Here is a 72,089-nt window from a genome sequence, read left to right on the forward strand (position 1 = left end):
GTCTGCCTGTTGCTATTTAGCAAACACACAAAGTGACCGCAATTTTGGTTGAACTTTACAAGAGAATAGTATAGTCACTGCATGCAGTGCCATTTGAAAATAGACACAGAAAGATTGGATAGTCACTTCATGGACTGCAGAAAAGTAGTACTGTACTATTTATTGGCCAACACTAGGTGCTTCATTGCTTTGGTCTGATTATACAATGGGCATCATTTTGCCTAAGTTAAAGTTTGTATTCTGAAAATAGTCTCGCCGTGTGATCAAGAGAAGACCAAATCATATTGCAGTGGATGTTCCTCCATCATGTGTGGTTCATTCCCATGGTTCCAGCTGTTGGTGAAACCACTTACGTTTGCAAGAGGAATTGTAGACTTAAACAAATTTGTCATTCAGTCTGTACTGAATGTTGGCCAAGAGAAGCATCCATGCTAGTAGGAAGAACATATGTTTTTTCTAGATCTTTGCTTTTGGAGCTACATATTTGTATATGATCTGTGAATCATTGAGATGCATTAACATGTTGATCTTATGTATGGGAATCGTACTAGTTGGTTTTAGTTGTGGCTGATCTTTGCTTTTGGAGCTACATATTTGTATATGATCTGTGAATCATTGAGATGCATTAACAGTTCCTTATATCTGTTCGCTCAGTGTTTAGAAGTTACCGATCGATCACTAGCTAGCCTACTAATGCGCTCCTGGCTGTTTTAGTTGCGACGCAAGATCCGAAGTGGCAGTTTTTTGAATAGAAATGCCTACCTCTGAAGAAACTGACAAGCTGCTCTGAGCAAAATGCCATGCGAATCTGAAGAAACTGCTAGCAAAAACGTTCGCAAATGCCTTATCTCCCAGCTAAAGTTCATCAATTAATGCCCTCGGCTGCGACTCGTTGCATGCTGCTCCGCGTACTGGCTGCGAGCGTTTTTGAGTGCCTGCCTTCCGCTTATAAGTACTCTTTCTCGGCCTTCTATGGTGGCACCGTGACCCAACTCGCCCTATCCTCATAAGCCCCCACCGGCCCGACGTTGCTCGCCACTTATCCTCGCTCTCGCCACGTCCGCCATGCCCCCACCCGTCCGCGATAGGCGTGGCCGGAGGCGGTCACCGCCGGAACTAGTGTTCGGTTTTTCACCGGAAGGCAGACAGAGGGAGGAGGCATTCTATCGGTCTTTAGATGGCAATGCGGAGATCGAGGACTTGTTGGAGCACAACCGCCTGGCGAAGGAGCAGGAGTTGTTGGAGCGCGACCGCTTGGCGGATGAGCAGCGTATCGCCGATTTGCGCCGCCAGCGGGACACGGAGCAGCAGCGCACCGACGCTCTGAGTCGCGAGCAGAGCACCCGCACGTGGGCCGACTACGTGGAGGCCGGCGCCCGGCAAATAGCCCTGGAGGCTGTCGGGCACGCACGCGTTCGCGACGCCGATTTTTACTACCAGCTCGTCAAGTGGGTTTCCCACTTAGAAGCCGAAGCTTCGGTGGACCACGCCGGCATGGAAAGGGCCAACGCGCTCGAGCAACGCGCCCTATCGCACCTCTGGCAAGTCCGAGGCGAGGAGGAGGACGCCGGTGCCGGCGTTTAGCGTGTACTGCAGATGGCGGCCGGCATCGTCTAGTTAGCTAAGAGTAAGTTAGTACTTATACGCTACTAGAGTATTAGTGGAAGTAGATAGTTAACTTGGCTATGATGGTTGTCAACGTGGAAGTTCAGTACTCTATATGTGGATCGGACCTGTTACTTTGCTCTGAATGTTGAACTTTCCATTTGAACATATGGAATGGGCTATTATTTTTTTAAATGGGTTGTATTTGTCCTCCACAGGTTTAGAGGCTGACTTGTGGGCCTACCAAGTTTACGTGTACACAACCAAGAGATGATTGTACGTGGAGAGGATGACAGCAGGGACCCGCCAAGGTCATGGCAGTACGCAAGCAAAGTGCCTCCTTATTTCAATCCAATAAAAATGGCTCCTCGTAATGGATTTCTGACATCTGGGTCCCATGCCATTGTCAACGTAGTCAATAAACGAGAGAGTTGCACAACGAGCGGCTGACATCAGGGACCCAGCAGCTCGCCCAGTTATTTTTGTTTTGGGTTAATTTGATAAATGCCACTCCAAATCTGGTGTTTCTAAGAAATGCCATTGCAATTTCCAAACTTTGAAAAATGCCATTTCATGCCATCCCCAGTGGCATTTTTCGAAGTCTGGAGTGGCGTTTTTCAAAGTTTGCAAATTGCAGTGGCGTTTTCCAAAGTTTGCAAAAATTGCAGTGGCATTTTTCAAAGTTTGGAAATTGCAGTGGCATTTTTATGAATCGCCATATTTGTTGTGGCATTTATCTAATTTGTTTTTGAGTGGAAGCAGGGTGTCAACTGGGCTGTGCGGGGCACTCTGGCATGTCTAGACAGCCTTCTCTTTTATGTTTACCACAGACCAGCCCAGTAGTTTTTTTTTCTTTCTGAAAATGGCTAGCCCAGTTTTTTTGTGATTTGCCAAGTAAGTCGCTTTGTCAGGCCTATTGGGCTGCAAATCTTTCAAGACGAGGAGAGCTTCATTCGGCTGGACGAGAAAATGGCCTATCAGTAATGAGAAATGGGTTGTACATTTTTAAAACACATCAAACCGGCAATTACTTTCAAATTTCTTTTTTTCATTTTAAGATTTTAAATTGCATTAATTTTTATGCGTGGACAATTTGTTGGATTTTATATTGATATACATTTATTTTTAAAATCAGTTTGAATGTGACTCGAAATTTCGGGATTAAAAACAGTTCGGACCGCACCGAAATATGCAACATTTTGTATAATTTTTTAACCGTGGCCACAATATGGGCTGTAATGCTAACAAAAAGAATATGGGCTCCAAAAAACCTTCAGAATTAACAAATGGGCTGTAAATTATTAGAAATAATGGCAAATGGGTTGTATGCTGTTTTCCACAGATTTGAGGCTTTCCTAAAAAAAGGTTGACGCACAAGCAGTGTCTGTTGGATGTCCATCCAACGACCGTCGTGCTTCTTCAATCTCTGCTCTTCCTGCTCCAGCCGCTCAAACAAGCACCGGCGGGACTGCCTGCTCCCTCCTCCCCGTGGCCGGCTGTGCTGCCGCGCAGGCTTCACCGCCCCACCGTACTCCCATCGCTGGCCTAGCCATCCCTCTACTCACCCACACATGTTGTTATTCTCCGGCGACGGCAGACGAACCAGTAAACCCTCGTATAGTCGTACTCCCCTCCGCGTGGGAAACAACTGCCGAGTCTTCCCTGCCTCCGTGTCGTTCCCTTCCTAGGCCTCGCCGTCGTCCACCGCCCTGGTGCTCCCGGCGTGGCCTGGTCAACGTGGTCAACGACCGACATGCATCTGAAGTGGACTGTACGTGGAGAGGCTAACAGCTGGGTCCACGGCGCACGCAAGGAAATGCCTCCTTATTACGCCCAAAATAATGATTCCTCCACCTGACATTTGGGACCCACCGAAAGGGCCTCTGTATTTCGTGAAAAAAACGTTACCGTCGCTGACAGCTCGGACCCACCAGCTATATCTTCGCACACAAGGAAGTGCATCCTTATTACGCACAAAAAAATGAATACTCCCCCTGCTAGCTGGGACCCAGTCTAGTGGCAGGCTGACTTGTGGGCCTACTAAGTTGACGGGGACGGAGGGCTTTGTCAACTTAGTCAATATGCACGATTCTAGCTCCAGTGACCATATGATGTCCATCCAACGGCCGTAGTGCTTCTTCAACCTCTGGTCTTGTTGCTCTAGCCGCCCAAAGCAGCGCCGGTCGTGCCGCATGCTCCTGCCTCCCGTGCCCGGCTGTGCTGCCGCGGAGAACTCACCGCCCCTACTATTCCCATCGCTGGCCAGGCCCTGCGGCGACGGCAGCCTCACACCGCAGCCGAACCAGTGAACCCTCGTACTCCTCTCCGCGCGGGCTTCCACTGCCGCGTCTTCCCCGGCTCCGCGTCATCCCCTTCCTAGGCCTCGCCGTCGTCCACCGCCCTGGTGCTCTCGGCGCGGCGTGGTCAACGTGGTCAAGGAACGGCTTCCATCGGACGTGGACTGTACATGGAGAGGCTGACAGCTGGGTCCACAGCCGCAGCAAGGAAGTGCCTCCATATTACGCGGAAAATAATTATTCCTCCACCTGACAGCGGGGACCCACCGGACGGGCCATCGTATTTCGCGAAAAAAACGTTTCCCCCTGACTGCGGGGACCCACCAGCTACATCTTCGCACGCAAGGAAGTGCGTCTGGACAAAAAAAACGATTCGCCCCCCTGACTGCTGGGACCCACCAGCTACATCTTCGCACGCAAGGAAGTGTCTGACAGTCGGGACCCACTTGGTTGAAGCGTACGTAGCATTGTCATTCTGGTCACGAACGTGTACATACATACTGGTCGATGTAGAGGCGCGCACGTGTCGTAGTAGAGGCGCGCACGTAGCATGTACACGTACGTACAGCGGCCAGTGTGCAAGAAATAAAATACGGCCACGTACGTACATACGGGCAGGGTCTCGAACGCCTACTCGCGCATATGTACGGCCAGGGCTCGTGTACATGGCTGGGTCAGAACGGAGAAACAGCGTCGTTGTCATGTTCATGGGGAGCCAACCGGCTGGGTCGGAACGGAATGCGTCGTCGTGTTCATCGGGAGGGCTTGGACGGAACAGCCGATGGAAACGAGGCCTGGCGTACCGCAGAACGGAGGAAATGGCCTTGTGTTCGACCAGCCATGTTTGAAACGGGATCCTGTTCATCGGGAGGGGTCTGGCGTACCGCAAAATGGAGGAAACGGACCTCCTACGGTCGAAAAGGGGGTCCTGTTGATCGGGAGGGGTGTGGCGTACCGCAAAACGGAGGAAATGGACTTGTGTTGGAGCGCTACGGTCGAAACGGGGGTCATGTTCATCGGGAGGGGTGTGGCGTACCGCAAAACGGGACTCCACGGGACACTGTTCATCTCCACCGTCGACCCCCTCCAGCCTCCACGGGCTACTGTTCATCCATCGTCGACCTCCTCTAGCCTCCACCTGCGACTGTTCATCCACGGGCTCCTGTTCATCCAGCCTCCACCACGCGCTACTCCACCGGCTACTGTTCAACCAGCCCTCTCCACGGGCTCCTGTTCAACCACCCCTCCATGGGCTACTGTTCATCCAGCCCTCCACCGTCTACTATTCATCCTGCCCTCCACGGGGTGGTCCTGTTCATCCTGCCCTCCACGGGGTCCTGTTCATCCAGCCCCAACCGGCTCAATCGATCGGGGTCCTATTCATCCAGAGGCAACACCACGGGGTCCTGTTCATCCACCCCCACCGGGATCTGTTCATCCAAACCCCCCCAACAACGCTCACTGTTCATCCAAAGGCAGCATCGATCGGATTCAGTTAGCAGCAGTAGCGAAGGAATCGCTCGATCGGGTTCAGTTAACGGCCATCGATCGATCGCTCGGGTTCAGTAACGCGTAGCCTGCAGTGCAATCACTCGGGTTCAGTTAGAGCCCAACGGCTCGCTCGGGTTCAGTTAGAGCCAACGCCTCGCACGCGTACGTGTACGAGAGAAACGCGCATCGCTCAACCCCGACCTCCCACCGTAACCGGGAACCCGAAATTTTCCTCGCCCTCGCTTCTACCACGTTTTTTCGTCATGGACGGCCCAAAGAATGTCATGCAGCTGCGTCTCCGGCCCGCCCAGGACGAAAAGCCCATTTTCTATCATGATTTTTTGTCATAGAAGTAGGAGCCCACCACAACTATGATGATACCGGGTTTTGTCACAATTATCGTCATAGAAGTGTCATATGTATGACAGAAAAAATTTCGTTCGGCCCAAAATGTCACGGATGTGTCTTTTTTTTGTAGTGCACTTACGTATCGTTTCTATTAAGGGTAAAAATATGGGGTTTATTCATGCGTTAGTTTACTTTGTCTACATCATGTCATCTTGCTTAAGGCGTTACTCCGTTCTTTATGAACTTAATAATCTAGATGCATACTGGATAGCGGTCGATGTGTGGAGTAATAGTAGTAGATGCAGAATCGTTTCGGTCTACTTGTCTCGTACTTGATGCCTATATACATGATCATTTCCTTGGATATCGCCATGATTATTTGCTTTCCCAAACTGTAATTTGTTTACCCACCGGATGCTATTTTCTTGAGAGAAGCCTCTAGTGAAAACTATGGCCCCCGGGTCTATTTTCTATCATGTTAAAATCCCAAAATACATTGCTGCATTTTTTCTTTATTTATTCTATTTTGTATTTTTGTTTGATCTATCTATCTATCACCATACAATTTAATCTTGCAAGTAACCGCCAAGGGATTGACAACCCCTTGTTCGCATTGGGTGCAAGGATTTGTTATTTTGTGTGTAGGTGCTGTTAATGAGGTGTTGTGTGGTTCTCCTACTGGATTGATAACCTTGGTTCTTAACTGAGGGAAACACTTATCTCTACTGTACTGCATCATCCTCTCCTCTTCGCGGAAATTCCAACGCAGCTCACAAGTAGCAGGAAGAATTTTTGCCACTGTTGTGGGGGAGACATCATCAACATCTATCATGTACCTATGCATAAACTTTCATCTCCTTGCATTTACTTTATTTGCTATTTGTCTCTCGTTTTCATCTCCCCCACTTCTAAAACAATTTTACAAAAACACAAAAATATTTTTGTTTGTTTGTTTTTTGTTTGCTTGCTTGCTTTTATTGCCTTCATGTCAACACACCAAAAACAGAAAAGAGAGAGGAAAACTAAAGACATATGGATCCTCATACACTTGATAATATTTTCAAAAGACAAAATTATGATGAACCAATTGCTAGTGAGTTGAGTGCACTTGATTATCTCTATGAAGTTTTGTTTGAAAATTGTGATGAAGTGTTAAACAAAGAAATTTATAAAGTGATTCATGATAGCTTCTTGAATAAAAAGCATGATTGCGATGATGTTATTATAAAGGGCCATTTGCATTTCTGTCCCTAACTCGAACCACCTACTTAGATTTGCCCCTAATTTCGAAGCCTGCTCAAATTTGCCCCTACGCCCTTAGGTGCCCTTATAGAAATGCCCTTCTGCGCCGTCACCGTTCGGTCAAAGGGGTTTGACTGTCTCGAAAAAATAGCAAAAAAAAATATGAAATTTTGTGGGATCAAAGGTACTCAGTTGCGTGCAAATTTTCATGCTATTTAGACAATCCAGGAGCTTGTGGCATAGGAAAACAATAAATCTGTACGCCTGTGAGTAGTAAATTCAAAAAAACAAGAAAATTCAAAAAAAATGTGATTATTTTTGGCATCCAAGATGCTCGGGTGCGTGCAAAATTTTATTATCAAATGACATGCGAGGAGCTCTAGCAAAAAAACCAAAATAGTGTATTTTTCAAAGTTTTTTCCTGAGCCAAATTTTGTTTCTTTCTCCACGAGCTCCTACAATGTCCGAACAGATCAAAAATTTGCACACACCCTGCGCACCCGAGCATTTTTTATGCCAAAAAAATTCATATTTTTTTTGAATTTTCTTGCTTATTTTTTTGAATTTACTATTCACATGCACACAAATCCTTTGCCACGAGCTCCTGGAATGTCTAAATAGCATGAAAATTTGCACGCAGCTTGCGCACCTGAGTACCTTCGATCCCACAAAATTTTAGATTTCTTTGGATATTTTTTTGAGACGGTCAAAGCTCTTTGACCGGACGGTAACAGCGCAGAAGGGCATTTCTATGAGAGCAATTAATGGCGGAGGGGCAAATTTGAGCAGGCTTCGAAATTAGGAGAAAATCTGAGTAGTGGGTTCAAGTTAGGGATACAAATCTAAAAGACCCTGTTATAAATTGTATTAATGTCAATTGTGCTAATGATATGCAAAGCTACAAGCTTGGGGATGATAATTTTGTTACATCCACTACTCATTGTAATGATCATGATTGGGGTGATGCTTCTTACAATCTTGAAGATTTATTTGAACCTCAGGATGAACATGATATTGATAATATCGTTTGCAGTAATATTGAAAGTGGGTTTGGAAGAGTGTCAACTTTAGATAATAATTCCACTACTTTTGAGAGTGTTCGATCTTATGAAGTTTTTGATAAAAGTGGGTTTGGAGAGGTCATGACTTTAGTTGATGTTAATCCCACTATCTTGGAAGATTATAAAACTTTTATGCATGTGGATCATGAAGAGAAATTTTATGTGATAGTTATATTATTGAATTTGATTATGATCTCACATGTAATTATTATGAGAGAGGAAAATATAGTTGTAGAAATTTTTATGTTACTAATTTACCTCTCGTTTTGTTAAGATTGCCAATGTTTTATTCTTCTCCTATGCATATGCTAGATATTTCTTGTCTTGATAATTTTTTTGCTTATAAAATGCCTATGCAAAGGAAGTATGTTAGACATAAATTTTCTTGTCAGTTGTTTTATGATGATCTATTTGTGTTTCAATTATTATCTTTCATGTGAGCATCAATAAAATCTCAAGCCTATCTTAAATGTCTATAAAGAAAGAGCTTGTTGGGAGACAACCCAATAGTTTTCTTTTTCTGGATTTCTGTGTGCGCACAATTATGCTACTGTTATGGTTGTGTTTTAAATTAGTGTTTGTGCCGAGTAAATCCTTTGGGATGATTTGGATGATAGTTGATTTGATTCTGTGAAAAACATAAGCTTTTGCGTCCAATAGCAGAATTATAAAAAAATGTTGGAGCATGGAAAAATTCTGAATTTTTTTGAAATGATTGATATACAAATTTCCCATGTTGTCAATTTTTTTCAAAAACTTTGGAGCTACAGAAGTATAGTCAATATTCAGATTGCTATAAACTGTTTTGTTTTTGACAGATTCTGTTTTTGATGCATTGTTTTGCTTGATTTGATGGAACTATGGATTGTATCGGGGGTATAAGCCATGGAGAAGTTAGAATACAGTAGGTATAATGCAAAAATAAAATATGAATGGGTTTGCAACAGTACCTAAAGTAGTGATTTATTTTATTATACTAACGGATCTCGCGAAGGTTTTGTTGAGTTTTGTGTGCTGAAGTTTTCAAGTTCTGAGTGAGATCACGATGGATTAAGTAATAAGGAGTGGCAAGAGCCTAAGCATGGGGATGCCTGAGGTACCCCCAAGGTAATATTCAAGGACTCCAACGTATCTATAATTTTGATTGTTCCATGATGTTATATTGTCATTCTTGGATGTTTTACAATCATTTTATAGTAACTTTATATCATTATTTGGGACTAACCTATTGACATATTGCCCGGTACCAGTTGCTGTTTTCTGCTTGTTTTTTACTTCGCAGAATATCAGTACCAAACAGAGTCCAAACGCAACGAAACTTTTTGAAGATTTTTTCTGGACCGGAAGACACCCAGTGGGCCAAAGAAGTACCAGAGGGGAGGCCTGAGGTGAGCACAAGACACCTGGGCGCGCCAGGAAGCCCAGGCGTGCCCAGGTGGGTTGTGCCCACCTCGGAGGCCCCCTGCACCGCCTCTTCGCCATATAAATTTCCAAATATTCCAGAAACCCTAGGGGAGTCGACGAAACACAATTCCACCTGCGGCAAGTTCTAGAACCACGAGATCCAATCTAGACACCATCACGGAAGGGTTCATCATCCTCATTGGTGCCTCTCCAATGATGCGTGAGTAGTTCAACATAGACCTACAGGTCCGTAGGCAGTAGCGATGGCTTTTTCTCTCTTTTTGATTCTCAATACAATGGTCTCTTGGGGATCTATTTGATGTAACTCTTTTTTGCGGTGTGTTTGTTGGGATCCGATGAACTTTGAGTTTATGATCAGATCTATATCCATGAATATTATTTGAGTCTTCTTTGATCTCTTGTATGCATGATTATTTATAGCCTCGTATTTCTTCTTCGAATCTTTGGTTTAGTTAGGCCAACTAGACGATTTTTCTTGCCATGGGAAGAGGTGCTTTGTGATGGTTCGATCTTGCAGTGTTCTTTCCCACTGACAGAAGGGGCAGCAAGACATGCATGTATCATTGCTATTAAGGATAATAAGATGGATTCTATTCCTACATGAATAGATCTCATCTACATCAGGTCATCGTTCTTATTGCATTAATCCGTTTCTCCATGAACTTAATACACTAGATGCATGCTGGATAGCGGTCGATGTGTAGAGTAATAGTAGTAGATGCATGCAGGAGTCGGTCTACTAATCTTGGACATGATGCCTACATATTGATCATTGCCTTGGATATCGTCATAATTATTCGAAATCATGTGCTATTTTCTTGAGAGAAGCCACTAGTGAAATCTACGGCCCCCGGGTCTATTCTTTATCATATTTGCTTTGAGATATGTTTTTATTCGCTTTTATTTTCAGTTCTATTATTCCAAAAACCCAAAAATACCTTGCTGCACTTTTTTATTACTTATTTTATTCCGTGTTTTATCGAGAGCTATTTATCCAATCTACCACAATCTATCTATCTTTTTACCGTGGAGGGATTGACTGTTGGGAAACGTAGCATGCAATTTCAAAAAAATTCCTACGCTCAAGAAAGATCTATCTAGGAGATGCATAGCAACGAGAGGGGGAGAGTGTGTCTACGTACCCTCATAGACCGAAAACGGAAGCGTTTGACAACGCGGCTGATGTAGTCGAACTTCTTCTCGTTCTGACCGATCAAGTACCGAACGTACGGCACCTCCGAGTTCTGCACACGTTCAGCTCGATGACGTCCCTCAAACTTTCATCCAGCAAAGTGTCAGGGAGTGGATGAGTTCCGTCAGCACGACGGCGTGGTGACGGTGATAGTGAAGTGATCCGCGTAGGGCTTCGCCTAAGCACTAAGAAGAATATGACCGAGGGTGTAATCTGTGGAGGGGGGCGCTGACAGTGTCCTGGACTAGGGGGGTACTCACCACATCGTCTCCCGACCAGGTGGATCGGGCCGAGGACCCTCATGGCGGTTTACTCATGGGCCACTTCGGACAGCCCATGCCGCATTCAAGGAAGATTCCACAAGACCATGTGATCAAGACAATGACTCCTCTCCACCAACATATTCGACTAGTACTCTTGTTATCCTAGGCCTCTGGTACATTATATAAGCCGAGGCCAGGCTAGAGGCTAGATGAGTATGACATTATTCATCATACCCCTAGGGTTTAGATCACAACATATGGTCTCGGGGTAGATCAACTCTTGTAATCTCTATATTCATCAAGATCAATCAAGCAGGAAGTAGGGTATTACCTCCATTAAGAGGGCCCGAACCTAGGTAAACATCATGTCTCCTGTCTCCTGTTACCCATCGATCCTAGATCCACAGCTTGGGACCCCCTACCCGAGATCTACCGGTTTTGACACCGACAATGGTGCTTTCATTTAGAGTTCCACTATGAGATCAACGAAGGATCGATGGCTCGTCTACAGATTAACTGCAACATCGGCATTTTCATCACCGGCTCGACTGGTCACCTTGGCTTGACCGAGGACTGTGCCCTGCCTCCGATCATCATGTTCGCACGAGAGCCTTCATCAACATCAACTCCGATCTTTATCATGATCATGGAGGAATTATACTCGGAGCTCGGGGCTCAACGTCAACATTGCCCTCGGGCGACCGTGCTGTTTTTTTGGACAGCGAACTTGTATCCGCTGCCACCACCTCCTTGAGCATCGCTTTTGACGATTCCTTTGGTAGAATTATGCGGAATTAAGTCTACAACAACCATGCAAAATTCCGTCGAGTTCCGATGGAGGAATCTCCGGCAATCTACGATATACCGGAGCCCTGTCAAATCTGGACGGGAATCTGGACGAGTTTAGGGCGTGATCTCTAGAGCCAAGCTCGGAGGTCCTTTGGAAGATCCAACCGTTCATCTGCTGCGGAATTCCCATATCTACCACCCCTCAAAATTTCAGCTCGATCTGACCGTCCAAACTCCGGGAACCTTCCGATGAGTGGACCAATTTTCGGATCTGTTTTCTGCGCGAATACGAATCCGATCCGAGTTCATGTTTCTTCATGAACGTCATATTGGACAACTTTTTTAAAGGAATTTCCCTTCTATGGTATTGTGTGTTGTTCTTAACACATGCCCAAAAAAATTTAAGCCTTCTCTGAGGTTCTCTTCAACATAACGCTGGTGTCAAACCAGTCCGGTAACATTGCTCCACGGCTGCCGACCTGCGCTAGACACGCCGTCGCTTTGTTGAGCCGAGCTCAACTTCTTCAGATTGTCATCTCGGTGAGCCGAACAAGAGTTCGGCATCACGAAGGATAAATCATCACCAACATCGCCGCCCCACGGATTATACGGAGCAGGCACACCGGCATCGCCGCACGGTCACTTCATCAAGCCGGCATTGACCATGTCACGAGTTACGACCTGCATCGGCATGGCCGAACTGTTGCTTCTTCAAGCCAATGTCCATCACGCCGACCTACTTCGACTCATCGGCTGACATCGGGGCTTCGACACCTCGGCTGGACCAGGAGCTCCGCTATTTCTTCATCAACATGCTCCGGTGACTTCGGCGTCATTGGCCGACCAGCTTCGACACATCGGCTGGCATGGTGGCTACAACGTCACCTTACCGACCTGCTCCGTCACCTCGTCTGGACCGGAGGCTGCGCCATCTCTTCATCAACCTACTCCGGAAACTTCGGCATCACCAGCCGACCGGCTTCGTCACGTTAGCGGGACCGGGGCTTTGCCTCGGCGAGCCAACCTCTGCTAGCATCGCCATGACGTCGCTTCATCGCCCATCAGGCAATGGGTGTGCGGATCGAGTCCCAATTTTGGGAGTCACCTTTTTCGGATTGCTACAAATAAACCAGGTGCTATTAATCCTAGTAATTTTTGCTTGTTTGGGTTTATTTTTCCCAAGGAATTATTACTCTGGTTTGTTCCATCATCTGTACACAGGTCTATCAAATGGTTGCCGCATTAACGACGGTCGCATGTGGTTCGGTCAGTTTCCATACATAGTTCAGCGAACGCCGCATCCGGATCTCGGACCGACCTATGAATTCAGGCTTTGCCATGCAATCACCGCGTCACGCCGACGCCCCACATCGACATTGGCTTCGGCGCCAGGCCACGTCTCTTTAAATAAATTATTTTTGCGTAAAGCAATTATGCAAGGATTATATATATATATATTCTTATTTTTGGACCACACTATTTTATGTGTGTAGGTAATCGACTTCGACTGTGTCACGCGGTCACTTCGGCAAGCCGACGTCGTCGTCCCAATCGGCATAAATCGGCTCGCATGATCACCTTGTTGGTCGAGTTGCCATACCGACATGTTCGGTTGCCTCGGGGACTTCGGCACCATCGAGAGGGTTCTACCTCGTCGGGTGTTCGGCGCACGGGCCATATTCCTTTAATTATTCACTTTGCATAAATTATTTATTATGCTACATTTTTTTAATTTATTATTATTACTATTATCTCCTTCTTGCACTATTTTCTGTGCACAGGTAAATTATCTGGGTTGGGCAGTGCTGTCACCTCGGCGTACTGATGTACCACGTCACCTCGGCTGGACCGGAGGCTTCGTCATCACTTCATTAACCCACGCTGGGAACTTTGGCGTCATACTGCCGGCCTGCTCCATCGCCTCGGACGGACTGGAGGTTCCACCTCGCCACATTGGTCGTGCTACGTCGCCACTTCGGAGTGCCAAGCTCTTCGCTCCGCCATCTTGGGACCGGCTTGGGGGCTGGGACCTTGTCCCGCATCAAGCTCGGACCACATCATCAATGACGAACACATTAACCAGCTAAGTCGCTTTCATGCTCAAAGTTTTAAAATTTTAATTTGTGTTCGGTTCGACCATGCTCACAAACGTTGTTTGATTAAAAACACTTCATTTCCCCTGTTAACTGGGGGCTCTTAAATTTATGTGAGCTATTTTGTAATAAGTGTTCTTCTTCTTAGTCGTTGCAAAGTCTTTTTCTATCACTCCTTTTTTCGACGCGAGTGTGTGGTCAATAGCCGGGGAGCCTAATTTCTCTCTCAAAGCCGCTAGAGTTTAGTTTGCTAAACTGGCCTAACGAGAAGTACTCCGCCTTTGGGATAGGAGGTTGAAGTTGTAGGCTGACCCGCTTGAAGTCTTGATATAGGATGTGTCATGTTAAAGCACGACAGAAGCACAATTTTGTTTCATTCTAAGACCAGTTTTCGGATTGGCACCGAACACTTGATCTAGTTCGGACGTCAAGTTTTTACTGAAGTTTTTTGGTTTTCCAAGCCTATGGCACTTTTAAACTATTTGTGTGTTTCCAGCATAAGTCTCGTAGTGCAACGCCGGACACCTTTAGAGATTCGGCAAAAACATTCTCGGATATTGCTATATATGCATCGGTTTTGAATTGTGTCTTCAGTCAATAGTTGGGTTGCCCGGCTCCTGTGCTTGCCTCCTACGTTCCGCTTCGTTCGGCTAGGTGTGCAAAGGGAGAACCACTGCGATTGTGCTTCCAGCTATAATGGTTAAGAGCCTCAGTGGAGAAAGCCGAAAACTGACTGCCACAATAAGTGTAAACTGGTCAGCGATCCAATGACTGTATTAAACTATAAGATTGATAGAGGTCGCCACGTGTTAAATGAAGGTCCGTTCATAACATTGGCCGAAGTGTTTACGGCTTGACCTCGACTGTCACCGAACACTAACTGGGGGCTAGTAACTGGCCTCCGAACTTTAAGCTCCTATGACTAAATGATAGTTATAAAGCCCGCATATCTGATTGCCTCATTTTCGCTAACATAACCACCTTCGGGCACCGAGACGTCGGCTAAGGGTTGTCTTGTTATTGCGGAAACACCCTGTGTATTATCTATAAAGGGGTAGAAGCCGACGATGGGTCACTTTCAACTGATAAACGGTCGCAACGGAGTCAAAATAAACATATGATCAGCATTTGTATTCAATATACAAGCGCTGCCTTCCGCAATCATCGTTATAAAGCCATACATATGCATCAATTTGACTTTAGATTTTGGCCAAGCTGGGTTGCCCGGCTCCTGTGCTTACCCCTACGTTCCCGATTGTTTGGCTAGGCGGTAAAGGGAGCACCTCTGTGATTGTTACTACCGGGTCATCCGGTTTAGTACCTCAGACTGGGTGAAGCCGAAAACTAGCCATCTTAAAGGATATAATTGGTCGGCAACGACGGAAGTGAAAATTTGGGTTCACTAAAGACCACATAGTTCGGGAACTTTCCCCAAACTAAACCCTCAATATTTTGCTCCCACATTGATCGGAGCTGAGGTTTCATGATCATGCTTAGCATGACAACCCAAAGAAAGGAACCGATAGCGAGACTAATTTCTTTGGAAGACATTTCTTATGTTAAATAGTAATATAATATATTTCTCTGCGTACCTTTGTTTATAAAACCGTATGGACGGATTGCCTTGTTTGTCGTAAATCTTTGCCCTCATAAAGGCTTTATAAAGTAGGACAAACACTCCTCGGCTACTGGCGGAGGAGGTGGAAGCCGATCGTCGGTCAACAAAGTTTTGTACAATGCGGATCCGAGCATTAATGATGTAAAGTACTTGGATACATAGAATCATTACACATAACTAGCAAAAGGGCCCGTGCGTTGCAACGGGAGAGACAAATTAAATAATCTAAAACTGAAGCGGCCCATCTGTGTTGCCACTTTTTCTATGCTATTATCATTGATGGTGGTCATGTTCTCCACCTATTCAAGACGAAGGTGATCAATTCCAAGGTAATGAGGTTGTTCATCACACTCTAGCATGCAACTTTCATGAGCCTCTCCCTACACCCTATTATAATTTTGCGGGATTGTAGTGACGGTGGGTGCCACCCCTGTCTTGTCTACACATGATGTATGCACTATCCCCACACTCTTGCACATAAATGTAATGACGTACCTTGTGTGGAGCAAAGTTCGAACCATTGAGATTGGACGCTTCGAGTGCAGTAATGTCATGCATGGAAACTTGGGATTTAGCTTGGTTTCGGTTAAGGGATTCGAACTTGCGAGTGAATTGCTTATTACAAACCTTTCAATCAACTCCTAGCGGGAACCAAGATGATGTTGATGGATGCATGGAACTCATTAGCGGACCAGCAGTAAGTTGACAAAAAAGAAAATAATCATGATAAATACGACTAAGACACTGTAATCACCTGCAGTATTTCGATCCCCTGCTGTAAAGACCATATCGATTACAACTGAATTCAGAAAAAATAAATCTCGGATAGCAAGGAGAATAGTAGAACTAATTAATGTCATATTAACTTATCTTGTTTCTGTTAAAATTGTTTAGTGATCTGGCCAGATTAAATTCACATGCTTGCAGTCTATGAAACAGTCACGCCCCTCACCCTAGGAACGTGCACGTATGCATGCAAAACATGCAAACTTAGCGAGACCACGTAAGTACCAGGAAGCAACGGATGCTTAGAAATTGATTGACTCGTGAGTTGATGTGTACGTATGGGCAAAAAAACTGGCATCCATTGCAGCAACAAATGGCCTTGGGGCCATGCAAGGAGATCATAACCTATCTACTCTCTAGTTGTATTTAAGAGCCATCCAGATAATGCAGAAGTACGTACACTCAATACAAGTATTTTTTTTAAACAGAATTCATATATCAACGAAAGACTTCAAAAATTTGAAACTGGCAAATATGGTACGTACATACCATATGTGATTTCGTTCGTATATCATGACCACTGGAAAGTTCATCCATGTTCAACACAGTGGTACTGCTACCTGTAGGTTTATATGCACATGTCTATGTAAGTCCACCCGCAAAAAAAGAAGTCTATGCCTTATGCTTCATCTGAACATATAGTAAATTAACTATAGCGTACACCAAAGGATTTACTTTTATCAAATGAGAGACATCTACATCTGTGTCATGTTTACGGGTAGTCACCATGAAACTGAATTTGGAACCTCCAGCTTGAGAATTAATTCAGAAGCAGCAGGAGCATATATCTCCCTAAACTGCAAGAGAGATCACATCACATCCTGGTTCAGTGTCCATCAAGGGCAAGAAGATCACATCCTTCTGAACTGCTATAAGATTTAGCCGAAGGAAAACCATAAACGCTTTTCTACTATTCTCTGAACATGCACACACAGGCCCAGGCTTGTTCAACAGAAGTTATATAATCCCATAATGGTTATACATGCAAGCTTAAACATCAGACTGTAGACCAAACTGTCCTCTAAGATAGGCAACATATCAAACAGCTCACAACTAATATGCTTTAGTAAGATGATCTATTACATAAAAATATTATTCCATAAGATGACCAAGTTGCTTCATTAAACAACAACCTGAACTCGTATATGAATATGAACATGATAATGTTTAGATGGACAATTTGGCAAGGAAGGCTTTGGCAGATGATATGCATTCAACTCTCTTCAGTCAATCCACAAAACTAACAACCAAGGTGAGGAGCAGAGCATAGGCTTTGGCAGCCAATGTTGTCTCTCGAGGCTCTTGTTGACTCCTCCACACTTCGCCGGACCTGCCTGGATGTTCTGGTCAGCTCCATTGGTGCTGCCGAAGCGTTAGCTCGCGCCGCTGGCTGCTTGAGGACTAATCAGGTTGGCTACCTTTTGTACCTGCACGACAGTGGATTCAGAGCAATTGCCTTGTTGTAAAAAAACACAGGGATTGAGCAGACCGGAGCAGTACGTATCGGGCTCGCGTAGGCCTCGCTGCACATGAAGATGCCTTTGATAAGATGGCTCATGCCGGCGCCGGCCTTGGCAAGCATGCCGCTATAGCTCTCCACCCTCGGCCACAAGTCATTCAAGTACCCGCGACTCCAACGATGATGGGGGGTGGCCTTGAGGCCCTAGAAGGCGCGGAAGGCGTGGAGAAGCAGGAGTCGAACTTGAGAAGCGCGTCGAGGGATGGCAAGAGCATGGCGTCGGCAACGCCATAGTTGAGGAGCATGCCATCCTTGTCTGGCAGCTTGGAGAGGTAGTGCAAGTGGTCGAGCTTGATCATGGTCTCGTTCCTCGCCAGCGGCCAGCCGAGGTCACGGCCGACAGGCACCAGGGTCGTCACGCCGTTGTTGAGGAGCACGCCGTCCTTGCCCGAAAGCTTGAAGAGGTAGTGCAGGCGGTCGAGCTTGACCACTGGCTCGTCCCTCGCTAGCGGCCAGCCAACGTCGCAGCCGACCCGCACCACGGTCGTCACTCCCACATCCTCCTTGAAGATCCTTACGACGGGCTCGACGAAGAAATCTGATCCGATTCAGTCACATAGCAAGGATGGAGGTGGCGGAGGCTGCGGGTGGCTGCGCCACCACGACGATCACCAGGCGCGGGGCCGGCGGATTGGCCGTGGGTGCGAGGCCGCCATGAGCGGGCAGATCGGGAGGAGGCTCCAACCTCCGAGACAGCAGATGGTAAAAATGCTGGGGTGCGAGTCAGATAATTTCTTTAATGGCCAGGGAGATGAGATCAATCCGAAGCAAATACATACCGGAAGGTGGAATCGTGGTATTGGTGCGGGACTTAGTCCCACATCGTTTTTTTTTCTTTTCTTATGTGTAAATCTAATTTTAAATCTCGATCGTTAATCTTTAAAGTTATCATAAAAATCAACGGATATAAATAGATGACGTATAGAGAACTATGAAAGTCTCTGTCCTTTAATATTAGGTAAGGATTTGTGATTTTATTCTAGATATCGATTCTTAATTCGGCCATTCGTGCCCGCATTAAGGCTCGGGGACTATTGGGCTTCGGGCTTATCATTTACTAATATTAAAGGGGCACATCGATCCCCTGATCTGGTGTTGTCACCCGACCAGTGTCTCGGGGGCTACTACATTGCCTATTCAATGCAGAAAATTCAAAGTGCTTAGTGTTCGGCTTGACCGAACTATGGTCAAACACGTCTTCGGACAACAATAGGCACCATTTGGGCCCTATCTGGCATCAAGCTAAGATATTACGGCGACTTCTCAAAACCCTCTCTCAAGGGCCCGTCCGCCGATCACTATCTCCTCTAATGTGCATCTCAGATTTTAGGCTGACACACACCTTGAGGGCTACTGACTATATATCTCGTAAGTAAATAAATTGCATAATCGGAAATAAAATGATCAAACAATCAGCCCGAGCCCGAGGTGGTGCATCACCTCGGAGGCAGTCCGGCATAAAGTTTGGCTGCGAGCGGCTGGCTCCATAGAGAACTTGTCAGCGTTAAGCTCGGATAACATCCTTCAAACTTTTTCAAGCCAAGGTGATCTATTACACCTCGGATATAGTACGGCGTTGGAGCTCGGATACAGTCCGGCGTTGGTGCTCGGCTGCAAAAGATACCTCGAATGCAGTCCGGCATTGGGGCTCGGATGTAAGAGGACACCGCTACACGGGAACAACTTCAAACCCAAGGTGGGCGTAAAAATAACAAGGCATTGATAAAGGCCGATAACTTAAAGGGGCTCCTCGGATACCCGACGTGTAAACTCTTCGGATTTACTTCAGCGGTCCTCAAGATCGAAGATGAGAAAATTTGTTGAACCAGTTTTCAAGACCGACGACCGAAGATGAAGAACAGTTTGGAAGGATCGAGGAGCGTCCCCAACTTGAAGACCGGTTCAGGGGGCTACTGACGGTGTCCTGGACTAGGGGGTACTCACCACATTGTCTTCCGACCAGGTGGATCGGGCCGAGGACCCTCATGGTGGTTTACTCATGGGCCACTTCGGACAGCGCATGCCGCATTCAAGGAAGATTCCACAAGACTTGGTGATCAAGACAATGACTCCTCTGCACGTATTCGACTAGGACTCTTGTTATCCTAGGCCTCTGGTACATTATATAAGCCGAGGCCAGGCTAGAGGCTAGATGAGTATGACATTATTCATCATACCCCTAGGGTTTAGACCACAACATATGGTCTCGGGGTAGATCAACTCTTGTAATCTCTATATTCATCAAGAACAATCAAGCAGGAAGTAGGGTATTACCTCCATTAAGAGGGCTCGAACCTGGGTAAACATCATGTCTCCTGTCTCCTGTTACCCATCGATCCTAGATCCATAGCTTGGGACCCCCTACCCGAGATCCGCCGGTTTTGACACCGACAGGCACCGCACACGGCTAACAGATGTTGTGGTGTGTTCTAGGCGCCCCCTCCCCATGTATATATAGGTGGGAAAGGGAGGGGAGCAACAAGTGGGCGCCCCAAGTAGGAGGAATCTTAATTGGGCGCCTGTCAGAGTAAATGACCACGGGTAGCCTCATCGACCCCTTGTGGTATTTCAAGACATCGGGGCTAGCTGCGCCCCTCACACTTCCCGAACGAAAGACTGGCTTCTTGGGCCGCCTGGTCTAAGAGGCCTGCTGCTGAAAGATGGCAAGACAGCAGAAGGCGACCACTAGGGAGCCGACTCCTACCAGGCGGCCCCTCGTCCCCTCAAAGTTTACGCCCACATAACCACGATGGGACGGGGCGTGGCTACAATGCGACCTGCCACCCTAGAATCCAGGGCGGATCGTGGCCACAGTGCGGTGTACCAAGCAGACACCCCTCGCCCGTCGCGGCACTGTTGCCACGCAACCCATGACATCACTTACGTCAGAGGGAGCCCCGCTCCCACGACGGGCGGTCGGTACGGCCCGCAAGCGGCGGGCCCTACCTGTCCGCGAGCCACCAGAAGGCGAGTCTGCGTACTACCCCAAACAAGTCAACCGGCTTCACTCCGTTCTTCCTTGTATATGGTGCCGAGGTTGTCATCCCAACAGACATCGAGTTCGACTCGCCTCGGGTCACCATGTACACGGAGGCGGAGGCCAAGGAAGCGCGAGAAGATGGCGTCGACCTGCTGGAAGAAGGCCGGCTGTTAGCACTCAGCCGGTCCGCCATCTACCAGCAGGGTTTGCGCCGTTACCACAACCGAAAGGTCAAGCCAAGATCTTTCCAAGAGGGCGACCTTGTGCTTCGGCTGATCCAGCGAACAGCCGGCCAGCACAAGCTCTCGGCCTCTTGGGAAGGCCCTTTCGTCATCAGCAAGGCACTAGGCAACGACTCCTACTACCTGATCGACGCACAAAAACCAAGAGCACGCAAGAGGGATGATTCCGGCAAGGAGTCGGAGCGACCATGGAACGCAAACCTCCTGAGAAGATTTTACAGTTGAAAGCAGTATGTACCATGCTACCATTTTTATTAAATATGAGACAAACGGGGCCCCCGAGGAGCACTCGGGGACTGCCCTCCTTTATCTATGAATGACGAGCGTCATACTCATGAATGTATTATTACATTTGATTTTCTGTCTGGCACCGGGTTCGACTAGTCGGCACGGGGACTGGCCGCCTTAAGTTATATTAAAAGTTCTACCTGAAGTCAGACAAGTAGTGTGCCGGCACCCGAGCCCTCTCTTGTTGAAAGTCGCAGCTCGAAGAACCGACTGTCCGACTGGCAAGAGCCAAAGGCAGAAAGGATGCCCACACGAAAAACGGCTAAGGACTAACGAACTTATATAACGCAAAGACGGCCTCCAACCACGCCTGCCGGCTGTCAAAACAGCCGGCTGGCCGGCCTCCCAATCACTTCACTATAATCCAACAAAGCTAGAGTACTTGCCCTCCCAAGAACTTCCCCAGCCACAGATTGAAGAGCAGCTGTCCGGCTGGGAAGGCGGCAACCAAGGGAGGGCGGCAAAGGAAACAGCCGAAGGATGAAAAGCAAAGAACAAGGGAAAGCCAAATGCATGCATAATTATATTTACACATAAGGCCCCAAAAAAGCCGGCAGTCAATATAGTTCGAATACACCCCCAGTGGGTGGAATTGTGCAAACTTAACAAAACACTGTTCGTCGAATGGTGAAACAGGAAAGTAGAGGCAGCAGACTAGACTAAGGGCGCAGCAGGGGAGCCGGGCTGGTCGGGGGAGACGGCGCCGCCGGCTGGAGGAGTGGCCGGCTGGCGGGTCTCAGCTTGATCATAGCCGGCTGCAGGCGGCGCACCCACGCGTGCCTTGTTGCTGGAGGCACGGTCAAGCTGAGGCTGACCGACCGCTCCACCATCTGGCGCGGCGTCTTCATCCTCCCCCTCCTCCACCTCGCCCTCATCGCTGGAGTCGATCTCCTCCGCCAAGTCCTCACCGTCTGCCAGGTTCAGCCCGAACCACTCCTCCGGCTGGGCAACGCCGTTGTCGTCCACCTCAGGAGCGAAGGCGCTGGTGTCGGTGTAATCCGCAATCACCGAAGCCCGCTGGATGATAGCCGGCCGCGCCGGCTCCAGCTCTGTGTCGGCCTCCTGCCGCCAAGTGGCCAGCTGGTCCAGACTCAGCTCGGGATACCAGGCCTTGGCGAACTCCAGCGCCCGCCTGGCGCCGGACCGAGCCGTAGAAGCCTTCCAGGCCTCAAAGCGGCCTACCGCCACCTCCAGCCAGTCGGCAGTCCGACTGGGGGTGCGGGGAATCACCTCACCAGGCCAGAGAGCGTCCAACACCTGCGCCCCAACACGCTGAAGCCGGCAGAGCATGCGATGAGTGTGACACCCAAGTTTTTATTGGATTTTTCAAAAGGTTTTATTTGACTTGAGGGGAGTGATTTTAAAATTTTTCTTCAAGAGAACTCTCACTCTCAGATATTTTTTTTCTTTATGGCAAAAATTTTATTTGAATTCACCCAAGATCTGCCTATGACCTGGGGAGTTCTTGCTCTTCATTGGACTCAAGACAAAATGTTTTTCATTTGAGAAAATAACTTTTGAAAACCTTTTCTTGAATTTGCACTATGGCTTTTGGAAAGTCCTTTGCCACTTTCAACTATTCCTTCTTGCCATGGCATTAGTGCAAATCCTCTCTCCTAACCCTTCCCTCACCTTTGGATCATGATTTGCATCAAATCCAGCAAGTTGAACCTCCTCATGTGATCATTTCCATTCAAATTCTATTCAAATAAATTTCTGTCTTCTCTTATAGCACTTGGAGATTTACAAAGGAACTCCTTTTTCTGTTTTGATTTTTGGCCCCAAACTTCTTTCCCCTCCTAGTCCTTTGAACCCTCAACCTAGAACCATGAAGATCCACTGGTCTCCAGTTCAAAAATTTCAAACTACATTAGCTGCAAGTTTGGACCAGATCTGCCAAATTTGGTGAAATTCATTCAAAACTTTCTCCAAAAATTCCAAGTAAATTCATGCAGCCCCTGGGTGCTTTGAGTGATCATCTCACCAAGTTACAGCCCCAGAAAAATTTATCTCTTTACCAAAACCTACTGTCGAACACCTGCAATGCTTGGTCACTGTCAAGATTCAGTAAGTTCAGAGATTCAGTCAAGTGGCGGCTGTCGTTTTCTTCAGAAACGGGCATCGATCTCGCCAGTGCCATCGCGTCGCCTTGCTCCTCGTCCTCGCCCACTTGTTCCTGCATCGCACGAGTGCCTGGCATCTTGCGGGCGTCGGCGACGAGCAGCAGAAGGTGCGTCGCCCCGTGACCGACGCCGGCGGCGGCTTTGCGAGCGCCAGCGGGAGACACGGCGCCGCCGACTCCACCCAGCACCGCCCAAACCACCGGAGACCGCCGCGTGGCCATCCACTCCCCCAAATGCGCTGCCGCTCTCGTCGTGAACCCCAGGGCGCGGAGCGCGCTCTCTGCCGCCGTTGAGCCCGTGCGGTCACCTCACCGTGGACAGACGCCATTACGCCAGGGCCAGCTCCGTTTAGCTGCAAAACGAGTCCCGTAACATCCACTGATGCTGCTCGACCGCTCAAACCCCCTGCCAACCCACTGCTCCGCCGTAATCGCTCGCCGGAGATTCTCCGTTCACGGCCACCCCGTCGATCTGCCTATAAATAGGGGCCCCGAGCTTCAACTCGAGCACCCACCAGCCCTACACTTCCCCTAGAGCACGCCTAGCCACTGGAAGAGCCCCGAGGAGGTCTCCTTCCTCGACTCCGGCCGCCGCGATCCGCCACGGGATCCAGCCCGATTCGCCCCCGTGTGTGCTCCGCAGCCCCCATTCCCTTGCCAGTAGCTTCTCCTTGCATCACCCGTTCTGACCCGCGCCTCAATTCGTACTTTGCAGCCCTCCACCGGAGTTCCCCAACCTCACCCGAACCGCCGTCCGCCGGAGATAGTGTCGCCGTCGACGTGGTGCTCCCCGTTGGACGAGTCCACCACCCACCGACGCGGAAGAAGACACTGAAGCTCTTGGTACCCTCCGTTTCTCCTAACTCGCCGTGGTTCGACGCCGGCGTCCACCGCCGTCTTCGGGCGCCGGCGAGCTTTCAAACCTGACATGCGGGCCCCGCGTGTCAGCCTCTGTTTTATTTCCCCCGAACCGTTTTCTGTTGGCGCCTTCGGGCAAAATACGTTTTCTCCTTGCGCTTGCGCATTCCCAGCCGAAGCGTTTTCTGTTTTCTCAGTTGAAACCCTGGAACTTTTCTGTTTCATTACAGAAAGGTCCCTGGACAGAAACCTTTATAACTTTTTAATGAAAAGGTATTTTTGAGTGATTCTTTTTCTGTCAATCTCCAAATTTTGTCTAGTTTTTTATGGGATTTATTTGAAAAATATTTGGCAAAGTTTCTGTGCATGTGTTGGTTTTCATGTTAGTACCCCGTTTCGTGATTGCCGTAGGTTCCGGGAGAGGGGACGGAGCCGCGAACTTCGCCGAGCTAGACTCCGACTTCTCCGAACCAGGCAAGCATGTTTGAACATTTGATATGGCAGATGTTTTGCATGTTCATGTGAAAGTTTGTGCGTGGCATGTGAGTGTCGATAAGTACCTCGTTGCTTGTAAGGCAACGACCCGGTGGTTCCGAAGTTGCGATGGCCTCTGATGAGAGGTGGCCTAATCATGTAGTGACATGAAGGGCAGCAAGGTGGTACTGTTGTAGCATGCCAGCCTTGCGTCATCCGACTCTCTTCGACGTTAACGTGGTTGGAGCCACGTTATCGATCTTTTCCCGCATGTTCCAAAGTTGCGATGACCTCTGATGAGAGGTGGCCTAATCATGTGGTGACATGAAGGGCAGCAAGGTGGTACTGTTGTAGCATGCCAGCCTTGTGTCATCCGACTTTTCCGACGTTAACATGGTTGGAGCCGTGTTATCGTCCCTTCCCCTTTCCGTGCTACCACATGTCTCATTGCCAGGATACGGTTTAGTAAGTTGGTAACCTCTTTCCGTGTACACACCAAACAGAGAGGCCGGGATGATGGTACCTTGGCCCAGGATTAAAGCCAGTCATTCGGTCAGGGGGCATGGGTGTTTCCGGTTGGGACCGAGAGGGGGGGCACCCCCTTATAGCGCGCGTATAGAAATTTGATCCCATGCTACGCGAGGTTGTAGCCTCCCCGACTCAGGGTTTTTCCTAAATGTTGCCGAGGGTGATCCCTGGCTTCGGATGGTTAAATTGGGTGTGTACTGGTTAGACGTGTTCCTTCCAGAACACCGTAGACGGAACTAGTCCCCGTGACTACTGAAATCCGTTGGCTGTGGTTAAGTACAAACTCTGCAGAGTCAATTCTTTCCAAATCATCGTATCCATGATCAGTAATGTAGACTTTATGTCCAAATCTATCCGTGTGAAAATCTTGCCCCCGGTGAACAAGCTCAAGCGGTAAAATCTCAGATTTATTGTTATTCCAGTTGATGGACTAACTTTATTTTGTGTCTCATGCTTGTGATAATTTATGTCTCCGAGCTATTGTATTAATGATTTGTGACATAAGCCCTTTATGTGACGTCGCGCAGACGTCCGACTGTGGCGTGTACTCGTTTCTCACTTTCGATATAAGCCCTTTATGTGATGTCGCTCAGACGTCCGACTGCGGCATGCACTGTCTTTACTTTCTGTTATAAGCCCTTTATGTGGTGTCGCCCCGACGCCCGACTGTGGCATTATTATTCTGCATTTTCCTCTCGAGGAGTCTTTCAGACACTCGTTTGGCACCAGTATTATTATTCCGCATTTTCCGCTCGAGGAGTCTTTCAGACACTCGTTTGGCACCAGTATTATTATTCCGCATTTTCCGCTCGAGGAGTCTTTCAGACACTCGTTTGGCACCCGCATTACTATTCTGCAGTTTCCGCTCGAGGCGTCATTCAGACCCTCGCTTGGCACCCAGTATTTATTATCTCTGTGTCTGATCGCACTAGTTAACTTATTCATGTGCTTCATGTTTGCATTTGTTATACCTTATGTCCGAACTGTCTTGCGAGTACTTTCATAGTACTCACCTGGCTTGTTGATTTGGCCAGATGTTGACGAAGGCGATGTCTTGGATGAAGAGTTTGATAGCGCGTCCGACGCCTAGAGGAGTCCCAGTCAGTCCTGCGCAATCCCGGATATTGGTCACTTGTATCGCTTACGCTTCCGCCACCCGCAATAAGTATTCTCGAGCCTCACTCCGACGCTCGAAGAGTTGTAGTATTCTGGAATCATGTCACTCGCTTCGCGATGATATTTCCACCACCGTTTTTATCGTGAGTTAGTAGTTTGCCACCCGATCCACCGCGTCGTTCTATCGGCGTGCATGTAATAAATTGTTGGGCAGTCTCTGCTCAACTTTGTATTATATTTAGTACTCCTGGTATTTTTCTTCTGTGACCAATGTATTGTCTATCAGTGAGAAGGAATTCTTCCTCGCTGGTCCGTAACAGGGATTGGTTTCTCAATAATTATTTTTATTGAAAAACCGGTCGTGACAAGCTTGGTATCATAGCCAGGCTGACTGTAGGAAGCCACTAGGTGCGATCGCTAATCGGTTATTAGCGTCTTTAGTGCTTCTTCAGCATTTTGCAATTGTAGCTATTTTCTGTTGGTCATCATAAAATTTATGACATGATTACTCAGAATTTTTGCCTACTTTTGTAGATGGCTGGCAGCGGCTGTGAGAATCGAGTGTTCACCAACGTGCCCGAGGGGTTTGTCAAGCTCCTCGTCTCCATCACCAAGCTCGCGATCGGGCCAGCAGCTCACCCGGAGTTCACACTCTATCAGCACAAGCTCAGTGATGACGTGTCTATGCACCAGGCTGTGGTGCAATTCAGGGGAGGACGATCTGCTGCTCGCCATTTCCGTTTTACGGGAAGGGCCATGCCTACGGAGAGGCATGCCATGCAGATGGCTGCCCGTGAGGCGATAGCTCGCCTTCGGGACATCCTTCCTATGATCCAGACTCGTCGCTACCGCTACCTCCCATGCCACGTGCCTTACACCAGCCACTATGCGTTCGCCTGCCATCGGGGAGAGCGAGATGAAGCCATCGAGATGGTTGTGGAGTACCTCAAGGCTCTAGAGGAGTCTTTCGACAACCTCGTAGATGATCTTGTGGCTGCCCGCATGGACTTTGTCCGGGGCGGTCCTGCCAGCAGGAAGGAGCTTCTCCACACGGCGCCGCCTCTGACATTCGTCTCGTCTTCAGCCTCGTATGCACCGGCCGTTTTGGCCACTGCTCGCCGTCTGCCTACCACTGAGGAGTTCGACCGAGTCATCGCTCCTACTCCAGTCAGAGCCGCACCGCCTGCCGCACGCGCTCTACCACAAGTCGCCCCCGCACCCTCACCGTAGCACAACGTCGCACGCCAGGAGCCAGCTAGAGAGGAGGAGGTTGATTCTCCTGGACCGCTGAGCCTTGCCCTCGGCAAGGGGAAGGAGATCTTCACCATCTCCGACTGAGAGCACCGAGTAGCCGCGTGTTATGCCTGCTTGTATGATGTGTTGTTTTTATCTGTACGCTAGTTTGCGTTGGTGTGTTTGCTGCCTTCCGGAGTAGTACGCTAGTTTTTAATAACATGTCAGGATTGTGTACGCACAACCTGAGTGCTGTATCTTGTGTTTGCTTTCGCATGTAAGATTTGTGTTAAGCACTTCTTCTCCGTGAAAATCATTTGTGTTTCTTGAAAACCTTGAAGCCTTTTTGATTATTGCCTTTGCAAGGGTTTTCCTGCGCTACACGGTTTTTCTCATGGGTTTTGCAAATGATACCCCAGACTGGAAAAATGTCTCGCCCTTGGACTCGCTCTATGCCCAATCAGCCAGAAGAGGTTTACGGAACACAGACCAGCAACAATTTCACTCAGGGTCAGTCCAGCCAACAGGACAGCGAAGCGGCACTATCTCAAGTATGCCGTCTCTTCGAGCAAAGCCAGCAACAGCACCAGGAGATGATGAACCATGTCATAAACATGGGAAATCACCGTGAACCCTATCAACCACATTCCAAGTTATCTGAGTTGCAGAAGACTCGCCCCTCAACTTTTGCTCACACCGATAGGCCACTGGAAGCCGATGATTGGCTTCGCGAGATTGAAAGGAAACTGATTATCGCTCAATGCTCAGATCATGAGAAGGTGCTTTATGCGCCACACTACCTTACTGGAGCAGCCGCAGCATGGTGGGAAAACTTCCTACACATGCACCCCAGGGAACACAACATCACCTGGGAAGAATTCAAGGAAGGCTTCTGTGGGGCACACATCCCCAGGAGCATTCTAAAGATCAAGAAGAGAGAGTTTGATGACCTGAAGCAAAGAGGCATGACCGTCACAGAATACAACGACCAGTTTACCCAACTGTCTCGTTATGCCTACGACGAGCACATGACATAAAACAAGAAGATGGAAAAATTCCTGGACGACATGGCACCAGCATTAAGATGCCAACTGATTGTAGACACCTTTCCGGATTTTAAGACGCTGGTGGACAAGGCCATCACCCTGGAGAATGAGCGCTGTAGTCTGGAAGATATCCGCAAGCGGAAGAGGGACAAGACGACTCTTGCCCGCAGCAACCGAGGCAAGACTGAGGTCCCAAGGACAGACATGAGGAGATCCACGACTACTGAGCCAAGACCCGTCGGACAATTTCATGCCAGAGACAAGGAGTTCACATACCGTCCAGGGGTCACCTGCTATGCTTGTGGTCAACAAGGGCATTACGCTAAACAGTGCCCGAAGCCAAGAGACACGGCACCCAAGCCAAACAATGGTGGGAACAATCCAGCCCCCAAGCGCAACAACTTCAATCCCAACAACAACCACAGGAAGGGTCACTTGAACCATGTGACCAGGGAAGAAGCGCAGAATGCCCCAGACATCGTGCTCGGTACGTTCCCTGTCAACACAGTACCTGCCACGGTTTTGTTTGATTCTGGAGCTTCCCATTCGTTCGTTTCGAAGAGTTTTGTTTCGCAACATGGTTTTCCGATACTCCCCTTGGAAAAATCTATGATCATCAAGTCCCCCGGAAATAAGCAAATTGCTCAGGGTTACTGCCAAGGAGTGGTCATTGAGTTTGAAGGACTACCATTCCACGCGAATCTCATCGTGTTGGAAAGTAAAGGACTGGATGTCATTTTAGGAATGGACTGGTTGACCACCAACAAAGGATTCATCGACTGTTTCAATCGGACAGTGATTCTCACTCACCATCACGGCAAGACTATAAGAGTTTCCGCTCAAGAAAGGCCACGATCACAGAAACCAAAACTGAACAAGATGGACATCGCAGAATTAAGGAAAGTGCCAGTGGTATGCGAGTTCCCTGATGTGTTCCCGGAAGAACTACCAGGCATGCCACCAGACCGAGAGATCGAATTTAGCATCGAACTAGCACCTGGCACCGCTCCCATTTATAAGAAGCCGTATAGAATGGCACCCTCCGAATTGGTGGAGTTGAAGAAGCAGATAAAGGAATTATTGGACAAAGGATTTATTCGAGCCAGCTCCTCACCTTGGGGTTCGCCTGTGTTGTTCGCCAAAAAGAAGGATGGGACTTTAAGGCTGTGCATAGACTATCGAGCCCTCAATATGGTCACCATCAAAAACAAATATCCGATGCCACGGATCAATGATTTGTTTGACCAGCTCGCACAAGCTAAAGTATTTTCAAAGATTGATTTGAGATCAGGATACCATCAACTGAAGGTACGAACAGAGGATATTCCCAAGACAACATTCACTTCCAGATATGGGTTATACGAGTTCACAGTGATGCCTTTTGGTCTAACAAACGCCCCCGCATACTTCGTCCACCTCATGAACAAGGTGTTCATGAAATTCATGGACAAATTTGTGGTGGTATTCATTGACGATATTCTGGTTTACTCGAGGACACCCGAAGAGCATGCTGAGCACCTCAGAATGGTTTTGGGAGAATTGAGGAAACATCAGTTGTACGCCAAATTTAGCAAATGCGAATTTTGGCTAAGACAAGTTGGTTTCTTGGGCCATATTTTGAACCAAGAAGGCGTGGCCGTAGACCCAGAACAGGTCAAGGCCATACTAGACTGGAAGCCACCCACGAACGTCACAGATGTGCGGAGTTTCCTAGGAATGGCCGGATATTACAGGAGATTTATTGAAGGATTCTCCACTGTGGCAAAACCTATGACCCAACTGCTCAAGAAGGACAAGAAATTCGTATGGACGGAAGCATGTGAGCAGAGCTTGCAAGAACTCAAGAAAAAGCTGACAACCGCACCAGTCTTAACTGTGCCAGACATACACAAGAGTTTTGAAGTATATTGTGACGCGTCCCGAAAAGGTCTTGGATGTGTACTAATGCAGGATGGCAAAGTTGTCGCATATGCCTCCAGGCAACTGCGAAAGCATGAGGAAAATTACCCAACACATGACTTGGAGCTAGCAGCGGTCATACATGCACTAAAGGAGTGGAGGCACTTTCTGTTGGGAAATCGTTGTGAAATATATACAGACCATAAGAGCCTCAAATATATCTTCACACAGCCAGAGCTGAATTTACGCCAACGACGCTGGTTGGAACTGGTCAAAGACTATGACATCGGCATCCACTACCACCCAGGAAAAGCAAATGTAGTGGCCGATGCCCTTAGTCGAAACCCCAGCCCGGACAGTGACGGTCAGCAAAGTTTGAGGCCTGAGTTTCAGCGAGAGTTCACTCGGCTCAACATGATGTTAGTCTCTAAGGGCACCATATCGAACCTGGAGATACAACCCACCCTAGTGGAACAAATCAAGAAGGCCCAACAGGCACACCCCAGTATCGAAGGCATAAAGAAGAAAATGAACCGTAGTAAGACTTCAGAATTCGTCACGGACAGTGAAGGAACTTTATGGTACCGGGACAGGCTTTGCGTACCTAACATTGAGGAACTCAAGCAACAGATCTTGACGGAGAGCCACACCGCTCCATACTCGATCCATCCTGGAGGAACCAAAATGTACAAGGACATCCAGGAAAGATTTTGGTGGCACGGTATGAAAAGAGATATAGCCACATTCATTGCTTGTTGCGATTCATGTCAGCGTATCAAGGCCGAGCATCAAAAGCCAGCAGGGCTACTTCAGCCTAACAGGATACCGGAGTGGAAATGGGATGAAATCGGAATGGACTTCATTGTCGGATTACCCCGATCACAACGCGGAAATGATGCCATATGGGTCATCACAGACCGACTAACCAAGGTTGCTCATTTCATTCCCGTGAAGACTACCTACTCCACACAAAGACTGGCAAAACTCTATCTCTCCCGTATAGTTTGCTTGCACGGAGTCCCGAAGACTATAATATCAGACCGAGGCACCCAATTCGTCTCCAAATTTTGGGAACACCTACAACAAGCTCTGGGCACACAACTGGCTTTCAGTACAGCATACCACCCTCAGACAGATGGACAAACAGAGCGTGTAAACCAAATCCTAGAGGATATGCTAAGAGCCTGTGTACTCACCTATGGATCCAGTTGGGAAGAGAGTTTGCCCTATGCCGAATTTGCGTACAACAACAGTTACCAAGCCAGCTTGGAAATGGCACCCTTTGAAGCATTGTACGGACGGAGGTGTCGTACCCCATTGAATTGGTCAGAAACAGGTGACAGCCGTATCTTCGGCCCAGATATGCTTAAGGAGGCCGAGGAAAAAGTTAAACAAATCAGGGACAGACTCAAGACAGCACAGAGCCGACAAAAGAGCTACTATGATCAGAAGCATCGTGAGGTCAGCTTTGAACCTGGTGATTCCGTATACCTCCGAGTATCTCCTATGAGGGGTCTGCAACGGTTCAAAATAAAGGGGAAACTAGCCCCAAGATTTATTGGACCATTTTGTGTAAAGGCACGAAGAGGCACAGTAGCCTACCAACTAGACCTACCCAAGGAGCTGTCAGACGTCCATGACGTATTCCACGTCTCGCAGTTGAGGAAATGTGTGAGTAACCCGGAGAAACATGTACCTCATGAGGACATTGATATGCAACCAGATCTCACCTACAGAGAAAGGCCAGTAAAGATTTTAGAAGAGTCTGAACGGAGGACCCGTCAGAAAACGACAAAAAATTTCAGGGTCCAGTGGAGCAACCACACTGAGGATGAAGCCACATGGGAAAGGGAAGATTTCCTCCGAGCAGAGTATCCCTATCTATTTGAGGATCAGCAGAAATCTCGAGGACGAGATTTTTCCTAAGGGGGTAGGTGTTGTGACACCCAAGTTTTTGTTGGATTTTTCAAAAGGTTTTATTTGACTTGAGGGGAGTGATTTTAAAAAATTTCTTCAAGAGAACTCTCACTCTCAGATTTTTTTTTTCTTTATGGCAAAATTTTTATTTGAATTCACCCAAGATCTGCCTATGACCTGGGGAGTTCTTGCTCTTCATTGGACTCAAGACAAAATGTTTTTCATTTGAGAAAATAACTTTTGAAAACCTTTTCTTGAATTTGCACTATGGCTTTTGGAAAGTCCTTTGCCACTTTCAACTATTCCTTCTTGCCATGGCATTAGTGCAAATCCTCTCTCCTAACCCTTCCCTCACCTTTGGATCATGATTTGCATCAAATCCAGCAAGTTGAACCTCCTCATGTGATCATTTCCATTCAAATTCTATTCAAATAAATTTCTGTCTTCTCTTATAGCACTTGGAGATTTACAAAGGAACTCCTTTTTCTGTTTTGATTTTTGGCCCCAAACTTCTTTCCCCTCCTAGTCCTTTGAACCCTCAACCTAGAACCATGAAGATCCACTGGTCTCCAGTTCAAAAATTTCAAACTACATCAGCTGCAAGTTTGGACCAGATCTGCCAAATTTGGTGAAATTCATTCAAAACTTTCTCCAAAAATTCCAAGTAAATGCATGCAGCCCCTGGGTGCTTTGAGTGATCATCTCACCAAGTTACAGCCCCAGAAAACTTTATCTCTTTACCAAAACCTACTGTCGAACACCTGCAATGCTTGGTCACTGTCAAGATTCAGTAAGTTCAGAGATTCAGTCAAGTGGCGGCTGTCGTTTTCTTCAGAAACGGGCATCGATCTCGCCAGTGCCATCGCGTCGCCTTGCTCCTCGTCCTCGCCCACTTGTTCCTACACCGCACGAGTGCCTGGCATCTTACTGGCGTCGGCAACGAGCAGCAGAAGGTGCGCCACCCCGTGACCGACGCCGGCGGCGGCTTTGCGGGCGCCAGCGGGAGACACGGCGCCGCCGACTCCACCCAGCACCGCCCAAACCACCGGAGACCGCCGCGTGGCCGTCCACTCCCCCGAATGCGCTGCCGCTCTCGTCGTGAACCCCAGGGCGCGGAGCGCGCTCTCTGCCGCCGTTGAGCCCATGCGGTCACCTCACCGTGGACAGACGCCATTACGCCAGGGCCAGCTCCGTTTAGCTGCAAAACGAGTCCCGTAACATCCACTGATGCTGCTCGACCGCTCAAACCCCCTGCCAACCCACTGCTCCGCCGTAATCGCTCGCCGGAGATTCTCCGTTCACGGCCACCCCGTCGATCTGCCTATAAATAGGGGCCCCGAGCTTCAACTCGAGCACCCACCAGTCCTACACTTCCCCTAGAGCACGCCTAGCCACTGGAAGAGCCCCGAGGAGGTCTCCTTCCTCGACTCCGGCCGCCGCGATCCGCCACAGGATCCAGCCCGATTCGCCCCCGTGTGTGCTCTGCAGCCCCCATTCCCTTGCCAGTAGCTTCTCCTTGCATCACCCGTTCTGACCCGCGCCTCAATTCGTACTTTGCAGCCCTCCACCGGAGTTCCCCAACCTCACCCGAACCGCCGTCCGCCAGAGATAGTGTCGCCGTCGACGTGGTGCTCCCCGTTGGACGAGTCCACCACCCACCGACGCGGAAGAAGACACTGAAGCTCTTGGTACCCTCCGTTTCTCCTAACTCGCCGTGGTTCGACGCCGGCGTCCACCGCCGTCTTCGGGCACCGGCGAGCTTTCAAACCTGACATGCGGGCCCCGCGTGTCAGCCTCTGTTTTATTTCCCCCGAACCGTTTTCTGTTGGCGCCTTCGGGCAAAATACGTTTTCTCCTTGCGCTTGCGCATTCCCAGCCGAAGCGTTTTCTGTTTTCTCAGTTGAAACCCTGGAACTTTTCTGTTTCATTACAGAAAGGTCCCTGGACAGAAACCTTTATAACTTTTTAATGAAAAGGTATTTTTGAGTGATTCTTTTTCTGTCAATCTCCAAATTTTCTCTAGTTTTTTATGGGATTTATTTGAAAAATATTTGGCAAAGTTTCTGTGCATGTGTTGGTTTTCACGTTAGTACCCCGTTTCGTGATTGCCGTAGGTTCCGGGAGAGGGGACGGAGCCGCGAACTTCGCCGAGCTAGACTCCGACTTCTCCGAACTAGGCAAGCATGTTTGAACATTTGATATGGCAGATGTTTTGCATGTTCATGTGAAAGTTTGTGCGTGGCATGTGAGTGTCGATAAGTACCTCGTTGCTTGTAAGGCAACGACCCGGTGGTTCCGAAGTTGCGATGACCTCTGATGAGAGGTGGCCTAATCATGTAGTGACATGAAGGGCAGCAAGGTGGTACTGTTGTAGCATGCCAGCCTTGCGTCATCCGACTCTCTTCGACGTTAACGTGGTTGGAGCCACGTTATCGATCTTTTCCCGCATGTTCCAAAGTTGCGATGACCTCTGATGAGAGGTGGCCTAATCATGTGGTGACATGAAGGGCAGCAAGGTGGTACTGTTGTAGCATGCCAGCCTTGTGTCATCCGACTTTTCCGACGTTAACATGGTTGGAGCCGTGTTATCGTCCCTTCCCCTTTCCGTGCTACCACATGTCTCATTGCCAGGATACGGTTTAGTAAGTTGGTAACCTCTTTCCGTGTACACACCAAACAGAGAGGCCGGGATGATGGTACCTTGGCCCAGGATTAAAGCCAGTCATTCGGTCAGGGGGCATGGGTGTTTCCGGTTGGGACCGAGAGGGGGGCACCCCCTTATAGCGCGCGTATAGAAATTTGATCCCATGCTACGCGAGGTTGTAGCCTCCCCGACTCAGGGTTTTTCCTAAATGTTGCCGAGGGTGATCCCTGGCTTCGGATGGTTAAATTGGGTGTGTACTGGTTAGACGTGTTCCTTCCAGAACACCGTAGACGGAACTAGTCCCCGTGACTACTGAAATCCGTTGGCTGTGGTTAAGTACAAACTCTGCAGAGTCAATTCTTTCCAAATCATCGTATCCATGATCAGTAATGTAGACTTTATGTCCAAATCTATCCGTGTGAAAATCTTGCCCCCGGTGAACAAGCTCAAGCGGTAAAATCTCAGATTTATTGTTATTCCAGTTGATGGACTAACTTTATTTTGTGTCTCATGCTTGTGATAATTTATGTCTCCGAGCTATTGTATTAATGATTTGTGACATAAGCCCTTTATGTGACGTCGCGCAGACGTCCGACTGTGGCGTGTACTCGTTTCTCACTTTCGATATAAGCCCTTTATGTGATGTCGCTCAGACGTCCGACTGCGGCATGCACTGTCTTTACTTTCTGTTATAAGCCCTTTATGTGGTGTCGCCCCGACGCCCGACTGTGGCATTATTATTCTGCATTTTCCTCTCGAGGAGTCTTTCAGACACTCGTTTGGCACCAGTATTATTATTCCGCATTTTCCGCTCGAGGAGTCTTTCAGACACTCGTTTGGCACCAGTATTATTATTCCGCATTTTCCGCTCGAGGAGTCTTTCAGACACTCGTTTGGCACCCGCATTACTATTCTGCAGTTTCCGCTCGAGGCGTCATTCAGACCCTCGCTTGGCACCCAGTATTTATTATCTCTGTGTCTGATCGCACTAGTTAACTTATTCATGTGCTTCATGTTTGCATTTGTTATACCTTATGTCCGAACTGTCTTGCGAGTACTTTCATAGTACTCACCTGGCTTGTTGATTTGGCCAGATGTTGACGAAGGCGATGTCTTGGATGAAGAGTTTGATAGCGCGTCCGACGCCTAGAGGAGTCCCAGTCAGTCCTGCGCGATCCCGGATATTGGTCACTTGTATCGCTTACGCTTCCGCCACCCGCAATAAGTATTCTCGAGCCTCACTCCGACACTCGAAGAGTTGTAGTATTCTGGAATCATGTCACTCGCTTCGCGATGATATTTCCACCACCGTTTTTATCGTGAGTTAGTAGTTTGCCACCCGATCCGCCGCGTCGTTTTATCGGCGTGCATGTAATAAATTGTTGGGCAGTCTCTGCTCAACTTTGTATTATATTTAGTACTCCTGGTATTTTTCTTCTGTGACCAATGTATTGTCTATCAGTGAGAAGGAATTCTTCCTCGCTGGTCCGTAACAGGGATTGGTTTCTCAATAATTATTTTTATTGAAAAACCGTTCGTGACAATGAGCCGGCTGGAGGCGGGCCTGAATCGCCAAGAGCTGCTCCTCCAGCGACCGGCGAGCGTTTGGCGCGATCTCGGCGCCAGCCTGCCTTCGTGCCTCGCGGTGGGCCTCGACGACCTGGTTGGCGGCGGTAGAGTAGCCAGGGAAGTACTCTGCGCAAGGAAGAAAGAGAAAGAAGAGAAAAACACCAAGTCAGAAAATGAGCTAAACGGCAAGCGGCAAGCAAGGACGAAGAAGAAGGCGGCCTACCGTCAACCAAGTCTTTGATCTGGCCATAACCATTGATCAGCGTCTGCTTCGCTTCGGCCCAGCTGGCCGCCTCTGTCTCATACTCGGCTTGGAGGGCGGCCTCGCTGTCCTGCACCGCCTTCAGGGCCGCCTTGTGGCTCTTCTCCTGGTCGGCCAACCTCTTGGCCAGGCGGTCACGCTCCTGTGCCAAGGCGTCAAACTCGGCCTCCTTAGCACGGAGGGCGGCCTGAGCCCCGCCCAGCTGTTCCCTCAGACTGGCGTTGGCCGCTGCAGGGATGGCAGAAAAGAAAAAAGCAATAAGGAAGAAGTCGTCAAGGAAGATCCGACCCGACTGCTCAGCAGTCGGCCCGAATCTCGGGGACTACACCCAGTGGGTGCGCTGACGCGCCCCCACGTGAGATAAAAGACGAAGCACTTACCCCGGCTCTCAGACAGATCAGCATTCTTCTAGGTCAGCTCCCGAGCCTGGGAGTTGAAGGCAGCCGCGCGGAGGTTGTGGTAGTCCTGCAAGTCAGACAGAGGAGCGAATGAGAACAAGATAGCAAAACAAAGCCCGCTAAGAAGTTCCAAGCAGCCTGCTCAGCAGCCGACTCGGAACTCGGGGACTACACCTAGTAGGTGCGCTGACGCGCCCCCATGGAAAAAACCAAGATCAAAAAAGCAAAAAATAGGAAGACTAACCCGAATGGCCGCCCGCGTCGCAAGGAACTCGTCATTGTATTTCCTCAGCACTGCAGCCTGGGACTGAAGGCGGTTCCGGACGTCCTGCGCTGCCACGTTCACCACAGCCGTCCCTCCACCCGGCATCCACCCCGAGCTGGCGTTGGCTGCCTCCACGTCCTGGGACAACGAGCTGGAGCCAGCGGCCTTCTGCGGGTCCGATGCGGCTTTCCCGTGCGCTGGCGCGATGGCGACTGGACCACCAGGTCCGTCCTCGCGGCCGGCTCGCCCCCGGCCGATTGCGCAGGCGGCACGATCGGCCGACAGCCTTGAGCCGCCCCAGTCGGCGGGGCCGATACTGCCTCCCTATCTGGGACGACAACGTCGTCCTCCCTCTCCAACCCCGGCTGATCGCTGCGGCTTCCTCTGGCGGGGGCTCTGGGACCTCAGGCGCCGCGACACGCAGAGGGGTGACGAGCAAGACCCCTTCCGCTGTCGCCGCGGCCGCAGCCTCCGCTTGGGTCGTGGCCGCTGCGTCGGCACGCGCCTTCGCCGCCTCCTCCTCCTGTGCCGCCTTGGCGGCAGCCGCCCTCAACTCCTCCGCCTCCCTCTCCTCCCGCACCTCCCGCGCGTTTCGCTCCGTCGCCGCCTGAAGCTCGGCGCGGGGGTCCACGCGGCGGGTGCTCCCGGATCCTTCCGGCGATCCAACGACGGAGGCGGCAGCAACCCGCTCGAGCGAAAGCGGAGCCCTAATTTTTTAAGAAAGGGCAAGGATTCAGAAATCATCAAGAAAAGAAGAAAGAATGCACAAAGGAATATACACTTACGTCGACACCATCTGCGGCTGCTTCACCACCTTGCGGATGCAGGCCGCCTTCGCGGCCGCCTCATCCCGCCTGGTCGCCGCCCCGCCCTTGGGCTTCTTCGACCGGCTGCCGAACAAGCCCGATGCGGCACGGCGCTTCTGCCCGCCGCCCCGAGCAGGCGGCACGGTGGAGGAACCCGTGCCGTGGCCGGGAGCCGGCTGGCGGCGTGGGACGATTTCCGCCTTGCCGTCATCCGGCCAGTCGTCGAAGCTGGCTACAGCCCGGAGCCGCCTGCTTTGCCGCCACCCGCCTCGGTGTTTTCATCCATGGAGGCCGCCCCCAAGTCGTGGTCCTCCAGGTCATGCTCCGCCCGGCCGGGGAGGAATCGGCGCTCCGCCTCCGACCCGGCTGCAGGTCGAAGGAGAGGGCTCTGCCAAGGCGTGCCGACTGGTCAGAGACGGCCAAAATGAACTCGGCGACAAAACTAAGAGAAGAAAGGGAAAAAGAGAACATACCGTGGGCGGAGGATGTGCACGGGAATATGGCTCCTTGCCAAACCGCCACTCTGCGGGGAGCTTGCAGTTTGCAAGATAATTCACCATATGGGCCACCTCGTCATGCGGCATGTCTTTGGTGCACATCCGACTCGGATCAAGTTGGCCGCTCATCTGACAGATCAGGTGAGGCCGGCTCTGAAGAGGAAGCACCCGGCGCGCGACGAAGGCGGCCAGCAAGTCGGACCTAGTCAGGCCCTCCGACTGGATCATCACCCACAGTCGGGCGACGGCCGCGGCTCCAGCCTGCGACAGCGTCACGGCCCGATAGGACCACTGGGGCCGCCTCCCAGCGGGCGGGCCAGCTACGAAAGCCAGCAAGTTGACGTAGTTGCCTTGCGGGGCGACGTTCTTCACATAGAAATATGACTTCTGCCAGAGCTTCACCGACTGGATTAACGTGATGACGGGGAAGGGGTTGTTGGCCGCCGGCCTCCGCATTGCGATGAAGGCACCGCTCTGGACCGGCACGCCCTGCATGCGGGTGCCCAGCTTAGATTGGAAGAACTCCCCCCAGAGCTCGAGGGTGGGGAGAACGCCAAGAAAGCCTTCGCACAAGGTGACGAAGGCAGACAGCAGCACCACCGTGTTCGGAGTGAGGTGGTACGGCTGGAGTTGATAAAAGTCGAGGAAGGAGCGGAAGAAAGCGCTCGCCGGCAAGCCGATGCCGCGCAGGAAATGCGAGCGGAAGACTACCCGCTTGCCTTCCTCTGGCTCCGGCGTGATCTCCTTCGCAGGCGCGAGACGGACCCGCACCTGGTCCGAGCCGGGCAACCGCCGCGTCTTGCGGAGGAACTCGATGTGGTCCATATGGACGTTGGAGCCGTCCCAATCCCCACAGTACTGCATGGTGGCAAGAGGCTGGCAAGGAAGAGTGCGGCGGCGGAGAAAACACGGCCCTGCGACGGCAAAGCTGCGGGGTGGAGTGAAGATTGGTGCGACGGCGCGGCGGCGAGGTGCTGCTGCGAGGGAAAGCAGGAGGAAGAAGATGGCAGAGAGGAGAGGAGCGTGCGAGCGTCTGCCACTTCCCCTCCTCCCCCGACTTATAGCCTCATGTGGCGAAGCTGAGGAGGCGAGGCGTGGGGAGGAACGTGGGATTAACTGCGCCCACTCCCCCACGTCCCGCGATTATTGCGCCCTAATGGCGTGCGGAAACCGCCGCCGGAAGACGTGCGGACAGCCTTGGGCCGCAAAGAATCCGCGCCTGGGCCTAGGCGTAGGAGTGGTGGGCCCTCGGCCTGCGGCGACGTCTTGTCGAGCACGTGGGTTGGCAGGCTCTTTTCAGCCAAGCGACGCCACGTGGTTCGCAGGCGGCGAGCGGCCGGCCCGCAGCCCGGCGCACGCGCCAACAGACTCCCGCTTTTCGACTTTAAAGATTTCGCCAAGACGCCACGCCCAACCGAAGCCGGCTCCCAGCTGCTGGCTCGTCAAGATAAGAAGCTGACCGAGCTTCTCGACCTCCTCTTAGCCTCGAAGCCCAACCAGCTTCGGGGACTACTGTCGGAGTAAATGGCCACGGGTAGCCTAACCGACTCCCCCTGGCTCTTCGAAAAATTATCAGGCCATTCAAGCCTTCAAGCATACAGAGCATAGGGCCGCCTTCTCCCAGCCGGCTATCCCCAGGGCTGACTAACCGAAGGCGACCCAGCCTCAGAAACCTCCCCCAAGAAAGATACGAGAAAGCCGACTCCCAGAGGCCGGCCATGAAGAAAGCCGGCTCCCAGAAGCCGGCCATGAAGAAAGTCGGCTCCCAGAAGCCGGCCAAGACTGCACCCACTAAGACTGTACCCACATAACGGCGATAGGATGGGGCGTGGCCGCAGTACAGCCCACTACCCCCGAATCCCGGAACAGGCATGGCCACAGGGCGCCGTACGGGCCAGCCATCCCCTGTCCGGCGCGGCACTGTAGCCGTATTGACCTCGACGTCACCCACGACAGGCGCCAGTATGACCCGTAGGCAGCGGGCCCCTTTTGCCAGAGAGACACCCGAAGGCGGCCTTGCCTCCTCTAGTCGGCCAGGGGTGTGGCCGGCTCCCAATAGCCGGCTACCTCCCTCCCTCGAAACATGTGCCTCATTAAGGAGACAAGATGAGGTAAGGCTACAGTGGGAGCCCGCTAGGCGGCGACACTGTAGCCACGCTTACCTGAATGAAGCTCTCGTCATCAGAGGCGAGGCGACAGTAACCAGCCGCCGACAAAGCCCCCAAGCGGTGGGGCCAGCTTGTCGGCCAAGAGGCCAGCAGCCGGCGGGACCCACCAGTCGGCGGGCCCCAATGACCGGCAGAGAAGCCGGCGAGCATAGACGCTGACGGCTGGGACCCGCGCCCAGCCGGATTACCATTGTACCCCTAGGGGTAGGCCTATATAAACCCCCCGGGACGCCCATGCAAAGGGTTGATCTCATAGAGTTTCACACACCACATAGAGAGAAAAGGAGAGCTAGCCTTGCCCTTCTTCTTCCTCTAGCCAGACAGCTCAAGGAGCACTTGTAGCTACTTGTATCGATCTAGTGATCATGCGGAGACCCCGCAGAGTAGGACTAGCGGTGTTATCTCCACGGAGAGCCCCGAACCTGGGTAAGATCCGCCGGCGTGCATGTATTTGCCTCATCCCGTTTCCAGGCACCGGCGATGTCTTACTGGCTCCCACAATGATAAGCCACCCGTTGGCATATGTCGCACCTACCACCCGACAGTGCCCCAAAGTTTCTACCGGAGAGTTAAGACGAAAACGTGTGCCAACCCCTATGCATAAGTTCACAAGGTCACTGAACCCGCAAGTTGATCACCAAAACATACATCAAGTAGATTACGTGAATATCCCATTGTCAGCACAGATAAGCACATGAAAGACATACATAAAGTGTTCTCAAATCCTTAAAGACTCAATCCGATAAGATAACTTCAAAGGGAAAACTCAATCCATTACAAGAGAGTAGAGGGGGAGAAACATCATAAGATCCAACTATAATAGCAAAGCTCGCGATACATCAAGATCGTGCCGAGTCAAGAACACAAGAGAGAGAGAGAGATCAAACACATAGCTACTGGTACATACCCTCAGCCCCGAGGGTGAACTACTCCCTCCTCGTCATGGAGAGCGCCGGGCTGATGAAGATGGCCACCGCTGAGGGATCACCCCTCCGGCAGGATGCCGGAACAGGGTCCCGGTTGGTTTTTGGTGGCTACAGAGGCTTGCGGCGGCGGAACTCCCGATCTATTGTGTTCCCCGGTGGTTTTAGGGTATATGGATATATATAGGCGAAAAAGACGGTCAGGGGAGCCACGAGGGGCCCACGAGGGTGGGGGCGTGTCTAGGTGGCAGGCGCGCCTCCCTGCCTCGTGGCCACCTTGAAGCTTCCCTGACTTCAACACCAAGTCTCCTGGATCACGTTCGTTCCAAAAATCACGCTCCCGAAGGTTTCATTCCGTTTGGACTCCGTTTGATATTCCTTTTCTGCGAAACACTAAAACAAGGGAAAAACAGAAACTGGCACTGGGCTCTGGGTTAATAGGTTAGTCCCAAAAATAATATAGAAGTGTTTAGTAAAGCCCATAAACATCCAAAACAGATAATATAATAGCATGAATACTTCATAAATTATAGATACGTTGGAGACGTATCAGCATCCCCAAGCTTAATTCCTGCTCATCCTCGAGTAGGTAAATGATAAAAGAAATAATTTATGAAGTGTGAATGCTAGCAGGTGCATAAGTTTGATCAATGATAATTTCAATCACCTTTTCTGGCATCATTATATGTCATAACAGTAGCTCAACTCATAGAACTTTTCATGATCAAGTAACAAGCTATTCACATGTTAAAGTATAGATCATAAACTTTCTTGAAAACTAACAAACAGTGCTCTTAGTCATCAAACAATTGCAATTCATCTTATTTTCAGGAAGGGTCTATGTCGGAGCTTTGATTTAGCAAACTCCACATACTCAACTATCATATAGTCTTCCATGATTGCTACCACTCAAAGCATATTTTTAGAACAAATAGCATCCATCGAACACAGAGAAAGATAGGGGCTTAATGTTTCGCCTCCCATCTTATTTATCATATAGATAATTGTCAACAATAATAATTCATGATCAAATATATTTGAATGGCCATATATGCTTAGATCTTTCTCCACCACATGATGCTTGCCAACTAAAGAGTAGGTTGGAATGAGAAGGAATACTACTGACTCTTGCATAAAAGTAAAAGATAGGCCCTTCGCAGAGGGACGCAAGGATTTGCAGAGGTGCCAGAGCTCGAAGCTAAAACAGAGAAGAAAATAATTTTGAGAGGTATGCTTTCATTGTCAACATAACGATCAAGAGTTCCCAATATCATCCATACTAGATACATTATAGGCGGTTCCCAAACAGAAAGGTAAAGATTTTACTCCCCCTCCACCAACATTAACACTCCACGGCTTGTCCGAAACAATGGGTGACGTCCAACTTTCAACAATCCTGCGGGAGTTTGTTTAAATTATTTGCGAATTTGTTTTTGATCTTTTGATCATAGGACTGGGCATCCCAGTTACCAGCCAGTTTCTCGTGAATGATGAGCGGAGTCCACTCATCCTGAGAATAACCCACCTAGCATGGAAGATACTGACAGCCCCTAGTCACTACATGAGCGATTCGGGCATACAAAACAGATTATTATTTGAAGGTTTAGAGTTTGGCACATGCAAATTTACTTGGAACGGCAGGTAAATACCGCATGTAGGTAGATATGGTGGACACTCATGGAATAAACTTGGTTCAAGGAATTTGGATGCACAAGCAGTATTCCCGCTTAGTACAGATATTTTGGCTAGCGAAGGATTCTAAATAGCAAGCACCACATGTTAGAGGATCCATAACAATATAACTTCTATACAAATATACCCAAGCATAACTCATTATGTTGTCTTCCTTGTCCAACTTCAACTAATTTGCTCAGGTTTGAAAATAATTAATGGGGCTCACAATCATAGAAGATGTCCAAGATACTATATTTATATGTGAAATCTATCTTCCTTCAATATTCTTTCATGAATTGTTCAAGTGACCAATACAATGTTTGCTAACCTTCAAAAAATTTACCACCTCTACTTCTTATATGTGAAGGCATTACTCCCCATGGGAAAGGCATATGAAACATATATAATTTCAGATTTATGACATTCAAATCATTCAACCATTTACTCATAGGATATAAGTGAAGCACACGAGTAAATGACAAACTACTCCAAAAAGATATAAGTGAAGATCAATGAGTAGGAAAATAATTATGTAGCTATGTGAAGAATCTCTCTCATTTAAGAATTTTAGATCTTGGGATATTATTCAAACAGCAAGCAAAGCAAAATAAAACAACATTTCAAGGATAGCACTCATCATGTGAAGAAGCAAAACTTAGGCTCAACCGATACTAACCGATAATTGTTGAAGAAGAAAGGTGGGATGCCTACCGGGGCATCCCCAAGCTTAGATGCTTGAAACTTCTTGAAATATTATCTTGGGGTGTCTTGGGCATCCCCAAGCTTGAGCTTTTGTGTCTCCTTAATTCCTCTCATATCACGGTTTCCTAAATCTCGAAAGCTTCATCCACACCAAACTCAACAAGAACTCGTGAGATAAGTTAGTATAAACCAATGCAAAAACCTTATCATTTTCTACTGTAACAAATCACTAAAATTATTATTCAACATTGCATACTAAATTCCTCTGCATATTTAATACTCCTATCCTCAAATAGAATCATTAAACAAGCAAACATATGCAAACAATGCAAACATAACAGCAATCTGCCAAAACAGTACAGTCTGTAAAGAATGCAAGATTCATCATACTTCCCTAACTCCAAACATTATGAAATTCGACCACACTGTAGTAAATTTATCAGATCTTATTATGCAAAAGGTTTCAACATTTTATCATATTCTGACTTTTCTAGGGAATTTTTGCAACAGCGGTAAACTCTCTGTTTTCAAACAGCAACATGAAGACTTGTAAAATAGGCATAGTAAAGGCTATCAATGCCACTTTTATTGAAATAAAAGATGCAAAACATTGTTCTAAATAAAATCAAGCAAATACTAACAAAATAAATTGACGCTCCAAGCAAAACACATATCATGTGGTGAACAAAAATATAGCTCCAAGTAAAGTTACCGATGAACAAAGACGAAAGAGGGGATGCCTTCCGGGGCATCCCCAAGCTTAGGCTCTTGGTTGTCCTTGAATATTACCTTGGGGTTCCTTGGGCATACCCAAGCTTAGGCTCTTGCCACTCCTTATTCCATAGTCCATCGATTCTTTACCCAAAACTTGAAAACTTCACAACACAAAACTCAACAGAAAACTCGTAAGCTCCGTTAGTATAAGAAAATAAAACCACCACTTAGGTACTTTTGTGAACTCAAATTCATATTGGTGTAATATCTACTGTATTATAACTTCTCTATGGTTCATACCCTCCGATACTACTCATAGATTCATCAAAATAAGCAAACAACACACTGAAAACAGAATCTGTCAAAAACAGAACAGTCTTTAGTAATCTGTATCAAACGTATAATTGTGGAACTCCAAAAATTCTAAAATAAATTGATGGACCTGAGGAATTTATCTATTAATCATCTTCAAAAAGAATCAACTTAAAATCACTCTTCTGTAAAAAATTACAGCTAAACTCGTGAGCGCAAAGTTTCTGTTTTTTACAGCAAGATCACATTAACTTCCACCCAAGTCTTCCCAAGGGTTCTACTTGGCACTTTATTGAAACAAAAGCTATAAAACATGATTAATACATTAGCTTAATAATTTGAACACACAAAAACAGTAGGGGTAAATATTGGGTTGTCTCCCAAGAAGCGCTAACGTTTAACGCCCCTAGCTAGGCATGATGATTTCAATGATGCTCACATAAAAGATAAGAATTGAAACATAAAGAGAGCATCATGAAAATATGACTAGCACATTTAAGTCTAACCCACTTCCTATGCATAGGGGTTTTGTGAGGAAACAACTTATGGGAACAATAATCAACTATCATAGGAAGGCAAAACAAGCATAACTTCAAAACTTTAAGCACATAGAGAGGAAACTTGATATTATTGCAATTCCTACAAGCATATATTCCTCCCTCGTAATAATTTTCAGTAGCATCATGAATGAATTCAACAATATAACCAGCACCTAAAGCATTCTTTTCATGATCTACAAGCATAGAAATTTTATTACTCTCCACATAAGCAAAAGTCTTCTCATTCGGAATAGTGGGAGCAAACTCAACAAAATAACTATCATGTGAAGCATAATCCAATTGAAAATTAAAATCATGATGACAAGTTTCATGGTTATCCTTATTCCTTAGAGCATACGTGTCATCACAATAATCATCATAAATAGGAGGCATGCTTTCATCATAATAAATTTGCTCATCAAAACTTGGGGGACAAAAAATATCATCCTCATCAAACATAGCTTCCCCAAGCTCGTGGCTTTGCATATCATTAGCATCATGGATATTCAAAGAATTTGTACTAACAACATTGCAATCATGCCCATCATTCAAATATTTAGTGCAAAACATTCTAATGCATTCTTCTTATAGCACTTGAGCACAATTATCCTTTCCATCATACTCACGAAAGATATTAAAAAGATGAAGCGTATGAGGCAAACTCCATTCCATTTGTTGTAGTTTTATTTTGTAGACGAAACTAGTGATAAAACAAGAAACAAAAAGATTCGATTGCAAGATCTAAAGATATACCTTCAAGAACTCACCTCCCTGGCAACGGTGCCAGAAAAGAGCTTGATGTCTACTACACAACCTTCTTCTTGTAGACGTTGTTGGGCCTCCAAGTGCAGAGGTTTGTAGGACAGTAGCAAATTTCCCTCAAGTGGATGACCTAAGGTTTATCAATCCGTGTGAGGCGTAGGATGAAGATGGTCTCCCTCAAGCAACCCTGCAACCAAATAACAAAGAGTCTCTTGTGTCCCCAACACAGCCAATACAATGGTAAATTGTATAGGTGCACTAGTTCGGCGAAGAGATGGTGATACAAGTGCAATATGGATGATAGATATGAGTATTTGTAATCTGAAAATATAAAAACAGCAAGGTAACAAATGATAAAAGTGAGCATAAACGGTATTGCAATGCTAGGAAACAAGGCCTAGGGTTCATACTTTCACTAGTGCAAGTTCTCTAAAAAATAATAACATAATTGGATCATATAACTATGCCTCAACATGCAACAAAGAGTCACTCCAAAGTCACTAATAGCGGAGAACAAACGAAGAGATTATTGTAGGGTACGAAACCACCTCAAAGTTATTCTTTCTGATCGATCTATTCAAGAGTTCGTAGTAAAATAACACGAAGCTATTCTTTCCGTTCTATCTATCATAGAGTTCGTACTAGAATAACACCTTAAGACACAAATCAACCAAAACCCTAATGTCACCTAGATACTCCAATGTCACCACAAGTATCCGTGGGTATGATTATACGATATGCATCACACAATCTCAGATTCATCTATTCAAACCAACACAAAGTACTTCAAAAAGTGCCCCAAAGTTTCTACCGGAGAGTCAAGACGAAAATGTGTGCCAACCCCTATGCATAAGTTCACAAGGTCACTGAACCCGCAAGTTGATCACCAAAACATACATCAAGTAGATCACGTGAATATCCCATTGTCACCACAGATAAGCACATGCAAGACATACATAAAGTGTTCTCAAATCCTTAAAGACTCAATCCGATAAGATAACTTCAAAGGGAAGACTCAATCCATTACAAGAGAGTAGAGGGTGAGAAACATCATAAGATCCAACTATAATAGCAAAGCTCACGATACATCAAGATCGTGCCGAGTCAAGAACACGTGAGAGAGAGATCAAACACATAGCTACTGGTACATACCCTCAGTCTGAGGGTGAACTACTCCCTCCTCGTCATGGAGAGCGCCGGGATGATGAAGATGGCCACCGGTGAGGGATCCCCCCTCCGGCAGGATGCCGGAACAGGGTCCCGATTGGTTTTTGGTGGCTACAGAGGCTTGTGGTGGCGGAACTCCCGATCTATTGTGTTCCCCGATGGTTTTAAGGTATATGGATATATATATGTGAAAAAAGTCGGTCAGGGGAGCCACGAGGGGCCCACGAGGGTGGGGGCGCGCCCAGGGGGCAGGCGCGCCTCTGTGCCTCGTGGCTACCTCAAAGCTTCCCTGACTTCAACTCCAAGTCTCCTGGATCACGTTCGTTCCAAAAATCACGCTCCCGAAGGTTTCATTCCGTTTGGACTCCGTTTGATATTCCCTTTCTGTGAAACACTGAAACAAGGGAAAAAACAAAAACTGGCACTGGGCTCTGGGTTAATAGGTTAGTCCCAAAAATAATATAGAAGTGTTTAGTAAAGCCCATAAACATCCAAAACAGATAATATAATAGCATGAATAGTTCATAAATTATAGATACATTGGAGACGTATCAGTGCATGAGGTGCAAGCCATAGAGTACTTCACGGTCGGGTGCAGAGAAGGCACCCTGCTCAAGCACCGGCTCCTCTGCGACGAGCCAGCCATGCTCAACGAGCTGCTGATCGTAGCAGACAAGTACGCCACTGCCGACTCCTCCATGAAGTCGGAGCTCCGGGTGGACGCTTGCGGGAAAGTGCTCCCTTCGGCTCCTCAGACGTCGGCTGGTGACTCCAGTCGGTGCCGGCAGCATAACGACAACAAGCGCAAGGCCCCGCAGCTGGCTTCCACTAGCCGGCAGGTGGCAACAGTTGAAGACTAGCAGCAGGGGGGCAGCCCGGCCCCAAGCGTCAGAAGGGCGGCAAGCCTGCATGGTTGCCTGCCTTCTCCTTCAAGCAAACCCTTGATGCTCCCTGCAAGTTCCACAACGGCGCGAAGCCGTCCAACCACACCACCCGGAAGTGCCACTGGCTCACCCGCATTGCCAAGGGCAAAGGACTGCCGCCTCCGCCTGCGGGCCCGCCGGCTCCGCCTCCTCAGCAGCCAGCGGCCCGTCCAGTCACCGCCATCCAAGATGAATTCCCTGAAGAGCATGGAGCCTACATCGTCTTCACCAGTGCGGCCGACGACAAGCACAGCCGGCGTCAGCAGCACCATGAGGTGAATGTCGTCGCCTCTGGAGCCCCAGAGTTCATGCACTGGTCCGAGAGGCCCATCAGCTGGAGCCGCGCCGACCACCCGGAGGTGATGCCTTCTCCGGGTTCCTACGCCATGGTGCTAGATGCTACCTTTTCCACGGAGAGGCGAGCCTGTCGCTTCTCCCAAGTCCTGATAGACGGCGGTAGCAACATCAAGATCCTGTACCGCGACACCCTAGAGAAATTGTGCATCAAGGTGAAGCAGCTCCAGCCCAGTCGGACTGTCTTCCACGGCATTGTACCCGGCTTTCCTGCTCTCCAATCGGCAAGATCAAGATAGATCCTCTTCGGAGACAAAGATCACTTCCGCCGCGAGCCCATCTAGTTCGAGGTGGTCGACCTGGAGAGCCCCTACCACACGCTCCTGGGCTGGCCTACTCTGGCCAAGTTCATGGCGGTGCCGCACTACGCCTACCTCAAGATGAAGATGTCGGGTACGAAGGGCATCATCACCATAGTCGGGGACTACAAGAAGTCGGTCGCATGTGCTGCCGCCAGCAGCTGGCTGGCCGAGTCCCTTGTCATCGCCGCCGAGAAGCGACTCCTTGACCGGGTTGTGGCCATGGCCAGCAAGCAGCTAGACCTATCGCCAGACCCCAAGGAGTCGGAGGCCCAGGGCTCCTTCCAGCTGGCCAAAGAGACCAAGAAGATACCCTTGGACCCAGAGCACCTGGAGAGGCACGCTATCGTGGGGACCAACCTCGATAGCAAATGGGAAAGAGAGCTCATCGATTTCCTCCGTGAGAATCGGGACATCTTTGCATGGTCTCCCAAAGACATGTCGGGTGTTCGACGGATTTTGCCGAGCACAAGCTACATGTCAGATCAGATGCAAAACCGGTCAAGCAACCCCTTCGCCGCCTGTCAGAAGAGAAGAGGAGAATTGTTGGTGAAGAGATAGCCCAGCTTCTGGAAGCCGGCTTCATCATGGAAGTGTTTTACCTAGAGTGGCTTGCCAACCCAGTCCTTGTACTGAAGAAGAACAACAAGTGGTGCATGTGTATTGACTACACCAGCCTCAACAAAGCCTGCCCCAAAGATCCGTTTGCTCTGCCTCGGATAGATCAAGTGATTGACTCCACAGACGGATGTGAGCTGTTGTCCTTCCTTGATGCCTATTCCGGCTACCACCAGATCAAGCTGAACCCGGCCGATCGGCTGAAGACCGCCTTCATCACACCATTCGGAGCCTTTAGCTACCTGACCATGACATTCGACTTGAGAAATGTCGGTGCCACGTTTCAGCGTTGCATGCAGAAGTGCCTCCTCAAGCAACTCGGCAGAAATGCCCACGTCTATGTAGACAATATTGTGGTGAAGACAGAGAAGCGAGGCACCCTCCTAGAGGATCTCAAGGAGACCTTTGATAATCTGCACCGTCTTCAAATCAAGCTCAACCCAGAGAAGTGCATCTTCGGAGTCCCAGCCGGCCAGCTCCTTGCTTTCCTTGTCTCTGAACGCAGCATCGAGTGCAACCCTGTGAAGATCAAGGCCATTGAGCGGATGGAGAGACCCACCCGCTGCGAGACGTCCAGAGTTCACCAGGTGCTTGGCATCCCTCAGCCGTTTCATCAGTCGGCTGGGCGAGAAGGCTCTTCCCCTATACCAGCTAATGAAGAAAACCACTCACTTCGAGTGGAACGACAAGGCGGACGAGGCTTTCCTCCAGCTCAAGAAGATGCTGACCACGCCGCTTGTCCTGGCGGCTCCGGCTGCTAAGGAGCCCATGTTCCTCTACATTGTCGTCACCAGCCGGGTGGTCAGCACCGTCAACGTGGTCGAGCGCCCAGAAGACGGCAGGGCACAGCCAGTCCAGAGGCCCGTCTACTACTTGAGCAAGGTGTTTTCGACCTCCAAGCAGAACTACCCCCAGTACTAGAAGATGTGTTACGGCGTGTACTTTGCCGCCAAGAAGCTCAAGCAGCACTTCCAAGAGCACTCCATCATGGTCGTCTGCACCGCCCCACTTGCCGATATCATAGGCAACAGAGATGCATCAGGCCGGGTGGCGAAGTGGGCCATCGAGCTGGCTCCCCACACCATCCTTTACCAGCCCTGCACCGCCATCAAGTCCCAAGCGCTGGCTGACTTCCTCATCGACTGGGCCGAGACCCAGTACCTGCCGCCAGCGCCAGATTCCACCCATTGGCGGATGCACTTTGATGGCTCGAAGATGTGCACCGGTCTGGGAGCCGGCATCATCCTCACCTCTCCCAAGGGCGACAAGCTCACATGCATGGGCTCCAACAATGTGGCCGAGTACGAGGCACTCATCCACGGGCTCTGACTGGCCAAAGAGATTGGCATCCTCTGAGTGTTGTGTTACAGCGACTCGAACTTGGTGGTCCAGCAGTCGTCTGGCGACTGGGATGCCAAGGATGCAAACATGGCGAGCTACCGCTTCCTCGTCTAGTAGATCCGCGGGTACTTTGACGGGTGCGAGTTCCTTCACGTGCCACGGGCCGACAACGAGCAAGCTGATGCCCTGGCGCGGATTGGCTCCACTCGGCAACCGATACCAGTTGGCGTCTCCCTCCAGTGCCTCCGCAAGCCGTTTATCAAGCCTTTGCCAGAATCAGAGTCCATCTTCGTGCCTGCTGTCCCCGGAACAGTCGGATCCGGCTTAGGGACCGCAACAGTCGGCCCGAGGACTTCGGCAGGCGGCTCGGGGACTACAGTAGTCGCACCCGGCCCGGGGACTTCAGAACCCGGCCCGGGGGCTGCAGCAGTTGGCCCGGGAACTTCGGCAGGCGGCTCGGGGACTGTAGCAGTCGCACCCAGCCTGGGGACTACAGCAGTCACACCTGACCCGGGGACTTCAGAACCCGGCCCAAGGGCTGCAGCAGCCGGCCCGGGGACTTCAACGATGCAGCAAGCGGCGACCGACTCCAACCCATCGCCTCCCAACCCAACCGCCCTGGTACCGGTGGCCGTGATGATAGTGGTTGAGGCACCATCATGGGCGTAGACCATCCTCAACTTCCTGGTGAGCAGAGAGCTACCAGCCGACGAGATCTTGGCCCGGCAGGTGCAACGTCGGGCAGCAGCATACACAATAGTGAACAGAGAGCTTGCCAGGCGCAGCGTGACTGGCGTCTTCCAGCGCTGCGTAGAGCTAGAGAAAGGCAAGGCAATCCTCAGAGACATCCACCAAGGCGAGTGCGGCCACCATGCGGCCTCCAGATCCCTTGTCGCCAAAGCTTTCCGCCATGGATTCTTCTGGGCGACTGCTTTGGACGACGCCAAGGATTTGGTCAAAAAGTGCAAAGGGTGCCAACGATTCAGCTCCAAGCAACATCTACCGGCTTCTGCACTCAAGACCATCCCCCTCACTTGGCCTTTTGCCATCTGGGGGCTGGACATGGTGGGCCCATTCAAGACAGCACGCGGCGGCATGACCCATATGTTGGTCGCCGTGGACAAATTCACCAAGTGGATTGAAGCAAAGCCGATCAAGAAGCTGAACTGCCCGACTGTCATGACCTTCATCACAGATATCACCGTCCGGTATGGCGTGCCGCACAGCATCATCACCGACAACGGCACCAACTTCACCAAAGGCACCTTGGCCTGTTTCTGCGCGACGCAGGGCATCTGACTGGACTTAGCGTCCGTTGCCCATTCGCAGTCAAACGACCTCATCTTGTCTGGCATCAAGCCCCGACTGGTCGAGCCGCTGGAGCGCTTAGCCGGTTGCTGGATCGAAGAGCTGCCGGCCATCCTCTGGAGTCTATGAACTACGCCAAACAAAGCAACCAGCTTCACTCCCTTCTTCCTCGTGTACGGGGCCGAGGCCGTCATCCCAACTGACATTGAGTTCGACTCGCCTCGCGTCACCATGTACTCGGAGTCGGAGGCGAAGGAGGCGCGAGAAGATAGCGTCGACCTGTTGGAAGAGGGCCGGCTGCTGGCACTCAGCCGGTCCGCCATCTACCAGCAGGGCCTGCGCCGCTACCACAGCCGGAAGGTCAGGCCACGATCCTTCCGAGAGGGGGACCTTGTGCTCTGGCTGATCCAGCGAATAGCCGGCCAGCACAAGCTCTCAGCCCCTTGGGAAGGGCCGTTCATCATCAGCAAAGCCTTGGGCAACGACACCTACTACCTCATTGACGCGCGGAAGCCCAGGACACGCAAGAGGGACGATTCCGGCAAGGAAACAGAGCACCCATGGAACGCAAATCTGCTCCGAAGATTTTACAGTTAATGCAGTATGTACCACACTACCTTTTGTATTAAGAGCAAAGACATCGGGTCCCTCGGGGAGCACTCGGGGGCTACCCTTTTTATCTATATGATAAGATTATGCCTGTGAATGTATTATTTCATTCCTCCGCCCGGCACCGGGTCCGACCAGTCGGCCCGGGGGCTCGCCACCTTGTCCTATGTTGTTGCCACCTGCAGTCGGACAAGTAGTGTGCCAACATCTAAGCCCTCTCTTGCCTTAAGCCGCAGCTCGCAGAGCGACTGTCCGGCTGGCAAGAGCTAAAGGCAGGAAACGGTGTCCACACAAAAAATGACTAAGGAAAAATCATCAGCATAGGCCAGGCTGGCTCCTCGCCTCACCGTCCGGCTGCTGAGCAGCCGGCCAGCCGGCTTCTCACTTGACTTGCTACGTTCTAGCTGGCCGAAGTACTTGTCTATCCTAAAACGGCCAAGTCCCTGACCCAGCCACAGACCGCAGAGTGGCTGTCCGTCCGGCTGACAGGGCGGCAACCAAAGGAAAGCGGCAAAGGAAAAAGCCAAGAAGAACAAAAAGGCAAAACCAAGTTAGAACTCGGCAGAGCACAAACTTGTGTGGGAATGAATTAATTTACATAGCAAAAGGCTCTTGGCCAGCATTCTACAGAGTTTGAATGTACACCCCCAGCGGGTGGAACTGTGCGAATTTAACTTGCTTGTTCAAAAGATTACAAGACAGAAAAACAGGAAAGATAAAGTGGCCGCCTAGGCCAGAGGAGCAGCAGGCAGATCCGACGGGTTGGCAGAGGCAACGGCGCCGGCGTCTCCCTCCAGTGCCTCCGCAAGCCGTCTAACAAGTCTTCGCCGGAATCAGAGTCCATCGTCGTGTCGGCTGTCCCTGGAATAGTCGAATCCGGCATAGGGACCGCAACAGTCGGCCCAGGGACTTCGGCAGGCAGCTCGGGGACTGCAGCGATCGCACCCGGCCTGGGGACTTCAGAACTCGGCCCGAGGGCTGCAGCAGTCGGCCCGGGGACTTCGGCGGGTGGCTCGGGGACTGCAGCAGTCGCACCCGGCCGGGGGACTTCAGAACCCGGCCCAGGGGCTGCAGCAGCTGGCCCGGGGACTTCAACGACGCAGCAAGCGGCGGCCGACTCCAACCCGCCGCCTCCCAACCCAACTGCCCTGGTACCAATGGCCGTGATGACAGTGGTTGAAGCACCATCATGGGCGTAGCCCATCCACAACTTCCTGGTGAGCGGAGAGCTACCAGCCGACGAGATCTTGGCCCGGCAGGTGCAACGCCGGGCAGCAGCATACACAATAGTGAACAGAGAGCTTGCCAGGTGCAGCGTGACTGGCGTCTTCCAGCGCTGCGTAGAGCTAGAGAAAGGCAAGGAAATCCTCAGAGACATCCACCAAGGCGAGTGCGGCCACCATGCGGCCTCCAGAACCCTTGTCGCCATAGCTTTCCGCAATGGATTCTTCTGGCCAACTGCTTTGGACGACGCCAAGGATTTGGTCAAGAAATGCAAAGGGTGCCAATGATTCAGCTCCAAGCAACATCTGTCGGCTTCTGCACTCAAGACCATCCCCCTCACTTGGCCTTTTGCCGTCTGGGGGCTGGACATGGTGGGCCCACTCAAGACAGCACGTGGCGGCATGACCCATCTGCTGGTCGCCGTGGACATAGTCGCCAAGTGGATTGAAGCAAAGCCAATCAAGAAGCTGAACTGCCCGACTGCCGTGACCTTCATCGCAGATATCACCCTCCGGTATGGCATGCCGCACAACATCATCACCGACAATGGCACCAACTTCGCCAAAGGCGCCTTGTCCCATTTCTACGCTACGCAGGGCAGCCGACTGGAGTTAGCGTCCGTTGCCCATCCGCAGTCAAACGGCCAGGTCAAGCGAGAAAACGGCCACATCTTGTCCGGCATCAAGCCCTGACTGGTCGAGCCGCTGAAGCGCTCGGCCGGTTGCTGGATCGAAGAGCTGTCTGTCGTCCTCTGGAGTCTACGTACTACGCCAAACAAAGCAACCGGCTTCACTCCCTTCTTCCTCGTGTACGGGGCCGAGGCCGTCATCCCAACTGACATTGAGTTCGACTCGCCTCTCGTCACCATGTACATAGAGTCGGAGGCAAAGGAGGCGCGAGAAGACGGCGTCGACCTGCTGGGAGAGGGCCGGCTGCTGGCACTCAGCTGGTCCGCCATCTACCAGAAGGGCCTACGCCGCTACCACAGCCGGAAGGTCAGGCCACGATCCTTCCGTGAGGGGGACCTTGTGCGCTGGCTGATCCAGCGAACAGCCGGCCAGCACAAGCTCTCAGCCCCTTGGGAAGGCCCGTTCATCATCAGCAAAGCCTTGGGCAACGACTCCTACTACCTCATCGACGTGCAGAAGCCCAGGGCATGCAAGAGGGACGATTCCGGCAAGGAAACAGAGCGCCCATGGAACGCAAATCTCCTCCAAAGATTTTACAGTTAATGTAGTATGTACCGCTCTACCTTTTGTATTAAGAGCAAAGACATCGGGTCCCTCGAGGAGCACTCGGGGGCTACCCTTTTATCTATATGATAAGATTATGCCTGTGAATGTATTATTTCATTCCTCCGCCCGGCACCGGGTCCGACCAGTCGGCCCCGGGGCTCGCCGCCTTGTCCTATGTTGATGCCACCTGCAGTCAGACAAGTAGCTAGTGTGCCGACATCTAAGCCCTCTCTTGCCTTAAGCCGCGGCTCACAGAGCAACTGTCCGGCTGGCAAGTGCTAAAGGCAGGAAACAGTGTCCACACGAAAAATGACTAAGGAAAAATCATCAGCATAGGCCAAGCCGGCTTCTCGCCTCTCCGTCCGGCTGCTGAGCAGCCGGCCGACAGGCTTCTCACTTGACTTGCAACGTTCTAGGCGGCCGAAGTACTTGTCTATCCTAAAACGGCCAACTCCCTGACCCAGCCACGGACCGCGGAGCGGCTGTCCGGCTGGCAGGGCGGAAGCCAAAGGAAGGCGGCAAAGGAAAAAGCCAAGAAGAACAAAAAGACAAAACCAAGTTAGAACCCGACAGAGCACAAACTTGTGCAAGCATAAATTAATTTACATAGCAAAAGGCTCTTGGCCAGCATTCAACAGAGTTTGAACGTTCACCCCTAGCGGGTGGAACTGTGCGAATTTAACTTGCTTGTTCAAAAGATTACAAGACAGAAAAACAGGAAAGATAAAGTGGCCGCCTAGGCCAGAGGAGCAGCAGGCGGATCCGACGGGTTGGCAGAGGCAGCGGCGCCGGGTGGTGGAGCGGCCGACTGGTGGGTCTCGGCCTGGTCGGCATCGGCAGTAGTCGGCGCGGCGTCCCGTGGCTCGCTGGTCGAGGCTTGGTCAGGCTGAGGCCGGCTGTTTGCTCCGTCGTCCGGTGCGGTGTCTTCGCTGTCCTCGTCCTCTTCGTCCTCGCCCTCGTCGCTGGAAGCGATCTCCTCCGCTGAGTCCTCCCCATCCTCCGGGTTCAGCCCGAACCAGTTGGGCGGCACCCCGGCGCCCTCCTCGTCCAGCTCGGGGATGAAGGCGGTGGTGTTGGCGTACTCGGCGATTGCCGCCGTGCGTTGAGTGAGCACGCGGCCCACCGCTACCAGCTCCGGTCCGGCCTCCTGCCGGAAGGTGGCCAGCTGGGCCAGATACAGCCCTGGATACCAAGCCTTGGCGAACTCCAAGGCCGTCCGAGCGCCCGCCCGAGCCGCGGCGCCCTTCCAGGCCTCGAAACGCCCGGCTGCTATCTCCAGCCAGTCGGTAGTCCGACTGGGGGTGCGCGGGACCTGGGCGTCTGGCCAGAGGGCGGCCAGCACCTGAGACCCGGCGCGCTGCAGGCGGCGGAGCATCCGATGAGCCGGCTGCAGGCGCGTCTTGACAGCCAGAAGTTGCTCGCCGAGATTCCGGGGCGCGTTAGGCGCAATGTCCATGCCCGCCCTCCTTCGCACCTCGCGCCGCGCCTCGATGGCCTGGCGGACAGCGATAGAATGACCGGGAAAGAATTCTGCGCAAGAAGAAGATCAAAAATTAGAAGCCGGAAGCCGACTCCTGCAACAGTCGGCGGCTGTTCAAAAAGAAGAAGTAACTTACCGTCGATCATATCCTCGATCTCGCCATAGCCGTCGGACAGGAACTTCTCCTTCTCGGCCCAGTACGAGCGTTGAGTCTCAAACTCAGCCTTGAGGAGGCCTTCGCTCTCCTTCAGCTTCTGGAGCTCCGCCTTGTGCAGCTCCACTTGGTCCGCCAGCTCCTTGGTCTGGCGGTCACACTCCTGAGCCGCCTGGCTGCGTTCCTGCTCCTTGGTGTGGAGCGCAGATTCAACCTCGCCCAGGCGCTTCCGCAGATCTGCGGTGGCCTCTGCAAAGACAAGAAAGAAAACGTCAACACCAACCAAAGACAAGTATTTGTCGGGAGATCCGGCCCGACTTCTCAGCAGTCAGCCCGAATCTCGGGGGCTACACCCAGCGGGTGCGTTGACGCGCCCCCGCGAGAAAGAAGATGGAGTGCTTACTCCGGCTCTGATTCAAGTCGGTGGTCCGCTTGGCCAGCTCCTGGTTCTGAGAGTTGTAGGCAGCCACGTGGAGGTTGTGGTAGTCCTGTGATGATGACAACAGAAGAAAAAACAAGTCAGCACTCGGAACTTACCTTGAAGTTCCGAGCCGCCTGCTCAGCAGCCAGCCCGGAACTCGGGGGCTACACCCAGTGGGTGCCCTGGCGCGCCCCCACGGAAGATTGCAAGAATTGAAAAACAAGAAGCAAGTAACGTACCCGCGTTGCCAAGAACTCCTGCATGGATTGCTGGAGGGTGGCACCTTGGGTGTTGAACTGGGCCAAGACGTCCTGCACGGCCACGTACAGGACACCTGTGACGCCCCCAGACGTCTAGTCCGGTGGGGCGGCGCTGGTGGCCTCGGTGTCGGGAACGCAGATCATGGGAGTCGGACCCACCACCAACTCGCCACCAGATGACGGCATCGGCGGCGCTTCAGGCCGGCTGCCCTGCGCATCGGCAGTCGGTGCCCGCGGAGGCACCTCCACCTCCAAGACAACGGGGCCTCCTCCTCCCCTCTCCAGGACCGGCTGGTCGACACCAGCCCCTCCAGTCGGCGCCTGGCCCTCCGGCACTGATGGCTCCACGCGCTGCGGGCCGATGGACTCTAGAGCCCTGCTGCAGGACGCCTCCTCCTCCCGCGCCTTGGCGGCTGCGTCCGCCTGCTCCTTGGCCACCGCGTCGTCTTCCGCCTTGGCCGCCGCATCGGCCTCTGCTCGTGCCGCCTCGGCCCCCTCCGCCTTCTCCCGGGCCGTGGCTTCCCGCTCCTCTTGCACCTCCCGTCCATTCTTCTCCGTCGCCTCCCAGAGGCGTTGAGCGGGTCCACGCGGCGGGGGTCTGCGGAGCCGTCTGCCGCCCCAATCACCGAGCTGAACGAGGCTCGCGACAGAGAGAGCGGAGCTCTACGCACCGGTGGTAGCAAGAAGAAGAAAAGAGGATGAAGGGCGAGGAGGGCGCGCGTGCGTTCTACTGCCCCCTCCTCCCCCTACTTATAGGCATGTGGCGGCGGAGCCAAGGAGGCAAGACGTGGGGGGGCGGGATTAACTGCGCTCACTTCGCCCACGACCCTGCACCTTCCGCGCCATAACGGCGTGTACTTAATGCGTTTGGGAAGCGCAACCGCCCGCCTTGGCCGCAGCGGATCCGCGGGCATGCTGAGGCCCTGTAGTGGCGGGCCTAGGCCTGTGGTGACGTCCCATCGCGCGCGTGGGCTGGCAGGCCATCCTGGTCTACTGGCGCCGCGTGGCAAGTGAGCAACGGGCAGCAAGCCCGTCATCCGGCTGGCTCACCACACGGCCCCCACCACGGCGATTCGAATTCACCAGGCGGCCGGCCTGGCCCTGGCCGGCTCCTAACAGTCGGCATCTCTGGAAGACGGACGAAGCAAGATTACCAGATCACTCAGAGTAGGAAGCTGCTAAGGCTCCTTGATTTTCAGCCGCGGCGCCCCACCAGCTTCGGGGACTATTGTCGGAGTAAATGACCACGGGTAGCCTCATCGGCCCCTTATGGTATTTCAAGACATCGGGGCTAGCTGCGCCCTCACACCTCCCGGACGAACGGCTGGCTTCTTCGGCCGGCTGGTCTAAGAGGCCGGCTGCTGAAAGACGGCAAGACAGTAGAAGGCGGACACGAGGGAACCGACTCCTACCAGTCGGCCCCTCATCCCCTCAAAGTTTGTGCCCACATAACCACGACGTGACGGGGCGTGGCTACAGTGCGACCTACCACCCCCGAATCCAGGGCGGATTGTGGCCACAGTGCGGTGTACCAAGTGGACACCCCTCGCCCATCGCGGCACTGTTGCCACGCGACCCATGACATCACTTATGTCACAGGGAGCCCCGCTCCTAGGACGGGCGGTCGGTACGGCCCGCAGGCGGCGGGCCCTACCTATCCGTGAGCCACCAAAAGGCGGCGAACCCCAAGCAGACGGCAACAAGGGTGGGCTGACTCTTAGCAGGCGGCCCTTCTCCCCCTCGGAGTCTGCGCGCCATTAACCAGATGAGACGGGGTGTGGCTACACGCGAGTTTGGATGATTGGGCCGAAGTCTTCTCCTCCAAATCCTCGCATTTGCTGATGGCATCTTTCAGCTCCTGCTCGACTTCGGCCACCCGAGCTTCGTGTTGGCGACGGGCGGCCTGCTCGGTGTTCAGTTCTACAGCCGCTTTGTCAGCGGCTGCCTTGTTTGCTTTCGCCTCCTTCTGGGCTTGGGCAAGGGCGCCTTTGAGGGTCTCGACCTCGGCTGCACCAACTATGATTATAACCAAAAAGCATATCATCAGTTAACCTCTACATATGTGTATCATTTCTGATATAACAATAAATTACTCTTTATACATTATCCGCATACCTTGCGTCTCATCGAACCGCTTGTTAATGCGGTCAATTTCTTCATCGGCCACCCAAAGCTTCCGATTGATTTCGAACACTTCGGCGGCTTGGGCGGTTGCCGCCAACAGGGAAGCATGTTACAATAGCACAGAAGTACGTTAGCTTTCCCAAATTTTATGTGGATCCTCTGTCCGGTTTCTTTCACACCGGACAGAGCCTCAGGGGCTACTGTCTGTATACAGGTATATTCCTCTACATGAAACAAAAAGTTTAGGAAATTATGTCACATACCTCAAAGCCTGTCAGTAGACTGGTGAAGGCTTCGTTCAGTCCACTTTTTGCAGACTGAACCTTCTCCACCACCGCACCCATTAAGGTGCGGTGCTCCTCCACGATGGAAGCACGTTGCAGTGCTTCCTCTAGAGCGCTCGGCGCCTCCAAAGTAGTGGAGGTCGCTGGTGGAGCTGATGCTTCTCCCCCTCCTTTAAAGGGGGCTGCTCATCTGATCCCGGAGCCGTGTTGGTCTCCGGGATGGTGTCCGGCTGGGGCCCGGATTGTTGGGGGTCCCCGCCATCAGTAGCCATAGGGTCGCCTCCCCTAGGTCTTCGGCGACCGAGGTATTAACCTCGGGCGCTTTCTCAACAGCCTCGTCTGCACCCCCTCGTCCAAGAGATGTTCTTCGGGACAACACCTCGGTGTCATCCATGGTGATAGGCGAGGGGGCTCGTGGCGGCGTCTCGCTCTCTACCACATCGGGTGGCAAAGAGTTCCCCTCTGATAACGGAGTTTGCGGGAGCTCGTGGGGAGGGCTGAAAGACACATGTCAAACTAACTTACATCATGGAAATAAGAAAGCTGAAGATAAACAGTGAGTACCTAAATACTTACAATTCGGCTAGGGGCTTCACCCGGGGAAGCTTTTTGGAGACCAGTTCGGCATCTGAGTCTGAACTGTCTTGAAGGATCATTTTCCCTCTCTTGGGCGCCTCCCCCTTTGGGTCTTCGGAGGCCGCCCTCTTATGGGGGGAGTTGCTCTCCACCTCCTCTTCTTCTTCCTCCTCGTCTCCCTCGTGGGAGGAGAGGGCTTCCGTCTCTTCGGACACTGTGTCCGAAGGACCCCTAGGACGGAGGCCGCCCCGGGCCTCCTTGCTTTTCTTCTTCTTGGTTTTCTTCTCCGGCGCCTGATACGGCACCGGGACCAAAATCTCCGTCTCCTGGGGTGTGGGTGGGTTCTCCGGCAGCTGCGCCGGACAGTTAATCCGCTCCGCCTTGGCTGTCCATCCCTGTATGAGGGACAGGTGATGTAACTTTCACTATACTTGAAATATTGACCGAATAGGTCTTCGGAAATGCTATACTTACCTCTGAGGCCGGGTTCTCGATGTCGAGTACGATGTCCTCGGTCTTCATCGGCCAACTCTTCTGGGCCTTGAAAAGTTGCTTCCATATGTCTTTGTGTGTGGTGCCGAAGAAGCGCTTCAAGGTTCGTGGTTCTTCCGGATTGAACTCCCACATGTGAGAGGCCCGCAGTTGGCAGGGAAGAGTGCGGCAGAAGAGCATCACCTGAATCACGTTCGTGAGACCAGTGTTTTTGCCTATCATGTTGGTGATGCATTTTTGGAGCATTTGCACCTCCGCTGGGGACCCCCAATCAAGGCCCTTGGCGGTCCAGGAGGTGGTCCTTGTAGGGGGTCCGAATCTGAAGTCAGGCATGGCCGCCCAGTTGGTGTTGCGGGGTTCGGTGATATAGAACCACTCATGCTGCCACACCTTGACTGTCTCCACAAACGCCCCTTTGGGCCAGATGCCATTGGGAAGCTTGCTCACCATAGCACCATCGCAGTCCGCGTGCTGCCCATCGACCACCTTCGGCTTCAGATTGAATACCTTGAGCCATAGGCCGAAGTGTGGAGGGATGCGGAGTAGAGCCTCACAAACAACGATTAACGCTGATATGTGGAGGAAGGAATTCAAGGCTAGATCATGGAAATCTAGCCCGTAATAGAACATGAGTCCTCGGAGGAAGGGGTGGAGGGGAAACCCTAGCCCTCGGAGGAAATGAGGGATGAATACTACCCTCTCTTCGGGCTCCGGAGTGGGGATGACCTGATCTTTGGCAGGGAGCCTATGCGCCATGTCCGCGGACAGATAGCGCGCGCTCCGGAGCTCCTTGATGTCCTTCTCGGTGACGGAGGAGGCCTCCCACTTGCCCTTGGAGCTGGAGGTTGGTGGCGGCGGGAAAGCTTGAAGTTTTGGGTGCTAGAGCTCAGAGGTGGGAAGGCAGGAGCAAGAAGAAGGCATGAGGAGAAAAAGAAGGGATTTTTTACCTTCTTATAGGCAGTGAAATACCAAACGCCCCCACTCAAGCCTTAAAACTCGCCTGTTCCCGAAGGGATCGTGCGAACGGCACGGTTGGATTACCCAAAACCGTATTGATGAGAATCCCGCAATGGGCGGGCACGATCTCTGTGTTGACAAGACGTGCCAATGGAGGCTGTGCCTCTAAACGCGAAACGAAAGGCATGAAAACGGTTCGAAATGTTAAAGAACCAAACGTGACGCTTCGCCAGAAAGTTGTCAGTAAAAGACACTATTTTTGTTTCGATATCTTGCCTTCGTGGCTAAGGGTTGTATCAATTATACAGAGACGGATACGGTTCATTTGTGTAGGGAATTATCTTAAAGTGATCGGGAGAAGGAACCAGCCTTGCAATGCCGAAGACAATCCGCGTGCCGAACACATCGCCATCGAAAACTGGTTCAGGGGCTACTGAGGAAGTCCTGGATTAGGGGGTCCTCGGGTGTCCGGGCTATTTGATATGGGCCGGACTGATGGGCCGTGAAGATACAAGCATAAGACTTTCCCCCGTGTCCTGGTAGGACTCCCATATGCGTGGATAGCAAGATTGATGTCTGGATATGTTATTCCTTCCCCTACAAACTGACTCTGTACAACCCTAGGTCCCTCCGGTGTGTATATAAACCGGAGGGTTTAGTTCGTAGAGACTATCAGAATTCTCATAGGCTAGAGAATTAGGGTTTAGCCTTTAAGATCTCGAGGTAGATCAACTCTTGTAACCCCTATACTCATTGAATATAATCAAGCAGGACGTAGGATTTTACCTCCTTTAAGAGGGCCCGAACCTGGGTAAACATTGTGTTCCCATCGTCCCTTGTTACCATTGATCCTCAGACGCACAGTTCGGGACCCCCTACCCGAGATCTGCCGGTTTTGACACCGACAAGGGTGATGTAGACTGGTAGACTGAAAACGGAAGTGTTTGACAATGCGGTTGATGTAGTCGAACTTCTTCTCGTTCCGACCGATCAAGTACCAAGCGTACGGCACCTCCGAGTTCTGCACACATTCAGCTCGATGACGTCCCTCGAACTTTTGATCCAGCAAAGTGTCGAGGGAGTGGATGAGTTCCTTCAGCACGACGGCGTGGTGATGGTGATGGTGAAGTGATCCGCCAGGGCTTCACCTACGCACTATGAAGAATATGACCGAGGGTGTAATCTGTGGAGGGGGGCGCCGCACACGGCTAACAGATGTTGTTGTGTGTTCTAGGTGCCCCCTCCCCATGTATATATAGGTGGGAGAGGGAGGGGAGTAGAAAGGGGGCGCCCCAAGTAGGAGGAATCCTACTTGGGTGCCTCCCCAATTTGGCATCCCCCCTTCCATAAGTTCCAGAGGGGGAAGGAAAAAGGAGGGAGGAGGGAAGGAAGGGGGAGGCCGAATCCCTCCCCTTCCTTCTCTCTTCCCCTCTTTCCTTCCCCAGTGCCTGAAGCTGCTGAAGAAGAAGAAGATGACTCTGTTGTATTGAGGAAGCTGAAACCCAAGATCCCTGACCACACTGATGCACACCCTGTTGCAGAGAACATGAAAATCAGGAAGGATGCAGGATTAAGATTATGGAGACAGTCTGATCCATATGCTATCAGGAGAAGGACTGATGTGGACTACAGGTTTCACACTAAGGAACAGCAGGACTTCTATGAGACAGTTCTGCTTGATAAGAAGCCCATTGTGTGTGACATGAGATGGGTTGACTGGGAGTTCATCAAGGAGAATGAGGATCACTTCCCTGGTGTGCTTGATAGCTTCAAGGCATGTGGAGTGGACACTTTTGTTGCCCAGAAGCTCACCAAGTGGAATGATGAGCTCATAATGCAGTTTTACTCCACTGCCCACTTCTATCCAGATGGAAGGATAGTATGGATGTCTGAAGGTACTAGGTACCAGTCTACAGTTGAGGAATGGGCCAAGCTTATCAATGCTCCTGAGGAACATGAGGATGACTTGGATATTTATGCAGAGAAGAAGAAAGACCACAACACTATAGCCAACATGTACAAAGAGATCCTAGATGCTGCTTTGGATACACATAAGTTTGGATCTGTTCACTACCTGTTGTCTGGTCTGCCAACTATCAACTGGATCTTAAGGCACACACTGCTACCCAAGTCAGGTGATCACAAGATGATCAGAGGACATGCCATCAACTTGCTGCACATATTTGATGTCCCTCAAAAATTCAAAGTCATGAGCCTGATTGTGGAAACAATCAAGAGGACAGCAGCTGATCAGAAGAGAAGCTGTGGGTATGCCCCACAAATTCAGGAGCTCATCAACTCAAAGATGGGCAAAGGCGAATACATTTTGGATAAGGAGCACCTGCCCATCTACCCTGAATTTGAAGACAACACAGTGGTGATGAATGAGAATGAACCATCTTCAGCTCAAGCACATGAGAAGAGAGAGAAGGCTAAAGCTGAGAAAGCTGCAAAGATGCCAACTGTAGAAGAGGAATCTCAGGTATTCTTGAAGAGCAAGCAAGACCAGCTTGGATATCTGATCCAATCCACCCTGAGGATTGAGAAGGGCTTGGCCACCCTGACCAAGAACCAGGAGAGTCTGGAGAGGATCATTGAGCAGAAATTCTATGACCTTGATATCAATGTAACAGAGATCCAAACTGCAGTTGAGCAACTCCAAGAGGAAGCAGAGGAGAAAAAGGGCAAGTCTACCACAGATGCTTTTGCTAGAGTGCCCAGAGGACAGAGATCTGCTGCAGTGCCCGTGACAGACACTAGAGCTACAACATCAGCACCAGCCGCAATAGCTCCAGTTCCACCTCCAGCAGCTACTCCACCAGCTCCAGCTAGTTCATTTGAAGCCTTCGTCCTTGGAGTTCTCAACACCTCCTACCGAAGATCAAGCCTGAGAGTTGTTTAGCACTATGCATTTTTGAACTTTTTGGTAACTTGTTGCCAAAGGGGGAGAAAAATGTATAGATCCTAGGCTTCGAGAGAGAGAGTGTTGCTTTTTGGTTCTCTCTTGGTATTTTGGTTGAAACTTTATTGTGTGCTTGTGTGAAATATTTTATGTCCTTGTGAGATACTTGTTTGATCATGTGTTTGATCATATGCTACCCTTAATGCTTGTTGGATGATATTATCTCTTATATCCTCTTATGATCATTCATTTGTTTTGGTGATGAGTGCATGTGCTTTAATTTCTATCATTTTGAGCGCTCCACCAAGATGTATGTGACATGGAAGAGTAACCCATGATCCTAATTGATTGTGCATTTGCATTCAAAAGCAAATTTTAAATAATGCACAAATTTAGGGGGAGCTCTTGCTTATCACATACTTCTCAAAGCGATGATGTTTTTCAATCCTATTTATCATTTGTCGAAGCTTTGATCTATATGTTGTCATCAATTACCAAAAAGGGGGAGATTGAAAGTGCAACTATCCCTGGGTGGTTTTGGTAATTCCTAACAACATATAGCTCATTGAGCTAATGCTATTCCAAGATAAATATTTTAGGAAAGCTCAGTGATTGGCATGGCATGGATTAGAAAGTGGACCCTTCAAAATGCTAAGGACAAAAGATTGGCTCAAGCTCAAAGCACAAGACTCTACATTTTCTATTTTAGTGATCCAAGATCACATTGAGTCTATAGGAAAAGCCAATACTATTAAGAAGGGATGAGGTGTTGCTTAATGAGGTTCTTGCTCAAAATGCTTAGTGATATGCTCCAAAACCCTCCACTACTTTCTCACATCCACATATGTCCCAAACCAAAAAGTCCAACTCGGCCCCACCGATTTTTCTAACCGGAGCCACCGAGTTCAGTTGACATAGCCACTGCTAGAAACCCTAGTCTTTTCGGTCTCACCGAGATGGGATTGCAAACTCTCTGTTTCCCTTCGTAACGTTTCGGTCAAACCGAGATGAGCGATCGGTCCCACCGAGATTGCAATGCAAACACTCTATTTCCTTTTCGTAATGTTTCGGTCAAACCGAGATGAGCGAATCGGTCCCACCGAGTTTGCCTGACCAACTCTCTGTCTGTCTGTTACCAAAATCGGTCTCACCGAGTTTGTGTAATCGGTCTCACCGAGATTATGTTATGCCCTAACCCTAATGATATCGGCCCCACCGAGTTGACATGTCAGTCCCACCGAAACTCCTAACGGTCACATTATGAACCAAATCGGTCTGACCAAGTTCTTTGAATCGGTCCCACCGAGTTTGGTGACTGGTGTGTAACGGTTAGATTTTGTGTGGAGGCTATAAATACCCCTCCACCCACTCTTCATTCGTGGAGAGAGCCATCATAACATGCCTACACTTCCAACACATATTTTCCGAGAGAGAACCACCTACACTTGTGTTGAGGTCAAGATATTCCGTTCCAACCACATAAACCTTGATCTCTAGCCTTCCCCAAGTTGCTTTCCACTCATATCTTCTTTCCACCAAATCCAATCCTATGAGAGAGAGTTGAGTGTTGGGGAGACTATCATTTGAAGCACAAGAGCAAGGAGTTCATCATCAACACACCATTTGTTACTTCTTGGAGAGTGGTGTCTCCTAGATTGGCTAGGTGTCACTTGGGAGCCTCCGTCAAGATTGTGGAGTTGAACCAAGGAGTTTGTAAGGGCAAGGAGATCGCCTACTTCGTGAAGATCTACCCTAGTGAGGCAAGTCCTTCATGGGAAATGGCCATGGTGGGATAGACAAGGTTGTTTCTTCGTGGACCCTTCGTGGGTGGAGCCCTCCGTGAACTCGTGCAACCGTTACCCTTCGTGGGTTGAAGTCTCCATCAACGTGGATGTACGATAGCACCACCTATCGGAACCACGGATAAAAAATCTCCATGTCAACATTGCGTTTGCTCCCTCAAACTCCTCCCTTTATCCTCATATGCAATTGTTTTACATTCCACTGCTATACTCTTAGAATTGCATGTGTAGGTTGATTGCTTGACTTGTGCTAAGTTCCTAAAATCTGCCAAGAACTAAAATTGGGAAAAGGCTAGATTTTTATTTGGTCAAGTAGTCTAATCACCCCCACCCCTCTAGACATACATTCGATCCTACACATACCTAGTTCAATTTCGTTACCGGCAAGTCTCTTTACTCGTTCCGTAATACATCATCCTGTAACTAACTCATTAGTCACTTTGCTTGCAAGGCTTCTTATGATGTGTATTACCGAGAGGGCCTAGAGATACCTCTCCGATACTCGGAGTGACAAATCCTAATCTCGATCTATGCCAACCCAACAAACACCTTCGGAGATACCTGTAGAGCATCTTTATAATCACCCAGTCACGTTGTGATGTTTGATAGCACGCAAGGCATTCCTCCAGTATCCGGGAGTTGCATAATCTCATAGTCGAAGGAATATGTATTTGACATGAAGAAAGCAATTAATAGCAATAAAACTGAACGATCATAATGCTAAGCTAACGAATGCGTCTTGTCCATCACATCATTCTCCTAATGATGTGATCCTGTTCATCAAATGACAACACATGTCTATGGTTGGGAAACTTAACCATCTTTGATTAACGAGCTAGTCTAGTAGAGGCTTACTAGGGACACGGTGTTTTGTCTATGTATCCACACATGTATCAAGTTTCCGGTTAATACAATTCTAGCATGAATAATAAACATTTATCATGATATAAGGAAATATAAAATAACAACTTTATTATTGCCTCTAGGGCATATTTCCTCCATTGACAACCCCTCTTACGCGTCGGGTTGCAAGTATTTGTTCTTTGTGTGACTTTTCCATTTACATAGTGTTGCTTGGTTCTCCTACTGGATTGATACATTGGTCTCATAACTGAGGGAAATACCTACCGTAGTTGTACTGCATCATCCCTTCCTCTTTAGGGAAATACCGACGTAGTTCAAGCGACATCAATTGCCCAGAAGGCATCCCCTCTTTCTTCTAACGACCATCGTTAATATTAATTGGAGCTATTTTTTATTCATCACATGATATGAGTTTTGATTGGAGCGTCGTGTATTATATGACTCTTTGCTTTGTTCGCTTTTTAGTTTGTCACAATCATCTTTGCTGGACACACCTATTTGAGAGAAACACGCATTTATCTTGATTTGTTAGGATACTCTATGTGCTTCACTTATATCTTTTGAACTAGGCAGTTGCTTTAGTGCTTCACTTAAATCTTTTTTAGCACGGCGGTGATTATATTTTGAAGAAATACATGCACTCTCATGATTCACTTATATTATGTTGAGAGTTGATAAGATTATATTTTGAAGAAATACATGCACTCTCATGCTTCACTTATACCCTTTTGAGAGTTGATAATAGTAATGGTAATTTGCATAAGCTATGAATTTAGTCCCAACGTGATGAATATCCAAGAAGGATATAATAAAAAAATCATGAAGAGCATTAGATATGATAAGTTTGATTCCTTGCAATAGTTTTGCGATATGGAGATGATAATATGTGAGCCATGTTAGTGAGTAATTGTGGTTTAGTAAGAATATTGGTGTTAAGGTTTGTGATTCCCTATGCATGCACGTAAAGTCTAGAGTTATGCAACGAAGTTATATCCCTCTTATGTTGCATTATTTAGTGTTACTTATGCTCAATGCATGTTTATGACCGTTTTCATTTTTTGGTTGGTTGCTTCTCAATCTATTTGCTAGCCTTCATTTGTACTAAGCGAGAATGTTGCTTGTGGATCCAAACCCTTAAACCCAAAGTTGTGCCATATGAATCCACCATACCTACCTATATGCGGTATTTACATGCCGTCCCAAGTAAATTTGCATGTGCCAACTCTAATTATTCAAAATAAAATTCCATTTTGTGTGCCCATACCGCTCATGTGGTGTTAGGGGGTGGCTGATATCTTTCATGCTAGGCGGGTTATTCTCACGATGAGTGTTTATTCACTTGTCATTGCATGAGAAAGTGGCAGGTAATAGCGATGCCCAGTCCCACAATGAATCAAAAATAATAATAACAAAAGTCCTTGGAAAGTGAAAAGTCGGAAGGCACCCGTGGATACGGCTAGCCATGGATTGTGAAAGAATGGTGGAAAGGAAATGAACTTTATTTTTTGTTTGGGAACCGCCTATAATGTGTCTAGCATAGAATATGTTGGGAACTAGCGGTTGTAGCGTTGACAGGAAAAGCATGCCTCTCAAAATAATTTTATCTCTAATTTAAGCTTTGAGCTCTGGCACCTTTGTAAATCTCTGCTTCCCTCTACGAAGGGCCTATATATTTTACTATTATGAAATTTTTATTTTTATTTTGAGTCTCCATCTTCTCTTATAAAGCATCAACTAGAGAACACTATTGTCATACTTGTGCATTGGGTGTAGCTAATATTTGAGTGTGTTAAGACATGGTTGTATGTTGGTATGCTTGAGTATTTATGTCTTCATGTCAAACTATAGACTATTGCTTTGAATCACTCGAATTCCAATGTCCATGCAACAAAAGAAAAGATTATATGATGAACATGATAGGTAGCATTCCACATCAATAATTCTGTTTTTATCATTTACCTACTCGAGGAAGAGCAGGAATTAAGCTTGGGGATGCTTGATAGGTCACCAACATATCTATAATTTTTTATTGTTTCATGCTATTATAGTATGAGTCTTGGATGTTTTATATTCATTTACAAGCAACTTTATATAATTTTTTGGGACTAACCTATTAACTCAATGCCCAATGCCAGTTGTTGTTTTTTGCTTGTTTTGGCTTTTCAGGAAATCAATATCAAACAGACAAAAAACTTTGGATTAATTTTTTCTGGACCAAAAGAGACCCTAGAAGGTTCAGGAGAAGACCAGACGAGTTACGAGGGAGCGACAAGCTCGGGAGGCACACCCCCAGGCTTGTGGGCCCCTCGTGGCACCTCTTGACCTAATTCCGCCACTATAAATTCTCAAATATTCCTCTGACACCATAGAGCCACCCGAAATACTTTTTCCGCCGCCGCAAGTTTCTGTTCTCATGATATCCCATCTGGAGGCCTTCTCCGGCACTTCGCCGGAGGGTGAATCGATCACGGAGGGGCTCTACATCAACCTTGCTGCCCTTCCGATGATGCGTGAGTAGTTTACCACAGACCTTATACATAGAACTTTAGCAGTAGCGCTTGTTAAAAAAACGCGCTAGTGCTACATAGCAGTAGCACGTGCAGGATAATCGCGCTACAGATACATATGTAGCAGTAGCGCGTCTCGCGGTAAAAGCGCTACTACTAAAATTCCCACTACTAAGCCGATAGGCTACACATAGTAGTAGCGGTCTTATAAAAACAGCGCTACCGCTAATATTGTTGTAGCAGCGCGTTTACGTAGAAAGGTGCTACTGCTAACGAAAATAAAATGAAATGAAAAGCAAATAGAAAAGTAAATGAAAATGAAAGAAATAGAAAAAGGAGAAAGGAAAAAAATAAAATGTAAAGAAAAATAAATGAAAAAGGGAAAAAGGAGAAAGGCATAGCAGTAGCGCGTTTAGTGAAACGCGCTATAGCTAACTTAGCTATAGCGAGTTTTCAGTAACGCGCTACTGCTATGTTTGACTTAACCAGCGGTTTCCCTCCCCCCGACCACCACTTCTCCCCCAAATCCCTCGCCCCACTTCGCCGTCGTCTCCCCAATTCGCCGTCGCCCCACTTTGCCGTCGTCTCCTGCCGACGTCGATGCCCGCAACCTCACCGTTTCCCCCCGAGGCCGCCCTCAACCTCACTGGCGTCGCCCGAGGCCGCCCTCAACCTCACCGCCTCCGCCCGAGGCCGCCCTCGACCTCACTGTCGCCGCCCTTGACCTCACCGCCGCCCGAGCCCGCCCAGGACCGCCGCTGCCCGAGCCCGAGCCCGCCCTCCCCGCCCCTGCCTCCGTCGTTGAGCACCTCCCCGACACCGTCTCTCCCCTCTCTGTAAGCCCCCACCCCTCCTCTCTCTCTGCATTTTCTTCCTGCCATGTTAATTAGCAGTAGTAGTAGATGTTAATTAGTAGTAGGGTTCACAGATAATGTTTTTTAGTAGTAGTAGTAGATGCTAATTAGTAGTAGTGGTGGTACTAGTTAACTAGGGCAGTAGGGTTAATTATAGATGTTTTTTAGTTAGGGTAATAATAGATGTTAAGTAGTAGATAATGTAGATGTTAATTAGTTCAGTAGGGTTAGTTTTTTGATTGAGTTTGTTTAACTAGATGTTAATTAGGGCAGTATGGTTTAGTTTAGAGTAAAATTTAGTTCAGTAGTTAACTAAATATAATCTATATTTGGTTTTTGAATTGAGTTTGAGAGAGCATGAGATTTGTGTAGATTTTCTTGAAGTGTGAAACACTAGGAGATGAAAATTTGAAGTGGTCATGATATATGCAAATTCCTCAATTGTGTTTGCTCATGTTTATCTACCATTGTAGTTTCTCATGTACATATTCTTAAGTGGTCCTGTTATATGCAACATAGAAGTGGTTCGATTGTGCCCAAGTGGCCTTTTGTTCCTTCCAGGGAATGAAGCCGAGTGGCCTATATTTTGCCGGAATGTTGATTCATTTCTGTTCCGGCAAATTTTAGGTGCTCGATTTGTCCACTTTTCAGCAAAGGTCATGCCGAA

The 72,089-nt window shown here is 49.7% G+C and overlaps 1 protein-coding gene across 1 annotated transcript; it reads right to left on the reverse strand.

The window, feature by feature from the left end:
- Nucleotides 1–13,225: 13,225 nt before the first annotated feature.
- Nucleotides 13,226–49,029, reverse strand: LOC109763011 (senescence/dehydration-associated protein At4g35985, chloroplastic-like). Its single transcript, XM_040388130.2, is given in 6 exon segments — nt 13,226–13,251; nt 17,496–17,640; nt 17,718–17,854; nt 17,857–17,985; nt 18,118–18,267; nt 48,849–49,029. Coding segments are annotated over 6 exon segments (768 nt in total).
- Nucleotides 49,030–72,089: the final 23,060 nt, after the last annotated feature.

This window comes from Aegilops tauschii, chromosome 4 (genome assembly GCF_002575655.3).
Source record: "Aegilops tauschii subsp. strangulata cultivar AL8/78 chromosome 4, Aet v6.0, whole genome shotgun sequence".
In the NCBI taxonomy this organism is placed as follows: domain Eukaryota; kingdom Viridiplantae; phylum Streptophyta; class Magnoliopsida; order Poales; family Poaceae; genus Aegilops; species Aegilops tauschii.